Below are 71,010 nucleotides of genomic sequence, written 5' to 3'. Positions count from 1 at the left end.
ACCACGCGAATGATAACTAGTCATCGATGTGATTAGGTACTTACATATGTACAATAATCATGACAAAGGAACTTAACTTCCCGCAACACTCATATCCCATTTCATAAGTTGGAAGTGACACAACAGGATAGAAAAGATACTATAACAGTATGAGTGAATCAGTGTTGTAAGTAAATGCTACTTTATTTTCCACTTATTTAGGCCTAAGATTCGTCTATGCATCAACATGATCAGCTCCTTTCCTACCTAGATACCTACCTACCTACTTGTACTATTATGGTTAAGGTCATGGTCATGGTTAATATGGCTTTTTAAAAGTTGTTTCAAAGGTATACGCCAAGATGCTCGGGTTTAAAATAACTACAATTTTCTAGCAGACAACGGTTTCTTTCACCTTGGCAGGTAAATGTCTATTGTTAACGCAGTCGCTACTCAGTCTTGCTCGTGACTCCAATAATATGTAAAAGTAATGCACGTACTTACAGTCGTAATCTACTGTCAGGGTTTAGACTTTAGGTTTTGGCACATGCTTAACTGATATTTTTTACCACCTAGGTTTTTATGTACGTAACATACAACCTTTTTTTGCTTTTGCAGAATAATGGCGGAAACACTACAACGCATGTAAGAATCGAAAAGGCAGAAATTAATCTTCCGCAAAAAACCCAATCAGCTGAATCATTTTGCTGTGGTAAGTAATTTGTCTGAAATTTCGGTGTCGTCTTTAGCCACCTTCAGGAGTAGAATCACCTCATTTATCAAAGGATAAGCCATAACATGAAAAATCTGATCTGATGATGATGATCATGATCTAAAAAATACTGTATCAATCTTAACCAGTCTTGTCTTAAGACGAGCGCTCACTATCGCGCTCATTATAATAATGACTGAGAATGTAAACAATTGGCTGCTTTTATTTGAGGTAATTTCGACACTACATAGATACAGGGTTGTTTTAAAACAGCTGCCTTCAGGAAGGGTACTTTGAGCAGCATTTAATTTTACTATGGGATCAATGGTACCACCTAATTATTTTGGTTGAATCGACAGCAACTTTTTTGTAATTAACAGCAGATTTTCTTATGGATTGGATTCTGCTTCCTTATGAAATACTACCACCCTTTTTTATTATGTTGACTGATAGTAATGTTTTTGTTTGAAATCATCAGTTCAGCGAACAGTGTATCATCACCCGACGGACGGATGAATGCCTTATTTGATACGAGCGTTATCGACTGACCCAGTGTGACTCTTCCGATACTGGCAACAAAATACCTAATTACAGAGGACACAAAGGACTGCACACACTGCACAGTGAGTTATACAGGATGTTTTTATACGTGATTAAACAAAGAAGGTTGACTTTTCTGCTCAAATACAACTACTTTCCTACAGGACCAATTATATGTAGACATCCTCCAATGTTTGTGTAACTATTTTAAATAAATAAATCCAAATAACGGATTGCTGACGATATTTTGTATGGAAAGTTCAAGTACTTTTTGTACTTCGGTCTCTTGGGAAAAAATGTTGCGTTTGAGCAGTAGAATCAACCTGTTCTTTGATGAAGTATTCAGTCACCCTAAGCTGTTTTCTAGATGCCAGTCCACAAACCAAGTCCTTTTTGTTCACTTCCTTGAACATCCTGTAGATAGGACCTTATTAATAATAATGAGTAATTTTAAATATGTCTATGACACACTGATAAACATGTCATAAGATCACAATACCATTTTAAAGTCCAAAGGGTGGGTAGTAATTAATCTGTGTTAGGTATTATAACGATACATATTTATTAATTTTTGTGTCACATTTTGTTAATGCTTATTTTATATTTATGTTACATTTGCCTTTGAATGGCATTGAAAATAATTGGTTTTTACGTGTTATCACAATAATGTTATCAACTTCCATAAAGTTATTAAATTAATACATTGTAAGTATAGGAGTCCAGTAGATTGGCGACAATGTTTAATATTAATTTGATTTATTAAGAATAGTGAAGTCGTCAATGTATGCTTTGCAAATGTGTACGTGTATGATAAGTAAGTCTGTTATCAGGCACTTAAGCATTTGTAAACAAACACTCGAAAGTACTTGGTAGGTACCTACCTATCTATTTCAATAACGGTCAAGTGCCATAACATAAATGACGTCTGTTGGCTAATTAGGCTGTCATCACACTTTTAATGAGAACCATAATGAGAACAGACAAATACTTATTTACTGTAAGGAAGTGATGGAGGTTTCACGTAAGTTACTTGTAAAATACATTTTAATGTAACAAATTAATGCAAATAAAAAATATTGTAACATTTGTACCTAAATAGATAATTTTCTTCTGTATGGCTCACTAAAAAGTTCTCTCAAAAAGTGCAACTTTTATGTAACTTTAAGTTCGTTCGTTCGTTTCAGCCAAATGACGTCCACTTTAAGTAATTTTACCTATTATGAAACGCGCTCAGTGTCGTGGTAAGCAACAGTTTGTATGACGAGCAATAATTAAATTACACATTATGATTAAGTGAAAAGTGGTAGAGGTTGTCAAAGAGCGGGGTCAATGAACTTTAAACTAAGTTTATTTTGCTTTTGTGGTTCTGAAAGCGAAACGCGCGCACGATAAAGACTTTCTGCACTTTCTATGAAATTTCGGTAGTGGGATGGGATTGTAAGTTAACACCTGTCCGCGATGGTTTTGTATACCTACCTAATATGTCGCGGGCCGATCGTTGGTTGGGCACATCGTGATGTGCCTTACACCAGCTTAACGTCGAAGATTTATCCAGCGATATTTGGGCATATCGTTTGTTTCGGGCATATCACGATGTGGCCATTTTCAACGATCAACAGACGACATACAGATCTGGCTTTAACTAGTTCTGCATTACAATCTAAAAATAGTAATGACGCAATTCTTTCGCAGCCGGCTCACCTTAATTACGGTTTTAGAGTGTGATAACGTGCTTGTGATAACGATAATCCTGGCTGATAAAGTGATAACACGCTAGTATAATAAATAAGGTTCAGGGGATTTACCCCCTTTTTCCTATACAGCTTCCCAGAATCACGCTGTACCGTCACCTAACCTACCTATTTAAATACACGATCTAAGAATTAGATGTTTTACAATGGGCTTGTAGTAAACTTACATTCGTTAAAAGGATCAAAATAATGGAGTTCAAAAGTAAAAGTGGACAGGCCATTTGTATGTCAAAAGCTATGAAAGTTCTGATTTTTTTTTCAAATGGAGACCACGTGTCGGCAAATGAGTAGGGTAGGATGCCCAGCCCACTATGGACCGGTGACTTTAAGAAGTTAGCTGGGAAAAACTCGGGAGATCATGCTTTCTGGCATTAATTGGGAGATGCAGACGTCCAGCAGTAAACTGCCATAAACTAAAATGATGATGGAGGAAAACACAAGATTAGAGAGTAGGCAGAGATAGACCCAGGAGGTATTATTCCCATCTTACCCCGATAGTCTGTCCTCGAATGGGGATGAGGAAACGGGAATTATGTGGAAATTATCATCACTTCTCGAAATTGGACCTACCTAGCTGGATCGTTCGTCCAAGGTAGACATACTTTTCAACAATCTCGACAATTGAGCTCCCAACTGAAACTGGGTAGGGCGCAACATGGACATTCGACATAAGCTTCGTTTTGTCCATATTAATCCTCAGGCCTACCTGTTGGGAAACTAGATTAAGGGCATTCGAGCATTGTGCCAAGATCTTCTAACGATTCTGCCATGACCACAATATCGTCGGCAAACCGAAGGTGAGTGATGTACTTGCCATTAATGTTCATGCCGAATCCTTTCCATTCCAGGAGTTTGAAAGCGTCTTCCAATGCAGCGGTGAACAGTTTCGGAGATATAACATCTCCCTGCCTCGAGAAGGAGGTCAATCGTCGAATCCAACTCGGATGGGCAGCGTTCGGGAACACCATCATATACGCAACATCTTTTCGTCCAAAATACCTCAGTGCCTGAAGACGAAAGTCTACAACCAATGTGTGTTACCACTTACCAGTGATAACTTATGGCTCGGAAATGTGGCCTCTACCTATAGGCTTTATACAGAAGCTCAAAGTTGCACAGCGTGCTATGGAGAGGGATATGCTTGGTGTTTCTTTGCGAGATCGAATCAGAAATGAGTAAACGAACTAAAGTCGCTGACATAGCCCGACGGATTAGCAAGCTGAAGTGGCAATGGGCAGGGCATATAGTACGCAGAACTGACGGCCGATGGGGCAGCAAGGTTCTGGAATGGAGGCCGCGTACCGGAAAACGCAGCATGAGACGTCCACCTACAAGGTGCATCGACGACATCGTAAAGGTAGCAGGGAAGCGCTGGACGCAGGCCGCTACCAATCGATCAACGTGGAAAGCATAGGGGGAGGCCTATGTTCAGCAGTGGACGTCCTATGGCTGAAATGATGATGATGATGATCATCACTTTCTTTCAGGAGACCGTGAGATGTAGGCCAAAAGGAGGGAGGAAGATGGGAAGAATAATTTCCTGAAATATATTTTATTCCATCGCCATTTAAAATATTCTAGGAACATTTTATTCAGTTTGATTAACTGCATTTAAGCGTAGCAGTTAGAATGCGTTTAGTGCAACTTATTTATCATAATAACCCGAACGGATTGCCTCGACTTCGTCAGGCCAAGGAGTGCCTCTGAGTCATTCGCTAAGGCGCCACCCACACCTTCCTACCTTTACTAGGTATACTTGTATGGATTCCATACACCAGATGGCGCATGGGTATTTTTAATTATTATCTTGCCGATTCATGAGACCCTCATTTAAAAAATTCGACTAATTTAATCAGATGTGATTAATTGATTATGATCTAGATTTTGTTTTCATATTATAAGTAGTCTTTCTGTTCTCAAGCTGTCTTTCCATCTGTTTAGATTTTCCTGCTTATTTTTTCCCTATCGTCACACAAGAAGGCCAGACGCTGACTAAACGATGTCACGCCAGTTTGCTCGTAATGATCTTTACTCATAAATTAAGCCATATGTGTTTTCAGCCTCTATTCCCGATTCAGACTTGGTCGGCGCCGGAGATTCGCAACACTACATCGTTGTTTATCACAAAATTAACCTTACTGCCATAGTTTTAAAGTTAAAGATTGACCTTGGAGTGGATTCACCAATAATTGCGCCGCAAGCAAGTCGACTGTGGGTGGGTGTGCAGACTGAGGTCTGCTTTACGACGAGAAATACGAAAAAGAATTAAAAGGCACGTAAGTATTGTATGGTTTGAAACAATGAACTGTTGAATTTTAAAACAGAACTTGTCTATTTTTGCGATTAATAAATAAGCATGTAAACAAGCCGAACTATAATAAATTAATTATATTTTTATCGTGACGTTTCTCGATAATATAAGTAGGTACAAAATGCGTAGAAAAAACACGTACCTACCTACTTATTAATTATTTAAATAAGTATACCTACAAAAACACATAAATATTTCAAGGATATGCATTATTGCTTGCTTTTAGCGCTGCTTATTCTGCTTGCTTGTGTTCGTACTTTCTTGTAATTAATAATTTAATTGACACTTCTAATTTAAATAATCTGTAATTTCTGCCTGCCTTAGGCATGAAAATTATTGCCTGGCGAAGCTTTTTTAATTTTTTTCCTTGTTTTCAGCTTTCTTTCCTTGTTTCCTTGCTTTATTTCCTTGTTTTTGTTTTATACATTTTTGCTTATTGCTTATGGTTTTGCCAAACGACAATTTATGTAATAGTTTGTTTAAAGGCATGATTGGTGGATTTTGATATATCTGTCAATGTTATGTCAAAAATAACCAATCATGCAGCATTTGGACCTCCCGTCTACGTATTGCCATCTGGCGGATTTTTCAATCGCGAAAACCCTCATTGTTGCAGACTATATTCTACTGTATAAAGCTGTATAAGTTCGTACTACTTACATACAAGGTAAATACTGCTAAAATCCTGCTTTAGTAATACATAATTATTATATTATATTTATAGGTACCTATTATCAACGATAGGTATCAAAAACAACCATTATGATAGAAGTTTATACTTCATGAAAGAACTAATGGATGGATTTAGATGAAACTTTACAATGTTAAAGTTTCAGCATGAGTAGGTATATCAAATAGCTATTAATTAATTATTCAGGCTGCCTTTTATACTGCCGCAGACTTCAGACTTTTATTCGGCCGATAGTTGGGGCCCGATTCTAATTTGTATGAAGAATCGGCCGATACCAAATCGGTGTTATGTGCGCACTTTCATACATGTCCATATTGTCCATACTGATAAACAGCCCGACCCAACTATCGGCCTACAAAAAGTCTGTAGTCTGCGGCTAGGCTTATCGAAATCTACGCGGAAAAATCGTGGGCTAAAGTTAGTGTTAAAATAATTATAGGTCAGTATCAGTAAGTAGTTCAAAGATGACAACGCGCAATACTTTACACGTGTATACAGGGTGTTAGGTAAATGGGTATATGAGCCGACACTAGCCCATGTTAACATGGGCATATAAATGGTATGGTGAAGTCAGAAAATTTATATCTTTATTTTAATTATTTAAATTTTCATACAAATCGGACTTTATAAAAATTATTTTGTATGAAAATTTAAAAAAATAAAATGATGATGAAATTTCTGACTACGCCATACCATTTATATGCCTATGTTAACATGGGCTAGTGTCGGCTCATATACCCATTTACCTAACACCCTGTAGTAGGTACTTATATTATAGTAGGTGCTCAGGATATCATTAAAATCATCATCACTCATGGTTAAGGACCCTCATAAAATATCCTGCCTGATGCAATAATTTGTTAGTCAATCAATTACTTGTGTAGAAAACCCACTTAATATAGGTACTCGTGCATACTTAAATGAAATTACATTGAAAAGCATAAATAACGATGACTATTTTTAGTAATTTATTGAAAACTAGTTTTTGCCCGCGGCTTTGCCCACGTGAATTTAAATTGTGACATATTGTTTTAAATTATAGCCTACCAAACATAGATGTTTAAACAATTTAAAACTCCCCTCACAGATGACAGTTAATGCGCGCCATAATTTGGCAGGCAGATACATTGATCCTTCGACCGTGTCCCTTTAGAATAAGAATCATTTTCGCACAGAAATGCAACGCGGAGTCATCGAGACACAGCGCAGGCGCACGTGATCGGGACGCAATAGCCTTGCAAGGACGTCTATGCACTGGTAAGTTAATTAATTCCACCTTCGTGGTGACTCACTACACGCCAACGCTAAAATCTGCGTTTTAAAGCCTCCGATCTAGCAGCGCCATCTATTAGTGCGGATAGCGCGAAAAGTTTTATGATTTTCCTGTTACAAAGACCTTTATTTGATTTAAAATAGAGAAACGGGTCTCAACGCGACAATTTCATGAGTTACATTAGTACTCACAGCTTGTCGTTTCGGCTGTGTTGCTACATTCGTGGACACGTAGACTGAGTAAGACAAATCCCAACTAATATTATAAATGCGAAAGTAACTCTGTCTGTCTGTCTGTCTGTCTGTTACGCTTTCCCGCTTAAACCTCGCAACCGATTTTGATGAAATTTGGCATAGAGATAGTTTGAGTCCCGGGAAAGAACATAGGATAGTTTTTATCCCGGTTTTTGAAACAGGGACGCGCGCGATAAAGTTTTTCTGTGACAGACAAAATTCCACGCGGGCGAAGCCGCGGGCGGAAAGCTAGTAAATAATATGTCGCTTGAGAATAATTCAAGATGGGTCTTTATAAGCCTTAATAATCTATTAGTTGTCTTGTAATACAGGGCGTATTTTTTGTATCTAAAAAAATACGCCCTGTATTATTTAAACAACGAACAGCAATGCCAATCTCTTTAAGTCCCAACAGACTCCTACTATTAGATGTTCACAGTCAAAATAACCTGTGCAAAGAGCAGTCAAATCATCGCATATAATATACCCAGTCTTCTACTATAAATCTATTCCAGTGTACCAAGGTTTGGACGCATACATACACAACACTAGGTTCGATGTGCCTTTATTAATACATTTAAGGGCGGCATTTCCATGAATCACCGTGTCTAAAATTTCTCTAGCGAGGTGCGCGACTTTCGCTTATTAATATTAGCCTCGGGTCCGATTCACACCGAACCCAACTGCGCTCCAATGCATGCAAATTTAAAAATAATAAATAAATAATACACATTTATCCTTGGACATTTTACACTGCGCAAGCTGCAAACGGCCGAAGGAAAATTATAATGGAATTGCCCGGTTCTTTCCATTTAACCATTTATAGGTTCCTGTTGTTACTGTTGTAAACATTTACTCAAACGATTACACAAGGAAATCGCGTATGGACGGACGTCAATGGTTTTGTTTAATAAGTGTAATGAAGACTGACGCAAAAACAAGTCGATTAAAAAATGCTATCGGAACCCTAACGAGTGACATGATTGGAACTCTCTGGATAAGTGTAGAACATCGTCGAATGTTCGAGAAAGTTCTAGATCATACTAGAGTTCGATCGTCAGTGTTGTCAGATTGATTCCACAACCTTCGAGAACTTTCCAGAAAATTCCACTATTTTCCAGAAATTTCCATACTTATCATACTAGAAAGTTCTTAATAATCGCCAGTGTTGTCAGATTGGTTCCACAATCGTCTAGACCTCTCCCGAAAATTCCACTTCCACTTTTCCATTAACTTTCCGTTCGTTCAAGAATCTTGTTGTAGTTCCAATAACGCATAGTGTAGCTGCTAATAACTACTAGTGATTACTGCCGTTTCTAGCTACCATACGGTTGCTAAACTGTTCTAAATTCTGTTTTCGGTGTAAATATGCTTTTGCCATAAATTCGGTGTGATTCAGGGCCCGGATCGCGGCGATGTCGGTCTGTCTGCGCTATTTCGGTGGCGCTATTCCGGGCCAGACGGCGCCGCGCGTGCCACCGCTCATCGCCCGCACTTCACCTTTGTCCCGAAAAAATCGCCTTTGATCTCTGCGCACTCGCACTCGCGTCTGTTTTGTGCTCATTTTCTAATTTATACAGCATATCAGACTATGCATTTTTGTTGTAAAATAGCCCCTATATTAACCACTTAAGATGGCCCCGTGCTTAGCTTGACGTGCCGTCTCTATATCTGCTTTTACACGTTGCTTACACTAAATGTCATGGAGATGAAACTGGATGGGCATCGGTTGCCAATTTCATTGCCGACTGGACTTTTTCCTTTGTTCAAAATAATAATTAGGAACTCTTCTAATAACATTACACCTATAGCTAAACATTTCAAAGTACCTATAGCATTTCATAATACAACCTGTATTTCAGTGCCCATGAATAATATTAATTTTAATACATATTATAACGGAAAATTTAATGACGGCTTTGACTTATCAGCAGGCAAAAGCTAAATCCATTGCGTTAAGGATATAAATAAAACTACTATAATAACTTTAGTGGGTTTTGAACCAATATATTAGTTTCTACAGTAATTATATTATACGATAGATAATTACTTCAAAATTGTTACATAAATCTAATCCATACAGTAGGTTATGACAATAAATAAATTATAGAAGTAGTATGCTTAAAAAAAAATTTTTTTTAATCATTTTACGGTAAAAAGAAAAAATGAAACAACCGAAATTGTAATGGAAACAGATAGGTACTATTATAATATTAATAATTGATACAATTTTATTCATTCCAATTAATTTATCTGACCGCTAAGTTTGGGCCACTATCGAACATCGTTATAACTACATACTTCTCAATCACAAAATCTGCCATTCGATACACAATCTTGTACTCATGTACACATGTACTCATTTCACTTGGAGGGAGTACTCTAAAGCTCTTTTAGTGGTTCTTTTTCGCGAACACGCCGATACCAACCTAATGACCTAACATTGCACTGAAACTGCGTACACACATGCATGCATGATCCCGTAGACTAGTGTTTTTCAACCTTTTTCATGACACGACACCCTAGTATGAAAAAAATATTTTGCAACCCCTGACCGCTCGCTTTTTTTTCATACATTTTATAATGTTATAAGCATGTTGTAGGAACCGAATATTTCAATCCATACAACATTTTATGCATGTGCAAAATTAGATGTCGGATAAATCTTTATAACTTTACTGTTTTTTTACTAAGGTAGTTTTTACGGCCTCTCGCGACCCCCCTATAGAGGCTTGGCGACCCCCCAGTGTCGCGACCCACAGGTTGAAAAACACTGCCGTAGACAATTTACGCCCGTTTTTTAACAATACCTACCTATTATGGAATTTAAATGAGATGAATACAATCATACTTAACAACCCTCGCACCTAATTGAAGTTCAACCTTCATATCATGGCTTGAATCAATACGTGAGATTAAATACGGTTTTGAGCATCGATTCAGAATGCTAGCCTGAACAAGTGACTGTGCAAAGGTTTCGTTTTTTAAATAAAATTCAAGTTTACTTAAGTGAAATAAAAAAACAGTATGTCGAGAGCTTGGAAAATTATAAAGTGCAATAGTTTCACAAGATGAGTAAGATAATATTGTTTTGTCTATTTTCTAACATTCATTCTTATTTGTATCACTATAAGGACCGCGTGAATTTCAACAAAATTTAAGCTAAGTAGCAATTCAATATTACAAGCAATTTAACTTTGGAACTGATTAATGTGCTACGTTGATTAATAATATATTTATTCTATTCTAAAACATCAAATTATTATTGAATCATCATGTGGAATATTACATTTAGAACACGAAGAGTAATATGTGAAGTTTTCACGACTCTAAGGCCTAGAACAGACGGTGAAACGCAACTGCAACGAAACCCTTTTGAAATTATTGATTTGAAACCAGTTTCAACCATTTTCCACACACGCTGCAACCACAATTATTTCGGTTTTCTTTGAGAACAGACGTCTGCAAAATGAATTTTTTGAGAGCGAGAGTAGCTTGATAGTGTGGTATTATACAAGCAAGGATACTTTTCCACTTCTAACACAAATGTAATGTTTTTTTGTTCGTCGTCAGCCATTTTGTACAAAAGAAGCCAAATCCGATGAATGAAACGCAACGCGAGTTTCCTGCGCGACGGTTTCAATGCGACTGATTTGCAACGCGTTTCAAACTGGTCGCGTCATGTGTGGTCTCTCAACGGACGCTATGGCAGAAACTTAGATGCAACTCAAAAGTAACTAGAAGTTGCAATTGCGTTTCACCGTGTGTTCTGGGCCTCATGTATTATTAAATGTTACGCTATTTATATGTACTTGTTTGTGGTTGGAAAGTACAGAAATCTTTTGTTTGTCATATTTCACTATTTTAAACAGAAACTACAAGCTGCGCAGGGTATGTTAATGTTATAAGTACCTATTATATTAATGGTTTTAAATCTACGACACGAGCTAAGATCTTGAAATCACATATTTGGAGCAAAAAGTAAGGGAAAGGTGAACTGATCTTTAAAGTTGAAGATATTGGGTTTTTAATCTTGCCTTTCAACCATACTTCTCACGCTAAAGGTAATGCTTACTTACTTAATTGGAGACATAATCTCACACAGGTTCACATTGAATCAAGCAGTTTCACAGACAACTATTGTATTGAATCGCACACATCTACACCATGGGTTTATACAATCTACTATTAATAGTAAAGTGAGCTCTAAAACCGTTTCACTAAAAGTACTTTTATAGGATTATACACTGGGGTCCATTTTACCGCCCTCTCGTTAATTATCACTACGTAATTAATTTATAAACAATGATATTTCCAAATATATTTCGGAATAACGGAAATAAACATTACGACAATTTGGGTGTGTTGTTTGTAAACGACAATATTTAGAGAAATTCGATTTTTTTTAAATTTTAATAAATAAATACATAATATCTATTTGTTAATTTCTAAATTAATTAAACCTAAATTATTCGATAATGATGATAAGGTATACATAGTTCATTATTATAAATTTTACTTTTTTGTTGCTCATATTTTAAGTAGTGAGATAAGAGTGACAGCAGTCAAGGTTCTTAAATTATGAAATGGCAAGTAAATCATATATTTAAGTCTGTAGCGACGACGGAATTAACCGACAACGATTATAAATAATCGATTCAAAGATAGCCTTTTTAAATCAATTTAATCCATACAGTAGAAAAAACAAAGAATCGACATATCGACGACAGTCATTCTTTATGGCACACTAATGCCATAAAGAATGATTGTTTCAGAATAACCTTATATTATCGGTCACAAATTCATTACCGGATTATAATGTTTGTTCGGATTACAACTGCAATTTACCGGCAAAAGCTAGTTATATTACAAAAACGACTCAGTGGTCATACATACGCTTATAAATAAAATATAATTATAAATAGCAAGTTAAAATTAATTTTACCGTTTTCGGTTATCACCGATATGCACTACGATACGAGCATACATCACATGTAGGCCTAAATGTAATGAATATCCATACATAATATAATATTTATTGTAATACATACCTAATACACCTAGTAGTCAGAGATAAAGTAACGCAACGGAAAACTGGTAGCTGATGCACGTGGCCGTTTACCGCCATTATTGAACCTGAAACAGCAATATAGGAATTAGAATCAGATAAAATGTTTCTAATTTGAACTTAAAAATATAGAAAAGAAGGGAAGAAGAATGAATGTGGTCAGCGCACGACCGGTTGTTGTGGAATCCTTGGGGAGTTCTTTGTCCAGCAGTGGACGGCATTAGGTCGAATCAAAAATTTGAAGACACGACAAACAAGCGCAAAACAGTGCAGTCGCGAAGAATACGATTATTATTGCAATACTTTGTCACGACCATCCGTGTTGGCGTTCTCAGCTTCTGCCCTAAGGGGGACAAATCAGATTTTTTATTTCCTTTAAGCGACTGTAGCGCTTAAATACTGCGCGGTTTTTTATGGTAATGGCGCCGTGCATATTGCCAGTATCTACTGCGCGGTTTTGAATAAACCTTAGTTTGATAAACTTAACGTTTATACTTTGACAAGCGGCCGCCCGCGACTTCGTACGCGTGGATCCTGTTTTACCCCCTTATGGGTGCAGTTTCGTAAAATCCTTTCTTAGCGGATGCCTACGTCATAACATCTATAGTCGGGTCTGCAAGCACGTAGAATTTTGTCCAATGACCCCAAGCTAATACCCATCCTTATCGCTCGCGCGTAATTATGTTTCTGTTGCGCTCGCACACTCACTGCGGGCACAGTCGCGACAGCAATATAATTACGCGCGAGCGATAAGGATGGGTAGCTTGGGGTCATTGGACAAAATTCTACACCGGACTTTACCTGCATGCCAAATTTCATCCCGATCCGTCCAGTGGTTTAGGCTATACCAGTGGCCCATACACACCTGTGCCCTAGGCGAGGTAGGCCCGCACGAGCGCGCGCACGGAGCAGCGGCACAGAGGGCACGCCGACAGCGCCGCGCCGCAGCCCGCGCACGACACCAGGTGCCCGCACGGCAGGAACACCACGCTCACCTGCGTTTTTTGTTTAAAGATTTATTAGTGATTTGATTTTGCACAATTATATCGACGCAAAATCTCGTGGCAGGCGAGGTCATATTAAGTAATTTTTGCCAAGTATACAAGTCCTGTTAGCCCCTCTTACTATTTAGTATTTAGCTTAAATGTTTGTGTCACGGCGGCGGCGGGGTTCGAACCCGCGTTCCCCGAATGACGAGTCGGCCAGTCTTTCACCGTTCGGCTATCATGGCTTATTGGTCCGACTCTCCAAAAGGTTGAGCAGCCTTGTTATAGCGCTTATCAGTTGGCGGCACTGGCGAGTAAGGTCACTGTCAGTTCCTAGTGGCGAAGATAGTGGCGCCAACTGGTGAGCACTGAAACGGAAGGACTATCGCATTTGCACTCACCAGGATGGCGCCACTGTAGAGTACGATCCTGTTAATCGCCAATAATGGCACCAACTGTTAAGTAAGTATAAAGACGATAGCCATCATCGAATTGCTAGCACTTCACTCGGCGGTAGGTAAACAAATGCTTGCCTAATTTGTCAAATCACACACAATTATGCTAATTTGGTATGATGAGGATTTACTAAATTGAATTCACTGGTTCACATTACTGACGAGTAAGTTCCACTAGCTTGTGACGCCAACTGGTCAAAGACGAAAATATCGCATTTACAATCGCCAAGTTGGCACCACTGTCGAAAAACCTCAGCAAAGATTGAGAAATATATTGGTGAAAATGTACATTTTAATTGTATTATTTTAAACAAAATCCTAACAAATGTTTCGTTGAAGTGTTTTTTACCCAACAAATCAAATCTCACCTCATTATCCATGCACACCTTACACACCCTGGCCTCTTTTAGCTGCCGATTTTCTTCCTCGAGCGTCAGAGTCTTTTCTTCCTTTTTCTCTTTACCATCCACTTCTTCCTTCTTCGCTTCATCCCCTTTCGCGGGAGGGACAGGAGGGGCAGGAAGAGCAGGGGGGGCATCTGTTGCGCTAGGGGCATCTGTTACGCTAGGGGCATCTGTTACGCTAGGGGCATCTGTTGCGCTAGGGGCATCTGTTGCGCTAGGGGCATCTGTTGTGCTAGGGGCTTCTACGAAGCAAGGGGCGTGGGGGGCCCCGAAGACGGGAGGGGGAGGACTAGGGGTGGTAGAGGCACGGTTAGTGAAGAAAATGGCCGGAGAAAAAGCTCTTGGATCTGCTGTGTTGAAAATTAACTCTCTCGGCTCTCGGGGAAGCGTTATGGTCAGACGACGCTCGGGCTGGTTGTCCTCCCATGACGTAGGCATCTGGTTACTGTAGAGAAAAAGAGTTTGGTCAGCTGAATGAGATGACAATGTTATTTGAAGTATAGACGTAAGTGATTTGAATAGAATATTTGATTGCAAGTTACCGTAAAAAGTACATTTCATTACATGAATTAACGATAACGGGGCACATCAAATGGGGGTCTAAGTTTGTATGAATAATGTGTGCATAGAAAGTACACGTCTAAATACAAAAAATGTTTCTCTTACTTATAAAATTACAATTATCCTAACACTCGTTCCCACTGCTGCAACTTATCTGTAGCCAGGATCGACAGCTTACCTATCTACCGCCAATAAAAACCTAACCAATAAAGGTCCCGGGGGGAAGGTAAACTGTCAATGGACCCGCAACTAAATTAATCAGAAGAACACTAGTAATAAGATCCTGAAAAGTAGATTTGGGAGCGGCACGGGAGGGTGTTTTTGTAACGTCAAACGTCAGCGAGACTTCAGATTTATATGATCTGTCACTTCACAATATGTCAATGTCACCCCTCCCATACCTCAGGCATTGAGTTAAGCGCTAGATCTATCTATAGTAAAAAAATTCTTCTTCTTTTCGTGTCGACAACAAACCTATACAGTGTCAGCCCAAAACTCCGCCACAAGAGTGGCGTTGTCAGCAGCACTCATCAAATCCTCCTGAGTGCAATTGCTTAGGCACTCAGGGCACGACATCAGGTGCTTCATCGACTGGGGAACAAAACCGCACCTGCACTCCATGTTTAAGCCATCCAAGAATCCCCACCTGACCAGACTGTCCAGTAAACAATAAACAAATGTCACATACCCAACCCTAGGCGATATTTCCATTAATGTCTCCGCTAGTATGTCGCGGGCCAACTGCTGGCTTTGGGGGTTCACGCTCCAAGCCTCCTCGTTGAGTTGTTCGTTCAACACCGCGTCTATAAGCGCCTCTGCTGAACCGTATGGGATGCCTGTAAACAGTAATGTTTACCAAATCGATGTAAATTAGCGGAAAGTTTTATATTTAGCCGAAAGATTGGTCATGCATTTGAATACTGATTAGGCTTTTTCCTTGAAGAACAAGTTTTATTTCTACATGCATAAGAAATATCTTCTTCTTTTCCTTATTTAGAATTTTTTTTCCTTCCTGCATAGCCATTGGCCGATGGGTACGGCCAGTTAGTTATTATCTGGGGCTCTCCCCGCCAGAAGGCTTTTCCACTAAAACCCGGTGTCGTCTAAAGTCGCGAGTTATAATCCTAAAATTGGACATTCGTCCGCGGCTCTTCCTCATTCAGACTAAGCGTAAGTAAGCCTACGATAAAACTTGCGCGGACGCACGGAACGGACGTCGGCACGCAATCTACCCAGTCTGTGCCACCTGCCCAGTCCATACTATTTTTCGATACAACCACGTGCGTGTTATCAACATGTCAGGTATTTGGGTCTTCATTATTTTTACACCTTGTTAGCATAAAACTCACCACCTAAAACAAAACAGCATATTACAGACAAACAATAATTATGTATGTTTTTGAAAATCCCAACTAATATTATAAATGCGAAAGTAACTCTGTCTGTCTGTCTGTCTGTCTGTCTGTCTGTTACGCTTTCCCGCTTAAACCTCGCAACCGATTTTGATGAAATTTGGCATAGAGATAGTTTGAGTCCCGGGAAAGAACATAGGATAGTTTTTATCCCGGTTTTTGAAACAGGGACGCGCGCGATAAAGTTTTTCTGTGACAGACAAAATTCCACGCGGGCGAAGCCGCGGGCGGAAAGCTAGTAGTTTATAAACGGAGCAATATTTACTTAGTATAATAATGTTATAATACTGACCAGTAGCGCGCAGCCTTCGTGTTATAGCCCTGCGGACCCTCGCCGCGTCGAGGCCAGCTCCCAGCGCGGCCGTCACGATGTTACTATCCATAACCGTTTCCACCTGAAAGGAAAAAATACAATTAAAAGCACGCGGAGATAGTCATCGTTTCGGTCAACGTCGTCTAAGGCTGCGTTTCCACCAGAGGTGTGTGAGGATGCGTAGCCAATAGAATCGCTTCATTTACCTCGCATCGGTAAATTAAGCGATTCTATTGGTTCTTTACAAACACATCCCTTGCTGCGCATCCTCGCAAATCTCTGGTGGAAACGCAGCCTAATTCTGGACACAGACCTCCCATCCCACAAGGATTTCCGCAATGATCAGACCATCGCGGGAGGCCAACCTATACTACGTTTTTGGATCGGTCGCTACTCATGAACTTTTTGCTACAACCAGGCCTGTTCATCTCCGCGAGTTTACATCGAAAACAAAACACGCACGATGGCCCACCTACAGGATACTATTCGACAAGGCCTCACATACGAGCGAACATGTACTCACGCATGCGTATTCTTGTGTATGATGGAAGAAAATAAAGAAAATGGGGTACTAAATACTGTGCAGTATTTAACTGCCTAAATAATAATAAAAACACAGAATGTACTTTTTTAAGTTGCCTCAAGACACTGAGAGGTAAATAAGTACCTAGTTAATATTATTCATGATAATTCATGCTAAATCATGTATTTCCTCCGCCATTTTCCGCAGTTTGGCACCTCACGTCACATCAGTGCCGATCACTGACGTTTGTCAACAAAATGGTGCTTGACTCTTGAGACAGGCTAAATTACACCATATTGTTAATGACATTGAGCATACATTTTTTTAAATACCTTCGCGAAGTAAAACTTCTGTACGTAGTACTTATTATTATTCTGTGCTACAACGGCCATTAGTTTATCAATCCTGCGAGCTGTCATCCTACTCACTCACTCAATGCTATTATTATTGAGTTTGTTCCGGCGTTCTTCTCAGCACTTGCCATATGTTTGTCTCGAAGCGCTGGTAGGGCCCAAAAGATAAGGAGACATGTAAAGTGCCCCATAAGGGCTACCTTTTCTTTTTTTATTATTTTCTATTGACGTTCATAAGTGACACTTGTGGTCTAAACTGAATAAATATTTTTGATTTTGATTTTTGATTTTATTGTAATATCTTAATTTTGTAACTGCTATTGGGTACAAAGTGTACACTTCCTTTAAGGAAAAAATATCGTAGTCCTAAATCCGGTAATCAAGTTACTTTTCAATAGTGTCCGACCGAATATGGATTTTCAGCCGAAAACGGAAACGAAAACGAAGCTTCGGCTGCAGTCTCATTTTCGGCCGAAAACGAAAACGAAAACGAAAATGACCTTCAACTCTCAAATTTCAATCTGAAATTATGTAAAAACTTTGAAAACCGTTAATGTTTTGACCAAAAACATAATGACGTTTGACAGTTGATTTTGATAAGGATTGAGTAAAGAAAACCGGCATTAAAACACAAAAAAAATAATTATGAATTCTTAGTAGAATATCATTTTCGGTGTATAATGAAATATTGGGAAGTGAAGAAGAAATAAAGGATGTCCAGTGGGAAGTTTTCAACTTCAAAAATAAATACAAATAAATTAATGATTTTTTATTATTTATTACTAATGCAAACTGGAGTTTAACAATGCGGGTTTAATATAGGCACTCTCACAGCTGGACCCTTACATTCGCAACTATGCGAGAGCAAATCGCGCTAATAATTTTCCTGCAACTTCACGGCGGATATTTTCTTACAGAACCTGAATTATTTAAGGATTGTTTGCTGTAAACTTTTGACTTGAGATATCCCCACAAGAAAAAATCGCATGGTGTGAGATCTGGTGACCGAGGCAGCTAGGGTATGTCCCTGTACCTGCTGATCATTTATTTGAAAAAAAAAATAGTCCTCAGTGTCTCCATTGAGGTACTCTCCGTGTGTGGTGAGACACCTTCTTGCTAAAATAGAGTTACGTAGTTGTCCGGGATGCAGTTGCAGTTGCGGTATCAGACATTCATCGATCATTCGACAATACATTTCAAATACTTATTGTTCAACTGCGAACGCTCTGTAGGCTCCCGACCAGTGACTCATGGCGTATTTCAAATCCGCATTAGACTCTATTTTGAAACAATTAAACTTAATGAAAATTCTTAGGTTTTATTTGTGTTCTATTTTGAACTTGGAAAATTCTCGCTGGACACCCTTTACAACGTAACCTCACTTCACAACTTCAAAAGAGTGTGACAATACCGCGTCCGTTCAAGTCTGATTGGAACCATGAGTGCACCAGATTCACTCCCGAAGATATCGGAACGATAAACGTCACCATCTTATTCTCGTATATCTGATATTCGGTTTGGCCGAAGCTTCGGCTGGTTTTTGGCCGAAAACGAAAATATGGCCGAATGTCCATTTTTTGGCAGAAAATGGCCGAAAACGAAAACGAAAACGAATATTCGGTCGGTCACTACTTTTCAAATTGCTGAGTTGTTAATCGTCATAAGCGTTAATTTACCATTTCAAATTATTATTACCTGTGTATCTAGTACTGACTGTGGAGGAGGGTTGGCGGCCGCTGGATTGTTGTTGTTATTATTATTACCCCTCCGCCTTCGCGCGTTGTCAGATGATAGCTGTAATAATAAAAATGTAATTAGTAAATCAGTATAGCAGTCTTCAATCACACGAGTATAAGTATAATACACTTACGAGTACAAGTATGAAATCACCCCCTTGCGTTTTATTACGAGCAATCATAAGAACTGACTGTATCTATGATATCAATTTAAAGTTTATAATAATTACCTTTAAAGTGGTACCAGTTTTATTTGTCTTCTATTAGTCATTTAGTTCTTATGATCGCTCGAACAAATAGGTGATTCCATATTTTGCTCGCGAATGTATTTATTAACAAAAAAGTGTTTAGGTAAGTATGTTTAAAAATATCTATTTATTTATTTAATTTGTAATAGCTACACAAAAATATATTCTATACTTCTATAGCATTGACATTAAGACTTACAGTCCGCTCCACCTGGCCTTGTGATGGCTTTTTGCGGCAAGTTTCGACGAAATCCCGTCCCTTGATAAGCAGCACGTAGCCACAATGCGGGAACCAATGCGCATGCTCGTCCCACGGCTTGTCAGTCGTCTCCCACTTGGCAAGGCCGCCGTCGCAGTAGAAGCAACGAACCTAGAATGCGAAAATAAGACGTATGGTTGCATAATAAGGTTTAAAGTAACAGCAGTGTCAGCGATTATGAGCTGTATGGTTAGAGAGAGTAGAATAGGACCACCATAATATAAGGTGTTATTTTTTGTACTGATCATACTTTACCAACGCATCTAATAAAATCATACAAATACAACCCAAGTGTTTTTAAAAAAAAATTCAGGCTAGTTTTCGAGTAAAACGACAAAGAATGTTTCGAAAAAAATAAAAAATAAATCATCCTTTGAGCGCGGTGAGTATTCGTTTACGCACTATAATCGTAGTAGCCGGCCGAGGGCAACGACCGCTGCCACGTGTCGCGCCGCGTGAGTCGGCCATATTGATATCGCTGCCAGTCGCTCCGCGCCTACAGCCCGCGCCGAGCCGCCGATCGGCATGCGGGAGCGCAACAACATAAATAATCGTACCAGTCCANAATAAAAACAGGGAATGTACTTTTTTAAGTTGCCTCTTGACACTGAGAGGTAAATAAGTAGTTAATATTATTCATGATAAATTCATGCTAAATCATGTATTTCCTCCGCCATTTTCCGCAGTTTGGCACCTCACGTCACATTATTTTACCGAAGTCAGCCCTATAGCTTCGGCGCAGTGCCGATCACTGACGTTTGTCAACAAAATGGTGCTTGACTCTTGAGACAGGCTAAATTACACCATATTGTTATGTTAATGACATTGAGCATACATTTTTTTAAATACCTTCGCGAAGTAAAACTTCTGTACGTAGTACTTATTATTATTCTGTGGTAGTACTTATTATTATTCTGTGCTACAACGGCCATTAGTTTGGCAATCCTGCGTGCTGTCATCCTACTCACTCACTCAATGCTATTGCAATGTCTTAATTTTGTAACTGCTATTGGGTACAAAGTGTACACTTCCTTTAAGGGAATAAATATCGTAGCCCTAAATCTCGTAATCAAGTTACTTTTCAAATTGCTGAGTTGTTAATCGTCATAAGCGTTTGTTAATTTACCATTTCGAATTATTATTACCTGTGTATCTAGTACAGACTGTGGAGGAGGGTTGGCGGCCGCTGGATTGTTGTTGTTATTATTATTACCCCTCCGCCTTCGCGCGTTGTCAGATGATAGCTGTAATAATAAAAATGTAATTAGTAAATCAGTATAGCAGTCTTCAAACATATAAGTTTATTACACTTACGAACAAAAGTATAGAATCATCGTTATGTTTTGTTCCGAGCAATCTTTTTTTTTTATGCTAGACAAGGCAGGTATTTGACCGCAATCGCACCTGGTGTTAAGTATCTATGGCAGCGGTTCCTGAATGTTGGTCCGCGGAATCCTGGGGTTCCGTAAAAAATATTATCCCACGTTTCGTGACCGACGTTGTTCGCTCGCACCGACTTGTTTACGCACAAGGGAGGGGCAGGGCATGCTGGCGGAGTAGTACGGGGGTTCCGCTAGGAAAAGTATAATCAATTAGGGTTCTTTGGCAACAAAAAATTGGGAAACCCTGATCTATGGTATCAATATGGTACCATTTTTATTTGTCTTCTATTGGTCATTTAGTTATTATGATCGGTCGAACAAATAGGTGATTCCATATTTTGCTAGCGAGTGCAATTTATTTACAAAAAAAAAAGTATTTGATAAGTATGTTTAAGAATATGTATTATTTTATTTATAATCGCTACACGAAAATATACTCTACGGCATTGACATTAAGACTCACAGTCCGCTCCACCTGGCCTTGCGATGGTTTTTTGCGGCAAGTTTCGACGAAGTCCCTCCCTTTGATGAGAAGCACGTAGCCACAATGCGGGAACCAATGCGCATGCTCGTCCCATGGCTTGTCAGTCGTCTCCCATTTGGCAAGGCCGCCGTCGCAGTAGAAGCAACGAACCTAGAATGCAAAAATAAGACGTATGGTTCCATAATAAGGTTTAAAATAACAGCAGTGTCAGAAATTATGAGCCGTATGGTTAGAGAGAGTAGAATAGGACCACCTCTATCTTCAAGTGGATGTTGTAAAAGGCAACTAAGGGATAATTATGGTCGGTATAATATGGATGTATAAGCCAAATCCTTCTTGTTCAAATCAAATCGCAAATGGACACAAATCAAATAAGCACTATCCATCGCCTTTGAGATAACTTTTTTCTTTATCACCACATTCACGCTAATCTCAGAAACTACTGCTTCGATTGAAAAAAAATTGTTTTGGATATCGCATTAAATCGAGGAAGGCTTCAGGCTATATAACATCACTCTACAGCCAAAAGAAAAATCGATGGGTGCCTGGAATAAAGCCGCAATAGCCATAGCAGCAGTTTTCCGATTAAGCGATTTTCGTAATCTGGGGGTCCCTATACACCTTGTGATTTTTTTTCAGAATTTTATCTTTGAAACTGACTGATTTACCAAAAGCACTATGGATATTGAATCGTTATTCCCGGAAATTTGTTTACCAGAATAATCGTGGCATGTTCAATGTTAAAAGTNGCTTAGTGTAATCTAACCTTTATGTGTGTGAACGTTGAATGAACGCGCGCGGCCATTGTTCGTACTCGTATGAATGAAATGAGTAAAGAAAGAGAGAGAGGCAGTGAGTGAAGACAGGATGGTTGTAAAAATAATATCTTTTTTTTGTTAGGAAAAGTAAAAACAAAACTAGCCTGAATTTTTTTTTTAAACACTTGGGTTGTATTTGTATGATTTTATTAGATGCCTTGGTAAAGTATGATCAGTACAAAAAATAACACCTTATATATCTTCACGTGGATGTTTTAAAAGGCAACTAAGGGATAATTATGGTCGGCATAATATGGATGTATAAGCCAAATCCTTCTTGTTCAAATCAAATCGCAAATCGACACAATTCAAATAAGCACTATCCATCGCCTTTGAGATAACTGTTTTTCTTTATCACCACATTCACGCTAATCTCAGAAACTACTGCTTCGATTGAAAAAAAAATTGTTTTGGGTATCCCATTAAATCGAGGAAGGCTTCAGGCTATACAGGGTGGAAACTATTTATTTTATTTTATTTATTTATTTATAGGTACAACAACAGAATACAATCTCAAACATTTTTATAGAATAACATTAGTTTTTTTGCATTCAAATTGAATTCCTATAAATAATCTAATATAAGTGATCTCACTCGATTATTTCTAAACTACACGAGATATCGAAAAACTAGTTACTGATCCTAAAAGTGCTTCACGAGCTCTTTCTAAAGGTATCAGTAATAGGTTACAGAATTAACTGGATCTATCCGAAAATTCAATGTTTTCAGCCTCCATACTAAATGCCAGCCACACAATATTAAGTGTTAATTTTTTTTATGAAATACTAAACACTTAAAATGAACTCGTAAATTGCATTCTTATTTTAAATTGTTCATGGAAAACATTAGTACTAGGCTTTACTTGTTATAATATTATCAAGACATGAGTGCCATGATTGTGGCAGTACTAAATGTATGGAAGTTGAAAACATTGAATTTTCGGATAGATGCAGTTTATTTTGTAACTTATTATTGGTACCCTTGGATAGACCTCGTGAAGCACTTTCAGGATCATTAATCAGTTTTTGGATAGCTTGTATAGTTTTTAATATTCAGTGGTTTTACTAAATGTATGGAAACTGGAAACATTGAATTTTCGGATAGATTCAGTTTATTTTGTAACCCATTATCGGTAGCGTTGGATAGAGCTCGTGAAGCACTTTCAGGATCAGTTACCAGTTTTTCGATATCTTGTATAGTTTAGAAATAATTGAGTGAGATCACTTATCGTTTCCACCCTGTATAACATCACTCTACAGCCAAAAGAAAAATGTTTCAAAAACGGGGATTCATACTACTTTCACGCGTTTTCGCGGGCACAGCTATTTGAATACATACATGATCTTCATTCCCCGAGTAATAGAATCCAGCTTCGGCCAGCGTTTGCGGGGCCTGAGGGCGGTCAGTCGGCCACCGCGAGAAGGTGGCCAGTCGCGCGGCCAGCGACGCCTGCGACGGATTCCTCGCGCATCCACTCACCACGCCGAGGTTACGCCAAGTGTTCCCATCCAGTAAGCGAGTGTTGTGCTCTGCACCTGACCTGTTGTCAACAATGACATTTCTGTTGAAATATCATCATCAAAAGTTGTTTAATATCTATGTTTAACGTCTATAGAAGCGATTATTCAGTCAGTCATTGACTCAATGTTTAAACAGGAGGACTCGAAAAAGCTAAAAATCGACAGGATTTCTAAGGCGAGGAACTAAAGTTTTTAGAGAAGCAACAACTTACTTTTTGTAAGTTAGAATACTTCCTATTCGTCTTCATTTATAGGACTAAATACCATAACATGTAAATACATCCTTAAATAATGAAGATACATAAAATAATGTAGGCTAATTCTATAAAGGGTTAATCATTTAGTCGTGAAATAAGAAACCTTCAAAGTGCCCTATAAAATCGCACAAGTAACAGATTGCATTACCCAACAACAATCGATAGTGTTGCAATCGTACAATGCGAGTGCACGATCTATTAACAGTCTCAATCAATCAATTTATATTGTTTACTGCATTCCCTCGGGGTCATGAGCATACATGCTGTTTATTTACATAGAATTTACTATGTATAAGCACAGAATAATAATAAGTACTACGTACAGAAGTTTTACTTCGCGAAGGTATTTAAAAAAATGTATGCTCAATTTCATCAACAATATGGTGTAATTTAGCCTGTCTCAAGAGTCAAGCACCATTTTGTTGACAATCGTCAGTGATCGGCACTGCGCCGAAGCTATAGGGCTGACTTCGGTAAAATGATGTGACGTGAGGTGTTAAACTGCGGAATATGGCGGAGGAAATACATGATTTTGCATGAATTATCATGAATAGTCATCAATCAACTACTTACATATTTACCTCTCCGTGTCTTGAGGCAACTTAAAAAAGTACATGCTGTGTTTTTATTATTATTTAGGCAGTTAAATACTGCACAGTATTTAGTACACCATTTTCTTTACTTTCTTCCATCATACACAAGAATACGCGTGCGTGAGTCAATGTTCGCTCGTATGTGAGGCCTTGTCGAATAGAATCCTGTAGGTGGGCCATCGTGCGTGTTTTGTTTTCGATGTAAACTCGCGGAGATGAACAGGCCTGGTATAAGATACAACTTGTAAACTCAATGCCAATTTACACTGTTTTGAGGCTAAGTTTCAATGTCAGTATCAGTGTTTAGACTTGGGCAGAATTACAATGTAGCATTTGCATTTGCAATACAATCGTACATTAATTAAAATATTTAATTCGCAAATAACTAAGTTCTGTAAAACATTTAAGTATAATATCATTTTAAATATATCTCGAGATTATCCCAGAAGATAGAGAGAGGTAGATACAGAGGACCGAGGTAGGTATGACAAGCAAACTCTCCAATAACTGAGCAGATATAAATGTAACATTTACATAATTATGATGTAATGTTATACAAACAAATACTATCATGAATCCACGTTAACCAGTTGAAGAGGGGAAGTCCTATGCAAGAGGCTACGCAAATAGGTAACGTTAATATTGATGACGTCATTTAAGGTGAATGCTCACTTCTCCGATGAATATTACTCATCTGTTACTCAGAATAATTTCTAAGTCATCCAATATTTTACGATAAAAATAGAAATTTCAAAATATGTGTGCACTACTTTGCACTGTTGCAACATTATTGGCCAAACTTTACATACATGCATAATAACGACGTAAAAGGAAATTGGCACTGGTCAATTAGTTGGCAACAAGACAAAAAAAGTCTAAATAAAATATTAATTTATTAAAAACAAGTTTTATTGTGATTTTATTTAATACTGCTTTTTACCAGCAGCTCTCATACTTCAAGATTAAAACTATTATCTGACTAAAATGATTTTTATTTTTACTATCTTCAGTGATTATAAAATCGTTGGTAAAAATAGCCTAAATATTTTAAGGGTATTTTTTTTTATAAATATATTCAATCACTTTAAATGACTTTTATTTATAGTTAGAGATAATTGTAAGTAGATTATATAATTATCTATTCGTGACTTGCAGATCATTATCAATTTATTATAGGCTTTGCACAAATAATGCTTGATGCACCTGTTTTCATTGTTGTCTTTTATTTTGGGTCCACATGGCACATGTAGTGGATTCATGTTCATTGTCCATATATCAAACAATGAACACAATTAAATTTAAGTTCATGGATATGTTCAATGATTGGTCTAAATATTCAATTTTAGCCAATCAAAAGTCTCAATCGGAGCAAGAAATTGAATCAAGTTCTGAGCTCTGTTCTGTAATAAGCACCTAAATGACCTAATGACGATGATGAACTTACGATTGACTTGGTGGCTCGGGGAGAGGAGGCGTCCCTCCCGCCCTCTCGGGCTCAGACATCGAGTCACTGAAAGAGTACCCCGGAGACTCGTCCCTTCGGACCCTCGGCGGCGCCGCCGCGCGGGCCTCCTGTATCTGACGTCCTCTTATTATCTACGATCGGCCATCCATAGCCATAATTAGATGTGTTCTGGGAGCGGATTATTTGACTGGTATTCCATTGAATAGCAAAGTCCATCACTGGTAAGAGCTCTAATTTCTCTCGCTGAGCTCGAGAATGTGCCATCTCTTGAGGCGCTTTGTGGTTGCTTGTTGTGTCGTGGCCTCCCTCACCGGGGGCCATGGCATATGCTGAGTGGGGTCCCATTGCGATGGACATCGCTGTGCGACAGGGTGGCACTGCTCAGTTTTACTTTCACTTTCATTGTATGTTTTATTTTATGTCACCTATGTCTTATTTACTTTTTTTTCTATTATTTACATCTTTTGTCTTCTGTGATGTCCATGGCAATAAATGTTTCTTTCTTTCTTTCTTTCTTTNAGACTAAATTATTAAAAGTGCCTACCCAAAGTCATTATTCCACGCGGACGAAGTCGCGGGCACAGCTAGTGTTAAATATTACTCTTTTTCGGTTTTTTGTTTACTGTTGCGGAAAGTTGACATTTTAATATGAAGCGAGAAAAATACGTTATTTCTGTAATACGTTATATCTATTCCATTGAGGTATAATGTACCTACATTAGTTCAATGGTCTCTTCATGGCATAATAATTAAATTACACAAATCGCAAAATTCTTTCTACTTAGGTACTTGTTTCTCATTGCATATAAAATAAACTTATATTATTATATTTATTTATCTGGCAGGCCTGCCACTAGTTGGACCGACGATCTGGTGAAGGTCGCGGGAAGAGCCTGGAAGCGAGCAGCGCAGGTCGGTCATTATGGAAATCCTTGGGGGAGGGCTTTGTCCAGCAGTGGGCGTTATTTGGCTGAAACGAACGAACTTATTTAACTAATAAGAACTTCCTCTACTACCTCTCTAATCTGCCCCATTGCATAGTACACAAAGCCCCTCCTCTTCGACCTATAATGCAGCGTCAATCCTTGTCTTGTCTCATTCTCGCATATAAAGCTGGGTGCCCTCATTCGAGGGTAGCTGAACTTCAAATACTCGTGGAGGTTATCCAGGCCATTGAGGAAGTCTCTCATGTGCCGGCCTAGCACAGAGAGAACTCTGTCGTATCCATACTGGGAGACGAATCCGACGAAGTATACTCCCATTTGGTCCATGAATTCGCGCTCTGATATGCCTAGGACCTGGGGACAAAGAGAGAATGTTAAAGTATAACCCATCAAAAACAATACTTGTCAAAAAAACCAAGTCTCGCAACTCAGTTGTTCTACGGTAAAAAGTTGTGAGATCCATGTAATACCAAGTCCAGGCCAGGAAATCTTTAACGTTTTACTTACATAAATATATTGACTTGGCCATCGCATGAAAACACGTGTAAATTAAATTATTTTAGTGCGATGGCCAAGTCAATATATCTGACGGATGGATCTCATTTCTTTTTGTATTTTGTAGACAGCAGTTATGTATCTAGAAAACTGGACCGAAATTGAAAAATTTTACTCGACTTGGCGGTTGCACTACCGTGCCCCCAAATATTTTAGTTTTTCTTGATTCATACACCAAACTCTACTTATATTCCAAATTTGAAGCTTCTAGGTCTGCTCTAAAAGTGCCTTAGAGTTTTGATGATCGGTGAGTCAGTGAGTCAGTCAGTGAGTGACAAAATTAAGTAACTTTGACCCGTTATAATTCTTAAACTACTGGTTCAAATTGAATGAAATTTTAAATATACCGTGTCTTTACAATGCCTGCATAGCTAATGAAAATTCAGCCTTCTAGTTTTATCCACAACGAAGTTACAGGCGGTCGAAAATGGCCTGAATTGCTTCGAGAAAAGGATGGTACGGCCGTGCCGCTTTTTTTCTCGACTTGGTATTGAGATATTTTGTCCTTGATAGATAGACACTAGTACACCACATAAAACAAGAAGAAAAAGAAATACACAAAAGATATCTTCCGTCAGACAAAAGAGGAGAGTTATTTAAAAATCGTTCATTAGGTTAGTAGTGACACATTTTTATTGTTTTAATTTTAGTTTGATTTGTTTGATAATTTATGTTACTTCGGATAGTTTAATTATACCAATATCTATACTCTGTCTGTCTTGCTTTCACGCCTAAGCCACTGAACCGATTCTGATGAAATTTGGTATAAAGATAGTTTGAGTCCCGGGAAAGGACATAGGATAATTTTTATCCCGGTTTTCGAAACAGAGACGCGCACGATAAAGTTTTTCTGTGACAGACAAAATTTCACGCGGGCGAAGCCGCGGTCGGAAAGCTAGTTATTTATAAACGAATTTTATGCTTAGCTTTAAAGTATATCTTAAAATTCCATTTTCAAAAAGCCTAATAAAATTGATGTTGAAATAACATGTCGCCTGCTAGAAAGTTTAATACAATATGTTACAGCGCAGTACAATATCAGTTAAATGTTATTATTAGATATTATGTTATTAGTTAAATGATAATAATGATGTGATATGAGTATAAAAGTATTGGGTTTTTTTTTATGAAATGTAAAAGTAAAATATAATTATTTTATTGACGTCAAAATACGACGACAATATTCAATGACGTTTTAGCCACGTTTCGTTATTAGCATTCATACTACTAAATACATCATGATACTAAACTGAGCAAGATTTTAGAATTTAGGGGGTTTTCTTATCAAAGTGAGTTTATTTGAATTTCTTCTGTCTGTTGTATTGATTTTAATAATGCCGCGGATAGTCTACCATAATTTCGCCATCTTGGATATCGGGGATGTAACTCAGTGGTAGAGTGTCTGCTTCGCATGCTGAAAGTCCTGGGTTCAAATCCCAGCATCTCCACATAAATCTTTTTTGGTTTTTTAAATTTATATTTTTTCTTTTTAACATTAATTTTATAGTAGTTTGTTTATAAAATAATACTATGTATTATGTTAATTGTAAACAATAATTAATGTGTAAAATTTTATGGCAATGAAGTTTATTAAGATCATGGTTGTTTATTGAATATTTATTTAAATTCTTTACTACACTATTTTTAAATTAGGTAGAGGCATATATTATTTTATGGAAAACTTGCAATCTTTAATAATATTTATTAAAATTATTTATTTCATCGTAAAACAATTCTTTAAAAATAATAAGTTTGGCTGATAATTATAAAATTATCCACGAAATAAACTTTATATAATAATAATCATAATCATAATATCTTTATTGCTTCATGTTATTCATTNCTGATTCTCCATTTTTTCAGCCACAAGTCTATTTTGTTAAGCTGGGTCTGCAATTTGGTTGATGCCTTTTCCGGGTCTGTATCGCTTGAGAGGCACGCGGTGTCGTCTGCATAGGTAGCCGTCACTACATCAGGTGTCTCAGGCAGGTCTGCCGTATATATGGAGTATAGGACAGGTCCCAGCACTGATCCTTGCGGCACTGAGGCTCTGATTTCACACAGCTTGGAGAATTCTTCTTCATATTTTACTTGAAACCTTCTTTGTTCCAGGTAGGATTTTAGGATCATGTAGATTGAGTTCGGTAGTAGGGTTTTTAGTTTGTATAGTAGACCCTTGTGCCAGACTTTGTCGAATGCCTGTTGTATGTCTAGGAATACAGCAGAGCAGTATTCTTTTTTCTCAAGTGATTGCCTGATTTTTTGGACCACTCTGTGCACTTGCTCAACAGTAGCATGTTTCTCCCGAAACCCAAACTGGTGATCCGGTATGATCCCATTCTCATCCAATATAGGCTTCAGTCTCCACAGTAGTATCTTCTCGAACAACTTAGATAAGATTGGAAGTAGACTTATCGGTCTATATGAACTGGGTTCAGTTGGAGGTTTTCCTGGCTTCGCAATCATGCATATGGTAGATATCTTCCAGATGTTTGGGAAATGGTGTATTCTGAGGATTGCATTGAATAGCATTGTTAGAAATACTATTGGTTTTCTGGGTAGTTGTTTGAGAATTTCCCCCGTTATAAGATCGAAGCCTGGTGCTTTTTTGTTGGCTAGTTTAAATATTGTTCTTTTGAGTTCCCTAGGAGTCACCAAAGCCAGTGGTAATGTCAATTGTTGATCACTTTGGATCATCATTTCGACTTCTGCTTCGAATTCTGTAGAGGATGACTCGTTCGGAGTGAAAACTTGACTAAGGTGTTCTGCAAACAACTCCGCTTTCTCTTTTCCGCTTCTGGCCCACGCTTCAGCTGCACTTTTTCTTATCGGTGGAATGTGATTTTGTGGTCTTTTGAAGTTTTTAGTTATTTTCCAAAGGGAGTAGCCGTCTTTTTTGTGAGCGGATAAATTGGACAGCTTATGTTGGAATGCTTCATTTTGATTCTCTTTTATAAGTTCTTTCAGCTCTCTGGAGGCTCTGTTATATTTTGCTCTGTCACCATGATGTCTACCTGTCTGCCATTGCCTTCGTAGTTTTCTTTTTTCTACCAACTTGTTACGTATTTCAAGTGGAATATTATTTTTTGGGGCAGGGTTATTTAGGGCCGGTGTTGCACGCCACGCGGCGACCTGGATGAGATTTGTTATATAGAAGGCAGCTTCTTCTATATCCTCTGCTGTTTTTAATTTAACTTTCAAGTCTATTTCCTGTTCTATGTATCTTGCAAATGAGTCCCAGTCGGTTTTGTGGTTAAATAATGTCGATATCGGTTCTTTAGTTATTACTGAGGTACTAAACGTTGCTATAATTGGTGTGTGGTCAGATACAGAGTCAAGTGAGGATTCAATTTTGAAGTACATTTCTGATAGACCTTTCACAACAAAGAAGTCCACAAGATCAGGAATTTTATTCGCGTCAGTCGGCCAGTACGTTGGCTCGTTTGTTCCCAGTGTTATTAGTTTCTGGTTGTCGATACTCTTTTTTAGTTCTCTTCCTTTGGTAGTCGTCAATCTTGAACCCCAATACGTGTGCTTGCAATTCCAGTCACCGCCACTTATGAATCGGCTTCCCAGACTCTCAAAGTATCCATCGAACTCATTTTGTTTTGGGTTATGCTTTGGGGGGCAGTAAATAGCGCTAACATTTATGGGGCCCATTTTCTCATGTATAGTAACAGTAACGGCCTGCATCCAGTCTTCTCGGAATTGACTATGCAGGTGGTGTTTTATGTTATTTTTTAAAATGATAGCAGCACCACCGTGAGAGGTACTGTCAGGGTGGTTTGTACAGTATACTTTATAATTCTTCATATTGAATGTTTTTGTATCATTGAGATGAGTTTCCGATATTAGAGCTATATCAACCTTATTCTCCTTCAGCAATATGTCTAGTTCTTGTTTGTTTGGCGCAAGACCATTTATATTCCAGGTAGCGATTCTTAGGGAAGTCATTGGGATAGTTTACTCATGAGAGTGATGATAAGGTTCATCATAGTACTTAGCTGGGCGATCAGCTGGTCTATTCTTTCAGTTTGTGACATTATTAGCGTTTCTAGATTCGGTCTGCGTTCACGTAGAGTATATTCAGGTTCCGTTTTTGTCATTTCTGGTTTCTGTGGCTCATGCCTAGCGTTATTTCTTGCGTATGTTCTCTGAGACTGCACAATGTCATCGTTATTTCTTGTATATGTTCTTTTTCTTTGAGTGTAATCTTCTTTATTTTCAGTATATGTTCTTTTATTTTCCATGTGATCTCCTTTGTTTCTTATATTTTGTTTCTGCGATTTTAGGGGCTTGGGGTCTTTTTCTGTATATTGTGTGTTTGTAAGGTCTATAATTTTTTCCATTTCTTTTGTGTTTTGGTTATATTTCGATCGTCTATTTTTAACTATTTCACTATAGAGTTGATGGCATTGAGCTGCAGTCAGTTCTTGTGTTTTGCTTTGGTCTGATAGTTTTTTAACAGTGTCTTTGGGCTCGGTTGTAGCAGTTGTTGGAGTGTTATTCTTGTACGGTGAAGTCTGCCGATCTCCGTCATAGTCGTCATTTATGTTCGCTTTTTGTCGTACTAAAGATTTGTTCGTGAGTCGTTTTCTAGCTAAGACTTCTCTATATACATGACATCCTTTGTAGCTAGCAGGGTGGCATCCAGAGCATAGGGCGCATTGTGCTGGGGTGTTTCTATCAACAGTGCATTTAGTGGTTTCGTGGGCTCCAGCGCACTTAACACACCTGTAAGGTCGCATACAGTTATTTTTGCTGTGCCCATATTGTTGACATCTCTTGCATTGTACTACGGAGTTTTTTCTTTTCGGGTCTTCTATGAGTACTCTTTGGTTGTAGATTACTTTTATGTCTTTCACAAATTTATTGTTCTCATGTTGGGCTATGTTAACAAAGAATGTATTTAATGGTTCTTTGGTTCCTGGTTTTCGGGCTGTTACAATTTCTCCCTGTACAGTGTTTCCAGTTTTCTCTATTGCAGCAACAATGTCATCTTTTGGTGTACTAAAGTGGAGGTGTTTTATAACAATCCGCATACTTTTTTGGTCTTTTCGCGTGAAAGTGTATCCTATTAAACCCTTGCATCGGATGTGCTCTATCATTTCTTTGTATTTTTCTATGGTGTTTGTGGTTATGATGAGTTTGCTCTTTGAGAGTATCTTGTAGGTGAAGTCTTCTTTCCCTACAACTTCTTCAATTGTTTCGGTGAGTTTGCTCAGGTCGTCCACCCCATAGAGAATGATCGGTGGTGGTTTTGGTATGCGTTTTACTGGGACGTCTGTCCCTTCTTCATCAAGCAAGGCAAAACTGTTGCTTGTCTCAATATTTAGGTTGGCATTGTGGGCATGGCTATTTATCTCTCGGTTGGCTATGTGTCTTTTTGCTTGGTTCCTCTTTAATTCTTTTTCATCTGGAGAGCGAGTTCGCTTCTGAGTAAGCGTTTGCGGTCTATTTAGATTGCATTCATTTCTCATGCTGTTTTCATTTGCTTCACCAAAGGATGCAGATCTTTGACGGTTGAATAGCCCTGGGTGGAATAGTTGTTGTGTGAGTAATTTCCTTGGTTTGTCAGTTGGTGTTTCCTTGGTAGTCAATCCTTCATTAAGCAAAGTTGTGCCCCCCCCAGAATACGAAGGGCAGCCTGGGCTTGGGTCAGTCAAGTTATGCTGGGCTGACTCAAGCCCAGAGAGGGATTCTCCGGTATCAGCGGTACCCTCCTGGGGTAGTTTCTCTTTCAAATTTGCTTTCATAGTTGTTTAACTCCCTTCTTTACTCCAGACCTTTTAAGAGCTATTTAGGCTCTAAGGCTCGCTGTAGCCTCCTCCGAACAGTTGCCTGATCAGGTGTATGGTTATACCGCCATGGCTCGGTCGCCAGTGCCTCGTCTGTTATCTAGCAGGGAGCACCACAGTAACCTATTGGGTAGTGTCGCCATCTGGCGCGTGCAGGTGAGGTTGACGNGCTGAAAAAATGGAGAATCAGGCCCAGCGTAACTAAGTCCACACAAATAACCTTCACCCTTCGAAAAGGTGATTGTGCTCCTGTCACCTTGGAAGGCAAACCCTTGCCAACCAATAACACTGTGAAGTACCTGGGCTTGCACCTCGATAGAAGGCTAACCTGGGCAAATCATGTTAAAGCCAAGAGAACTGAAGCAAATATGCAACTCAGGAACCTGTCATGGCTAATAGGACGACAATCCCGACTCTCTATCAACAACAAACTGCTCGTCTACAAGTCTATTATCAAACCAATCTGGACCTACGGAATAGAACTCTGGGGATCTGCTAGCAACTCCAACCTGGAAATAATACAGAGATTCCAAAACATCGCATTGAGAACAGTCTCCAGCGCCCACTGGTTTGTGAGAAACGCAGAAATACACGAATACCTTGAGATGCCGACTGTAAAGGAGGAAGTGAGCAACTACAGCAAAAAGTACAGACAGAGACTCGACAGACATAGCAACGCGCTGGCCAAGAACCTGCTAATGGACGAAGATACAAAGGGTTGACGGTTGGGTAGGATAAGCTGTTAAATCCATTCTCCCCTTACTCCCCATGCAACATTATTGGCCAAACTTTACACATGCACAATAACGACGTATAAGGATTGGTCGGCAACAAGACAAAAAAAGGCTTTATTAAATTACTTTATTAAAAACAATGTAATTTTATTTAATACTGCATTTTACCAGCATACTTCAAGATTAAAACTTTTATCTAACTAAATGATTTTTATTTTCACTATCTTCAGTGATTATAAAATCGTTGGTAAAAATAGCCTAAATATTGTAAGGGTATTTTTTTTATAAATATATCCAATCACTTTAAATGACTTTTATTTATAGTTAGAGATAATTGTAAGTAGATTATATAATTATCTATTCGTGACTTGCAGATCATTATCAATTTATTATAGGCTTTGCACAAATATGCTTGATGCACCTGTTTTCATTGTTGTCTTTTATTTTGGGTCCACATGGCACATGTAGTGGATTAATGTTCATTGTCCATATATCAAACAATGAACACAATTAAATTTAAGTTCATGGATATGTTCAATGATTGGTCTAAATATTCAATTTTAGCCAATCAAAAGTCTCAATCGGAGCAAGAAATTGAATCAAGTTCTGAGCTCTGTTCTGTAATAAGCACCTAAATGACCTAATGACGATGATGAACTTACGATTGACTTGGTGGCTCGGGGAGAGGAGGCGTCCCTCCCGCCCTCTCGGGCTCAGACATCGAGTCACTGAAAGAGTACCCCGGAGACTCGTCCCTTCGGACCCTCGGCGGCGCCGCCGCGCGGGCCTCCTGTATCTGACGAGTCACATCCCTGGCTGACTCCATAAGCCTTTGGGCGTGCGCGCAGTTCGGGAAATACCTGACACATAATCAGCAGTTTATCTTATTGTGTAAACAGAAAACACAAGTAAAGTCCCTAGAAAGAATAAATAAATAATCAAGATTTATGACTATGTTATGAGATTAGGTTAAGGGGAATGTAACATTGATTACAATATTTATGTAAACAACTTAGATATTGAATATAAGATGGACCAAAAGAGCAATTGAAAGGAAATTTTACATACATGATGTTCAATAATGGCATGTTAAATAAAGAAATCATGTAATATGGTGTTATTAGAAGACTTACATTCTATGTACTTCTAATGGGGCCCCCAGTGATCCGAATCTTCTAAACGGAGCCAACTCCCCTCCGCACCACGCACACCGAAGTCTACCCTCCCCAGAATGGTAGAACCCCGCAGCAGCTAAAGCCTCTCTGGATATTGAACCATCCTATTTAAAAGAAAAATCTGAGTTAGGCAATAGAGCAACCATGAAAACATGCAGAGATTAAGAGTTAGGGGATAAGTGATAACTTTAACTGCCTACTACGATAATCAGTGAATTTTGTTTCTATTTCAGGCTGGTTTTAGAGTCACGCTGACCGTCTGCGCTGACAGCCGAAATGTATGAAGCGTCGGCGCGGAGCGATCAGCGTCACTCAGGAACGTTCCCTTCAATTACATACATATTGATCTGTCAGTGCCGACGATCAGCGAGCAGTCAGCGCGATTCTAAAACCGCCTTACCTATTATAACCTACTCGATGTATATTCAGGTTTATTTGACATAAATTTTACATTAACATGCAATAACTTATAAACATTTCCCATAAATGTTCAAATTAATATTTACATAGGTATAACCACATGCTATACTAAATAGGTGCATTAACTAAACCTGCATTAGTTTCACCTTGTCTCAAGGTTTTCTATGAGGTTGAATTTGAAAAGTTAGTGTTCTACAACCTTAACTTCACAAGGGCAAGGTTAAAGAACAAGTAAATATTAGATGTTGTAGTGTCAATTATACAAGCATGCAACTAAGAAGAAATTCTTAAAACATTATGATATTGACTATAAACATAAAAGGCCTTGGGCCCTAGACAAGTGGCATGTTTTGATCTTTCCGAAAATCTAATCCCTTCACAGAGCGAAGTAACTTTCTACAAATAACACCAGAGCCAAAACCCTTTTGAAATTACAACTGTCTAGTTTTGCAACTTGTCTAGGGTATTAAAAGTAATAAATAGTCTTGCTCACAACCCAATTGCTAAAAGACAACAGCCGTAGCGCATCATTTCGGTATAAGAAATCGTCTTCATTGACTCCATAGTGTTCAAAGTTTCCATATTCTTCTTCAACCTCATGTTGTCCAAATGTGAAGGACCAATCCGCCGGGTTCCACTCATCTGGAGGACATTCGGTTGGGGAATCACTTGAGGAGTTAAGCACGATAGGCACGTTCCCAGATTGGTCGGGATTCACCACAAACGCACAACTGGGCTCCAATTGCCTGTGACGCCACATCACTTGATCACCATAGTTCCACTGCGATATTTTACCATCACAACTAAAACATTGCACCTCTGTACCTTGGCCTGTGTAATAGAAACCCGCTTTTGCGATTCGTATTGGCTCAACAGGAGCTGAGGCGGGCCAAGTCCCAAATGTATCCAACCTGTTCTTCTCAAAATTCATTTTTTTAACGCAACAAAAACACACGAACGGAAAGAAGAAGAATAATATTTAATTTTATGTATTCAGTTTTACAAACAATATCATGGTGTATTGAGATTCAAAAAGCTATCTAACAAGTAATGGTAATAAATTGATAATAATCCGCAAAGATGTGCAACAATTTATTTTACGCGAAAAGATGAAAGAAGAAATCAGAAGAAATCGATTTTATTTTTGACAGCAGTGTGACCACCTGTCAGTCTCAGTGACCACCATCTCAATGGCGCAAATACACTATACGCAAAGTCGCAAACTATTCGCCCGCACACCGAAGTATGGGCGAATGCGAAATATGCGAGGAGAGAGGAGAAAAAAGGAACCGAGATGGTGTTCACATTATTACGTCTTGGCCAATTTCCTGCATAGTGTACTTGTGCCATAAAATATGTCGGAAAAGGCAAAGGCATTGTGTTAAACAGCCAAGTAAAGCCTTGATCGCATTAGTTGACTGATTTAGAAGAGTATGTTATCGCCTTTATTAACTAAACTACTCGCGATGTGACATTGTGACTAAAGCACTTTAGTCGAGTATAGTTCCAAAATACTGGACTGTCCTATCGTATCGATGACATTGACAGTGGGGCGCCACCGTCAATACCGGATCGCTGGTTCCGATTTTTGCCATGTTGGAAACCATATAGTTGAACGATGGTAGCGCCCCCCTGTCATTGAGTTTGGTGGGACAGTTCAGCGTGGGTCATCTATACAATTTTTACAAGTTAATTGAGATTTTTTTATAAACTTGTAATGTCAATGTGTATCATTTAATACCAAATAAATATTTTTTCTTTCTTTCATTCAAACTCGACTAAACAGCCCGGTTCGAGCTCGTTTACCCGATGTGACCCACTGGCCGATGCAGTGGGTTATGTGGGACTTCCTATGAGGGCCTGCTTATTAAAGGCCGAAAGGCGCAGCTGGGTCTACGTCTACCTACCTACTAAAACCCGACACGGTTACCATATCGGAGTTCAATGAAATGAAGCCGCGAGTTAGTTTTATAATTTGGATAAATTAATGTAACTTGGAATAATGTCACATTTTTACTTAACCGCGCGCTGATTGAGAAGGCGAAATTCAAAATATTTTTAAAGCAAAATCTGTCAAGGCTTAATCAAAATCGTCCACTATTTGTTCATTTCATCCATACAAAAAAAAAATGTTAATATTTCTTTACAGCAAAAGTGTCGTATTTATTAGTCAGCCTAGGCGCAGACCATCGATTTTTTGTCGGCCGATAGTTTAGTCGGGTAGTTGATCAGTATGGGCATGTATGGAAGTGCGCACATTATGCCGAATTGATTTGGCCGATTCTTCATACAAATTTAAATCGGGCCCAACTATTGGCCAACTAAAAATCGGTGGTCTGCGCCTAGTCTTACAAAAATTTAATGACATGTATTTCATTAAAATAATCTAGGTATCTATAAAACCTATCGAAAGGTAATTTTGAAAATAAGTAACGAGAACTAAAATAGCTTTGTCCAAAATTAGCATTTTCGATCCTTAACCTGTCATCATTATCTTAGTAAATCGAATCGTATCGAATGAATGTGAATGTAGTATTACATCCCTTCAACTGTCATTAGTGTCAGTTATCTGTCAGTGTCTGAGTGTCAATAATCAGTAATCCAGGGTGTGGAAACTTCCNACTAGTTTTACGACCGAAACCGAAACCGAAAACGAATTTCGGCGACGGTGTCTATTTCGGCCGAAACCGAAACCGAAACCGAAACCGAAACCGAAACCGAAACTTCCTTACAAGGCTCATATTTTGAGGGAAAAATAAAGAAAACGTTATTCTAATCAGTCAGTCTTTATTGTTTTCTCTTTAAATTGCATTAAAATTGAACGTATAAAGCGCCTTTTCACTCTAAGGTATCAAATTATGTATTAAAAAAGAAAAAGAAGGATTTATAGTCTAGATTTTTTTTTAATTACTCGCAATATTCAGGAAATCTACACAACCCGCCCTATGGTCGGGTCTTTTACCTTAATAATTTCTCAAAACAAAATTGGTAGTACTCGTACGTAAGTTAGTATCTACTGTAATTGCCACTTGAATACCTTGGTGATAAATACTAAAATGAACTTTGAAACTCTGAGTCCATAATATTATCACCATGAAATGCACTATAGTCATTTCATTACTAACTACCTAACTAATATTTGTTTACGTATAGAATTTGTGAACCAAAAAAAAATATGGGTTAGATTAAACTTGATTATTTTTTCTTTACTACCCGCTCTTATGTTATAACGAGATAAAACTTACAAATATAACAGCAAACAAACAAGCGAGCGAATCACGAAATTGGTTCTGATCAGATTCATTCACTCTTTCAACGCGCCGAACATGACCGATAACAGCGCGGAAACTCCCGAATGCACATTCGGTTTCGGTCGTAGTTTCGGCAAGTTTGCCGCCGAAAACGAAACTAAACCGAAACTCGTGTTTTTACCGAAACTCAACCGAAAACGAAACCGAAACCGAACATTCGGTCGGACACTAGATCATTCAGCTCCAAAGATAAACAACTTTGGTTCTAAGAAATACCTACCGATAGTGGCAATAATGGCAAGTTTCCAATTTATTTTTCTTTTAATAAAACTTGAAAATATAAGTAAAACTAATAATAATTGTGAAATACAAAAGTAACAGGACCCTAAAGTTGCGCATAACAAATATTCGCGCCATTTTGATCGGATTAGTCACGACAGTCATTCGGAGTGNTTCATACAATTTTTGACACATGCTGCATCTATCCTTATCTGTGGTGGTTATAGATGACCCACGCTGAACTGTCCCGCCAAACTCAATGACAGGGGGGCGCTACCATCGTTCAACTATATGGTTTCCAACATGGCAAAAATCGGAACCAGCGATTCGGTATTGACGGTGGCGCCCCGCTGTCAATGTCATCGACAGGACAGTCCAGTATTTTGGAACTATACTGTTGCCATTAAAAGAAATTAGTACCATTAGTTTTCCGCAACATGGCGAGGGTTTTTATGTTCCTGGTCGGGCTATAATAATAAAAAGCTTGTAAAAAGCTTGTAATAATAATAAAAAAGGGGCTTTTCGACCACTTTTCGACTGGTTTGCGATTATAATTTGCACTTTGTCTAGACCCACAGTTTTTATTATTTCAGATTTTTTTATAAACTTGTAATGTCAATGTGTATCATTTAGTACCAAATAAATATTTTTTCTTTCTTTCTTTCAAACTCGACTAAAAAGCCCGGTTCGAGCTCGTTTACCCGATGTGACCCACTGGCCGATGCACTGGGTTATGTGGGACTTCCTATGAGGGCCTGCTTATTAAAGGCCGAATGGCGCAGCTGGGTCTACCTACCCACTAAAACCCGACACGGTTACCATATCGGAGTTCAATGAAATGATGCCGCGAGTTAGTTTTATAATTTGGATAAATTAATGTAACTTGGAAAAAAGTAACATTTTTACTTAGTCGCGCGCTGATTGAGAAGGCGAAATTCAAAATATTTTTAAAGCAAGATCTGTCAAGGCTTAATCAAAATCGTCCACTATTTGTTTCATTTCATCCATACAAAAAAAAAACAAAAAACATTAATATTTTTTTACAGCAAAAGTGTCAGTATTTATTTGTTAGCCTAGGCGCAGACCATCGATTTTTTGTCAGCCGATAGTTTAGTCGGGTAGTTGATCAGTAAGGGCATGCATGGAAGTGCGCACATTATGCCGAATTGATTTGGCCGATTCTTCATACAAATTAAAATCGGGCCCAACTATCGGCCAACTAAAAATCGGTGGTCTGCGCCTAGTCTTACAAAAATTTAATGACAATGACATGTATTTCATTAAAATAATCTAGGTATCTACATTTAAAACCTATCGATAGGTAATTTTGAAAATAAGTAATGAGAACTAAAATAGCTTTGACCAAAATTAGCATTTTCGATCCTTAACCTGTCATCATCATTATCTTATTATGTGCCTTAATAAAACACAGCGTTCTGTTGAGAGAGCAGTCTATGATCTTTGCCTAATTTTAGTCTATGGTATAAGAAAACTTACCAATTGTCTCTGCTTTATCATCTAGTTTACCTTCTTCATACACCAGCTGGCACCACTTTCTATGTATTATTATTCTGTCTAATGGCTTCAATGGTGCGAATTTAGTAGTATCATTATCTTAGTAAATCGAATCGAATGAATGTGAATGTAGTATTACATCCCTTCAACTGTCATTAGTGTCAGTTATCTGTCAGTGTCAATAGTTATCAGTAATCAGTTGGTCGAAGTCGGTCATACGCGTTCGTAATTTTGTTTTAATTGGTTTACAAAAGTAAGCGGTAAATAATGTTTCTGTACATACTTTCTATATTTCTTACAGTCACGAGTCTCGTGGCTTATGTTTTATATCATTCATTGGACAAAAAAATCGTGTACAAAAGCTTGCGAAACAAGCATGTCGTTATCACCGGCGGTTCCAGCGGTATTGGGAAGGCGGCAGCGATAGAAGCAGCCAGGTTAGGAGCCAATGTAACGATTATAGGCCGCGATGTTGGCAAACTGTGTGCGGCTGTTACTGAAATTCTTGAAAATTGTGCTGATAAGAAAGAGCAGAAGGTGGTCTATTCAGCCATAGATGTTACATCTAACTATGATGATATACAGAAACATTTTACAGCTATCGAAGCAGAAATGGGCCCTATATTCATGCTTGTTAATTGTGCTGGTACTTGTATTTGTGGTCAGTTTGACCAGATGAAGGTGGAGGATATAAAGATGATGATTGATCTGAATTATTTTGGCTCTGCATATCCCACGAGATATGTGCTCCCAGGCATGAAGGAACGAAATGAGGGTCTTATAGTGTTTGTGTCTTCTGAAGCTGCATTTATTGGTTCGTATACTTACATACATTTATTTAATAAAAAACTTTTTTTGGGTTGTACATTCAGCATTAGTTTGTGACACCCAAAGTGGCCAAAAAACCTTATTCCTAAAAGTGTAACAAACTATTTGACACTGAATGTGTATTGTGATTATTACTTTATATCCTGTGCCTCCCAAAATCATGTCTTATAAGTTCGCAATATTTTAAAAGCATTGCAAATAATTTGTATTATGTATTTCAGGTATATATGGCTACACAGCGTACAGTGCTGGCAAATGGGCAGTCCGAGGTCTAGCAGAAGCACTAAACATGGAACTTGTTGGTACAAATGTTCGCTTAACTCTGGTGTTCCCTCCAGACACTGATACACCTGGCTTCGCAAATGAGGAGCTTTCTAAACCTAAAGAGACTAAACTCATTTCTGGCTCTGGAGGTCTGCATTCTCCTGAAGAAATTGGGAAAAAATTGATTCAAGATGCAATGGTGAGAATCATGTTTTGTTAATTGTTTATCAGCAGTAATAACTTCTGTTTTGTCCTTGCCTTAGTACTTTGATGATAGGTTAAAGTTGAGACACCATAATTTAGGATTGAGAAAAACTTTCTTTTTCAAACTGTTTATTAGTTTAGTTTTATTTAACATCATTATTATCTCAAAGTAAAAATTTTGAAAATATCTGCTGTATGCTAAATGTAAATACCTAATTAAAATTCAAACTGACTAATGTTACAAAAAAACTTATGAATATTCTATAGATACACAATAGCACTGGAGCACAGCTCATGACATTGATTGATTTTCTTTTTGTTCTTCTAATTAAGATTTTTATTTTTTACCTGCTATGATGTAATGGCCTTTGCAATTTTAAATCTAATTTTATTTTATTTTATTTACAGGCTGGAAAAACATACTCTGTTATTGGCTTCTCTGGAAAAGTGCTGGCATTGTTAAATGGTGGATTAGTTGAGAGCACTTCTCAGGTTTTATTGCAAATATTTAGTATGGGCCTTCTACGGGCCATTGCTGTGAGTATTATTTTATCTTTCCACAAAATTGTCAAGGATGGTCTGAAAGAAAAGGCACAAAAAGAAACGCAGAAAAGTAAATAAAACAAACAAGACAGCATCATCCCTCAAATGTTTTTAAAATAATAATAATGATAATAATAAATACACTTTATTGCACACCAAAGATAAGAACAGAAAGAAAAGGAACACACAAGGTACAACTAGGCGGTCTTATCGCTATGAAGCGATCTCTTCCAGACAACCTATGGTGAGGACAGTTACTTAAAAAAAAATATGAAGGGGAAGGCGGTAAAATGAAAGTATTATATACAGAAATTATTTTAATGAAATTAAAAAGCATTTTCTTATTAGATCATTTGTTTTGTCATCTGTAGTATGATTTGGAGAGAGATTACTTTCATGATTATTGCTATAATAAAGTACAGTTTTAGAGTTTTTTATGATTACCTACCTATAATTAGTTTATAAATGCTTCATTCGACTTCAAAGCCTAGTTGTGTATGTTTTTATTGTTGGCTTAATATTGTGTACACTGGTCAATATGTTATTTATAAGTATCTTAGTTTTTGTATTAAATTGTATCAGTTTTTTTATGTTTACTGATTTAGTTGATGGGACAAAATTAATTTAACGTTGTGGTTATAATTTACCTGAGCATTTAAATTTAGTATTAATAAATAAATTACATGTTCAACTTAATTCCGAGATATAATAATTTATTTTTAGTTAAATTAAGTTAACATATTTATTCTGAGCTTATTTTCAGTTTAGGGAAATGTACTGTCACAATAACCATTACAAATTATTATTATAATGATAAGCATTTTAACCTGCATTTTAACTCTGTAGTTAATATAAATTATTTTTAGCAAGCTGCTCTGGGCACTTAATAAGATATAATGTTTATTTTTAATAAAAGTTTACATTTGGTGTAATTTACATTGTTATTTATTTATTTAATCATCATGGCGGGCCTTTGCACGTGTTCTGTAGGTATTCGAGCTTGAAGCCTCGTCCGACGTATCCTTCATCTGATCGAAACCAAATTGCTATTGGGCCGGCATTACTGTCTGTGAAAAAAAAGAATAATAAATTGACTTTTTATGCGGTCGGTTCTTGTAATTTTCATAATGTTAGCTACCTAAAGTCAGATTATTTCAGGTTTTCAACTTCCAACTATTCACTTTTGTGTGATTTTCATTCCAAGCCACCAAATAGCTTTTTTGTACAGTAAATAAGTACCCAACCACGACTAAGCCATGTGGCCGTTATATTGTTGTTAAATACTCTGATGTCTTATTAGTTTGATAAATATTTTAACTAAACCTGTGACTGGTGCATCTAAGGAGAAGTCCTGTAGAACAGCGCCGTCGTTCAGGCGATCGCCACAAAGCCGCGTCGCTGATATCAGCAGCCAATCACTCGGACAGTTGAAGATTTCCACCCCTGCCTGCCCGTGCGGGATCACGGGCAGACCATCTGGAAGTGGATAGTTAGTCAACTTATCTCTCACTCACTCTATTACTTTGGGTAGGTAAGTGGCAGCTACGTATTTAAATAAAACCACCCGACTCCCCCCCGACTCCGTGATATGTTATCTATCTAAGTAGGGTAGACCGGGGACAATAGTACCATTTTTTGGAAATTGTTAAATATTGAGAAACCTAATGAAATATAACTTATTCTGTTAGGATGCTGTAAAAACTAGACTCTTAAGCTACAAATTTAAGCATGCAGAGTTGAACTATTCTTTCGAATACTTAATGAAAAACCAATTTGAACTGTACGATGTCTCATGTTACAATTGACCCCTACAACGGGTCAATTGTACCAATAATATATGAGGCAATAAAAGTTGTTGTGTTTATCTAATCATCACCTTTATTGGTATTCTGTACTCTTAATCTCCTACAATCATCAGTATTTATTAATTGAGATCGAAAATATTTAGGAACAAGTATGAAAAATCAACACTTAAGTTTAAAAACAAAACAATAACTTTTCTTCCATAAAAACAAAAAAACTAACTGTTTCTACATAATATGCCATCTATTTGGCTCGGATATTGCTTCTGAAACAACAATAAGCATTAATAACAATGATAGAAATATCAAAACTGAAAAATCTATTTTTGTATGAGGGTACAATTGACCCCTGGTACAATTGACCCTGATTATTTATACCTACTACTGCTTCGTCTTTTTAAGATTTTTTCATAAGCCTGTTCATAAAGGAATAGATCCGTTGATCCGCGATCCGTACTTTTGACTCCAGGCTCCAGGCTTTGAGACCAGGCTTTACCTACTTATTTAATAAAACACGTTAAGTATGTATTTAATTAATGCTTAATGCATGCAACTATGAATGAGCCTAGAATATTTCAGTAGGTAGGTATGCCTAAAATTGTAAAAATAATAACCATGTGAATGTTTTATAATAACCTATTTTATTATAACTAATTTAAAATATTATGTAGTAAGTATAAAATAAGGTTCCGGGGGTTAATTGTACCACGGGGTTGATTGTACCGCTACAATTGAATTAAAACGTACTGCGGCTGGGCAAAAAACAAAAATCCTTCCTGTACACCTTCGTTTCTCAGCGCAAGCGCCGCCGACTAGTGAGCGGATGGAAACACAAAAAGCGCATATTCTGACGCTATGCACACAACCTAACGTCGCTTGTATGAAGAAATATCGCCGATGGTACTATTGACCCGTGGTACTATTGTACCCGGTCTACCCTACTTATTTAGCGTGGACAGAATGAGGCGCGTGACTACGCTTGTAGAGCGACGTGGTCCTCAACATATCCAAGGTTCGTGTTCTAAATGATGTCCACAGCTGGACATAGGCCTCCCCCAAGGATTTTCCACCACGGCCGGTCCTGACTACTGGCTGCCCACATCCAGGTACTTCCCGTATATCCAACCAAGGTATAATAACGTAATTTAAGGAACATTAATATTGCTCTTACCCAAGTCATAGTTGACAATTTGCATGTAATCGACGTTGGTGTATGTCACGCTGCAGGTTTCGGCGGCGCGACGTATGCACATTGCATAATTTAGATTGTTCTAGAATAGGAACAGAGACAGGAATGTATTCATAATACTTATTGGAATTAATTTTCATTCAATTGAATCTACTCTGCAGCTTTAGGCCGGTTTTCCACCAAGGTGGAGCGTAGAGGAGAAATGTTTTGAATAACCATAAGATTTCATTCGTCAATTTCATTTAATCGATTGGTTATTCAAACTTACTGGTTACCTACTTCGTCTTGGTGGAAAGCGGACCTTAAGGCCGCAATGTGGAATACAAAAGGCATACCAAATAACTGGGAGCTCTTGGTATTCCAATTTCTGATCTATCTCTGAAGTTGAACGATTCCAAAAATCCTTGTGGTTCCGTGTAATATTGGAGGCACCCCGTTGGCGCTGTTAATTCGTCAGCTGAACCCAGCTGGGTCACCTTTAAAAATATGGTTTTGTTATTTGTGTTGTTAATATGTTTTCAGTAATGCGGTAACTATAGGTAGGTTAAGCGATTAACATTATTATTTACCTTGATCGAATATAATCTGGATTCTGGTGACGCGGTTTGAACAGACAGGTAAATTGGCCCGTCAGTATCTCCAACTTCGATGAATACTGAATTAAAATTAGTTAAATATAGCAACGAATAGGATGAGGTATGAGGTAGGACACAACTTATTATAATTTATTAAATGCAAGTTAAAATTGCGCAGAAATGTAAAATATTTTTGAACACGAGGTTACAACATTACCCGAGACTAAGATGCCTTACCGTGTTGACCGGTGTTGATTCCGCAAAGAATCGGGACATAGCTGTTCGTGTTTTGACCTGATACCACGAATTGGTCTTGCTGACATGTTCCAGCAGTAGGTCCCAGTAACTGAAATACAAATATAAAGTTAAGCTAGTAAAACAGCACTCAATTCTCCTCCCCTATAATATAGAGCCTTACTTCAAAAGTAGCAAAGTCCAAACGGATCTGTGTGATGTCATCAGATGCCTTGTTCAGTGTGAATGTACACGATATTCTGTCTGCACTCGGTGTAGGAAACCCTGGGTTTGTGAACCATCCTACTGGCTCTGATGACTGCCCGTCACATGGGAACAGAGCTGTAGGGATACAACAAGAATATCTTTGTAATGAAAGTCAATCATCAGCCAAAAGTTGCAATTTTGTTGTGCAGTGTTATAAACTCATATATTGGTTTAATTACGCGTAAGTACCCAGATTAATGAAAAGAACAACAGAAGATTGACTTACTGACGCAGCATGTTCCATACCCATCAGCACAAGTCCCCATAGTAGAACCTCCATTGGACTGACATTCATACTCATGAAGACAAGTCCCTTCCAACCCACTACTGGATATGCAAGTAACATGGTCAAACTCTACCACTTCAAACACCTCCAGAAACTTCGTTCTTGCAGCCTGGTTCCCAGCAAGCTTCTTTGCCTGTAGCGAGGATACACCAGGACATCTCTTGACAATTTTTTTCTTATGCTTTGTTCTTCTCATAATATTTACAACATTTATGGTATTGTTGTAATGTATGACTTCCACTGGTCTTCGGGTGCTGTTTCCAACAGGACTGTAATATTCGCTGGTCACGTGCAAGTTTGAAGATCCAAACAATTCAGGGCTTCGTATTTGTTTTCTTGTAGAATTTGGCTGCATATTGCGCGGTGCTTCATGATCGTGTTTCAATTTGGATGGCATGTGCCTTGCTTCTTTCGTGAATGAGTCCTTCTCAAAATCCCGCATTTCTTGTTTGTTGATGACCGTAGCCGGATACCATTTATCACCACGAGTCTGCAGTAACACACATAGCAGGATGGTAGCGTAATATTTGAATCTATGCATGTTTTGGTCACCGGCAGCGAATGTCTACTTTGTATGGTGTGTGACAATGTTATAGATGGTGCACTTGAACTGCAGCGCAAACGATGCACTTGGCTGCACCTAGGGGCACTCGGGCAGCATGACGGATGTAATTGTCTAGAAACCGTTCTGGTTTGTTTTGTCCTACTTTTCTGTTGGCGATACCTTTGATAAATCGGTCGGTGGTGGCTTGGCAACGTTAGTAGAATGTAATATACAACAAAGTAAGTTGATAGGATATAATATTAATAAATGAATTGGTGCAATCGAAACGCACGCCTCCATGTCCTGTGGTTGAGTTCTCCTCGAAATATTGGGTTCGGTCTCCAGGTGGGGCACAAAAACTGAAATAAACATGTTTTACTGCGTTCATGTCTTATAATGATGATATTGCCTTAATGACTTTAGGCCTATCGATAGTAACTGTATCGTCTGTATCTACCTAAGCCGTAAGGTAAGAAAAAGCCATTATTTCGTCATTTGTCGATATTCCCAGCTAACCGAAATGTATCGACAAGCGGCTAGATATCAAACGAGTTAACGTGTTTAGGTCACAGGCTCAAAACAAGCGAAAAGCTCAGACATTGCAGGCCGCGCCCTGTCTAATAATCCCACACGTGTTGAATGAATGCGGGCTTACATTGCCATGTAATTGAGATCGTGTATGTTAATAGATAGGTTTGTATTTATTGGCAACAGCTCTGAGTTATTTTTCTTTGAAGGAATTTGCTAGAAGTTTCTCCAATGTGTCAATTACTTATGTAAAGTAACTATCCCAGAATCGACCTCAAACCAAAACTTACCTACAAGGTAGGTACCGATTTACATACAGTATGGTTTCTTCTCTACATAGCTAGGTTAATATATTCTATTTAACCTAGAAAGACGTAAGTAGGTATTACAAGTTAGAATCTAAAGACTTTTCGTCGTGTCTCCGTGCGTCGTCGACATCGAATCGAACCTACAACCCACTCAGTCTGAACCACCGCGCCATATAGACTACGTAAACATTTATTCTGTGCTACTGCTTCGCAAATTATGACTAGACGAACTTGGTCTACTTAAGAACGGATACGCTTTGTGAGCTGGCGGCGCGTTTTTATTGCCTTTGACAAAGTGGGCCCATAATTCATGTGCTACCTACCATAAGTAGAGTTTCATTAGACGTCCTAAATAAATAAAAATAAATATTGGTCCCTAAGTACTTAATATTACGGATACTTACCTAGTTACAGTGAATTGGATGTAGGTTTTAACTCTACAAAAGGACTATTATAATTTCAGTGAAATGATGTTAGTTCCGTTCTGGTGCTTTTAAAGCTCCAATCGTGCCAAGCCCACCGAACAGAAAGTTCCTATCAATAAAACGAGCTTGAGCCCCATTAAGTTTAGTTCCGATTAATTTTATGCATTCACTCCGTTTATCATAGTTAGGTACCTACACCTCATATAGCCCTAATTATTACAAGGTTCGATAGAAGCGTGCCATATGACTGTCATTAAGTTTTATATCTAAAGTGTCTACTACACTTGGCGATAGCTGATTTTTTACAACACGATATCTTTAATTAAAAAAGTAGGTAGTTAATAATGCTAAGGTGCTCAACGTAGCAAAATGTTAAAACTCTTCATCTTCAAATGATGATGCTACTGCTGAACATAAGACCTCCCCCAATGAACCAATGATTTCCATTAAGACCGGGTAACGGCTTGCATCCATGTGTTACTTAGGCCCAGAACAGACGGTGAAACGCAACTGCAACGAAACTGCAACTGCTAGTTACTTTTGAGTTGCATCTAAGTTTCTGCCATAGCGTCCGTTGAGAGACCACACATGACGCGACCAGTTTGAAACTTCAGTTTCAGTTTCATTCATCAGAATCATCAGAAAGTTGCAGTTTCGTTGCAGTTGCGTTTCACCGTCTGTTCTGGGCCTTACTGCTACCTTTATGAGGTCTTCCACCTTATGGGTGAACGTCCTAAACTGCGCTATTTCCGGTAAGTTTTTTTAGGCAGAAGAAAGGGCCACTCCAATTCTTCTCGTGGATGTCGTAAGAGCTTGGACGAATAATCAAGCGTAAGAGGCGATCCTAGGGGTGGCGTGGGGAAGTATAAGGCCAAAATCCCCATTTGATAGTGATAAAAATAAAGAGGAGCGTGTTCTTGCTATGAAGACCGTCGCCACATAATCCATAGAATGCTGTTTTTTTTTCGGATGGACTTGGTGATGAGCCGTGAGTGGCTTTTTCAGCTTCACCGGACAATAGGTGAGCGTAGATGGCTCTCATGCTATGTTGACCGGAAATAACGAATTATCGGCGCGTAGTGTACAGGGAACTTTAGAAGCTCAATCAAACTTGCACTGTCCTTGCCTGGGCGCACCCGCCACATTTTCCTAAGCTCGAAGGGGCATAGGTGTACGCAGGAATGATTGTCCATTACGTCACTCACCCATACGTTATCACATGGCCCTATACTATGACTAGACTGTTGACAACCGCCTTGTATTGTATAAAAGCCTTACAGAGCCCGTAAGTGCAACATATCAGTCGTAAGCTTCGTGGGGTGAGAACACGAAAAATGATCGCAAAAGTGAGTAGATAACCAAGTATTTTATTTATTTAGTTTTTTTTTACTTTTTACCTTCTCGTGAAAGAGCACTTTTTTACTTTAATAACATAAAGTTAACGTCCATTTTAATATCGTGTGACGTAGGGAGCTATTTAAGTCAGTGTAGAGTCTGTAAAGATCGCTTTATAGCGATAAGACCGCCTAAATTGTGCCGTATTATCACAGGTATACTTTGTAGTAACATAACATTTTTTTTCTTTATGTGGTGTACACACAATAAAGTGTGTTCTATCAATCTCTAACTACCAAAAAGATAAATAAGTAAGTTACATAAAGGTAAGTAGGTAGGTAGCTTAAGCCTAGAAACCCTGAATTATATTTTGTAAGTTTTACTTTCTCCTATTTTTTTAGGGGTTCAGGGTCCTAAATTAGGGTTACCTATATTTAGGTATTTTTTATGTACCCATACTGGAACGGAGGGCTACTTTTGCTCCCAGATCAGCCTCCTCGTCTGCCTGGCGGCGTGCGTCCACGCCGGGGGTCTACTCGCGCCCGTCGCGTACGGAGGCTACGGCGGGTACTACAACAACTACCCAGCGCAGCCCGCGATCGCCAGCCAGCACTCAAACATTCTGCGGTCACCTTTCAATCTTGGACAGGTATCGTTAACCTCGCAGAGATTCGAAACACTAAAAGGGATCGATAAAACAGGAGATTTAAATCACAAGAGACATTCAGATAGCCTTATCGTACCAGACCTAATAGTTTTTAACCGCAAAATTCATATAATCAGAGATACTACAGTTAAATTTTTGAGCAATAAGTAGAATCATCCCTTTCGGATCGGACATTTTTTTACATCATACCAGAATAAATGCTCGCGGCAGCCAAAGTTTTGATTCTCAACCTAGTTCAAAAGCTACCTACGGTACTGCGCAAACGGGCCTTTTTTTAAAACCATCATCATGGCCCATTTTAGCCTCCACTGCAGGAACACGATCCTCTTCAATTTAGCAGAGGCAAATGGAGGATTTAGCCAACACTCCCCATTCTGGCCAGACAAGTTGGAGAGAAAACAGAGAAATTATTAAAAATTGAGCTCGTTAGTGAGAGTATTAATAAAATTTCAGGTGTCGACATACAGCAAGGCCATCGACACCCCGTTCTCCAGCGTCCGCAAGTCTGACATCCGCGTGAGCAACCCTGGCCTGGCTGTCGCGCCAGCTTATGGAGGCTATGCTGCCCCTTACGTGTCCCACGTAGGAGTTGCTGCGCCCTATGCCGCACCAGTAGCTAAGGTAAGTTAGGTGTTAAGTTAATAATAACACGACATTGTAGTTTGAACTCACGTGAAGCTATCAGGGCTCAATCTAAAGCAAAGCTTGTGCTTGTATGCCAGCAATAGACAACGGATATAAAACCGATTTGCAAGCCTACTGCGCTAAAATAAGTCAGCCAAGAGTTAACGGTAGCTTGCTGCCCCTTTTGTCGCATGACTGTCGCCACACCTTTTTCGGCACCTTTCGTGATGAATGGGCAATAGATCGATATCACCACAGAATAATAAATATCACATATTATGACTTCTAAAGGATTTCACCCGCCACTGAAGTTACAAAATAGGTATCTCCCAAGGTCCCTCCAGTTCTATTGCGTTGTGTGTACCAGAAGCTGAAAGCACGAGACTCGTTCGCTGTTATACGATGTATGGTTGAAGAACTGGGAAATATTTTTTTTTAGGTGGCCACAGCTGGTCTTCTTGGCGTGGCGTACTCCGCAGCTCCGGCTGTCTCCCACATGACCTACTCCAACGGACTTGGCCTCGCCTACGCTTGGTAATCGTGTCGAACTCAAACTGAAGTTGCCTAGCTAGCCTAATTGAATGTAACTAACATCTATTTAAAAGCACTGAATGATTCCTCTGTATTTGTTACCTAATAGTTTTAACATAATTTATTGATAGAATATAAACATTTAGAAAAAGTTGTTGTTTTTATTTGAAGCCCATTAAGTACTTACTTAGTAATAAGGCCGCCACCAACCGGCCATTGTGGAAAACATTGGGGGATAGTCCAGTCATTTAAGCTTAAATTAGGTAAGAATCTCGGAATTCGAGATACCCAGCTGTAAGTCTGTAAATCAAAATGCAAACACTAAATCAGCGAAGGGACTTGCTTGACCTGGTTTTTCTCCATAACATCATGAGAAGTAGGGTTGACAGCAGCCAACTCCTGAGTAAATTTAATCTCCGCGTACCACGCACGATCCCCCGCAAGCCGATCTCACCCTTTAGTGCCCCCCATCGCAAAACCGTCCTGGGTAGGAGCTCCACAATTCCTCGTCTATGCAAGTTATTGAATGAGCACAGTGTGGCGGTGGATATATTCGTTGATAGCCGTCAACAGTTTAGAAAGGCAGTCATGGAGACTTTTGAACATGTTTGAATGAGTTGTAAATTGTAATGATTAACAGACTTTTTATTGTTTTCTTTTCTTTTCCTTTAAATAATTAGCAAACATTTAATATTATGTAAGCGGTGTTTACCTTAATATAGCTATACATTTACATTATTGTATTGTCAAAGTGTCTGTGCAAATATTGATGTAATAGTTGATGGTGAACCTAAATAAATAAATAAATAAATAAATAATGACTGGACTAGGAGGCCTATGTTCAGCAGCAGTAGGTATTCTTAAGGCTGAAAATGATGATGATGATGATGACTTATCAACCGACTTCAAAAAAGGAGGAGGTTCTCAATTCGACCCGTATGTTTTTTAATAGTGGCTACCTAGTAACTAACTAGGTACATATTGCTCGGGTTTGCCGTCCAGTTCCAGAAGGTACGTTTTCGTGACTACCTGCGGTATAACCTTAATAATGACTGGGGGGAGGCTTTCCCCGTTCATAATTTTATTAACTTATTTTCACTTCGATCGAAACTGAACGTAACTTTTATTTCGATCGAAACGGAACGTAACTTTTATACGTGACATCAGCTGTAACGCCTGTCACCAATGACTTTGACAATATGTACAATAAAAGTACACCACTGGTTCGGCAAGAATTTCCATCTCAATAATCTGAGACATTTATTGTTAAATAAATTACCTGTGTGTATAAATAAAGATACGTGTCGTGATAACGAACCACTTATGCGCTGAGCCTAGGTGTGCTGTGTTTATTCACGGCGGCGCTGAATTTACATTGGCATTACAGTAGTTACCTATCTGGTACTCGGAGCACGTGAACAATAAAACTCGAGTTTCAAACAATAGTTACAGCACATTAGCTAGCACAGTGAGCATGTCGGACAGCGGCGACAGTGATATTGTGTGGACTCTGTACAAGGATAGGCCTGAATGGAAAGACATAACCCCTGTGCCTGAAGACGATGGACCAAACCCAGTTGTAGTCATTGCGCACTCTGAAAGATGTAGGTATTTTAGTAATCATACATATAGTGCAACTCAATAATTTCCTTCTACCTATTAAGTCTACAAAAACTATACTCTGATTTTTAATTCGACGGAATTTTGACATTTCAGAAGTGTTGTCAACATTGAAACATTCCCACTAAGAATGGAGAGCATTTTCACAAATTAAAAAATAATCCTTTCTTGAATTTAAGGTTTCACTTGAAAAACTAAGGTTTAAAAATGTACTGATCCTTTCAAAATGGTCATTTGAATTTATATTATCATATTTTTGAAGTTACAAAAAAAAATGGGAAATTATTTTTCTATTACTGGACTCCCTGGCCAATAATCCATGGGTTACAAACCTTTTTTATGAAAATCCTTTTGTTAATAAAATTTAGCTTCATAAAATAATCAATTTAACAAGATGCCAATTTTATAATCCAAGTTGATTAAGATGACGGTAATGATGATTGATGATCAATACATATTTTCGTTTATGTTAATATGTCGTTTTTCTGTGTTAAAAACACGTTTTTTTCTATTTAGTCTCTAAAATGTACATAATAATTAGTGAACATTGAATTCACAAAACAAACAATAGTTCATTCTTAAAAGTTGTACTTGATGAAATTTCATTTCATATTATTTATTATTAATTCAAAGCAAAAAAGGCTTATCACATCTGAATTGTCAAAAAATGACAGCTGTCAGAATTCCGTCGAATTAAAAATCGGACTTTAATTTTTGTGATTGCTTCCTTTAGACTCCTATTACAAAATAAACTTAGTAATTTTCCTATAATATAGTTTTACTAGCTACCACCAAGTTATGACATGGAATATAAAGTGATTTTCCACCTATTTCATTTAAAGTTATATTTAATAATAGAAGATTTATTGTACTAATTTGAATGTCAACTTTCTTTCCAGTTGAAGATGTTTACGACTATTTCCGTGCTGTGCTGCAAAAGAATGAGAAATCAGAAAGGGTTCTACAGCTGACCAAAGATGCGGTTGAACTCAATGCGGCTAATTATACAGTCTGGCAGTACAGGTAAGCTATTTTAATTGTGGTTTGTTATGCCAAACGATCTGAGACCAAGGCCAATAATTTTGTAACGCATTGGCATTTTGATTGTTAGAAAAATAATGATTGTTACTCATATTAATTTCATGACTTGCATATAAGATCTGTGACATGTACATTTGTCAGAATTAAATACTTTTTTACTTTTATTTAATATCATGTGAAATGGTGTATGACAAATTTCTTGCAGGAGAGACATACTGAAATCCTTGGGTACTGATTTGAGATCAGAATTAGATTATGTGGAATCAGTAATAAAACAATCACCAAAAAACTATCAGGTAATTGAAATTAACTACCTATTTTTAGCTGACACTAAAAATTTTGTATTTCCTTACATGTATTACTGATACCAATAAGTATGTAATATGTAAAATCTTGTATATTTTAGGTGTGGCACCACAGAAGAGTGTTGGTTGAGTGGCTACAAGACCCCAGCCTTGAATTAGAGTTGACTGGTGATGCCCTTCTTCAAGACCCTAAGAACTACCATGCCTGGCAGCATAGGCAGTGGGCTATCAAGACATTTGGGTAAGCCATGTTCTTTTTTAGATTGGTTGACAGTTTTCTACTACAAATAATTATGAATTTAAATATTCATAATTTGTAGTAGAAATTAAAACCATTAAAACTCATGGACTAAGAGCTTGTGAAACCCAGACCAATTTTAGGGTAGCGGCTTAAGCTACATTCAGCTACAATCACTAAAACTTCATGGTTCATCTTTATACTGTGTTGGTAGCATGAGCTAACAAACTTTCAGATTTGATAAAATAACTAAGGTCTAGGGTTCACAGGCTCTTGTTCTATCAAAAGATTCAGTTCTATATTAAGCTACATGTTATGTTAAATACTATCTTTATTTTATTTACCCATATTGCTACAATCATAATGCTATAACTATTAGCCCTAATAACTACATTAGCCTTGTGTTAAAAGTCTTCTGTAATGGTATAATTTATATGGCCTACTTTTGTGTGTCACCGGATTTATGCATTATTTCCTAGTATTTGATAAGAAAAATTGTGACTAACAATTTATATTGTTTGATGTTCTGCTTCAACTTTTTATGAGCCATAATCTTCATTACCTTGAATGATATTTCAATACTTCAAATGTAGTAATTTTTAGTATAAAGAATAATGTAAACATGTTAATGCTGAAGACCATTACAAAGTCTGGGGCATACTCAATAAATATGGCAGATCTTCCTTTTGCCACTAACAGAAAGTCCTATTTTTAGTCCAGGAGTCCTATTTTTATTGAACGTAAGCTGATAATTATTCATTTTAAGTAAAGGCGTCTCATTAAATAAAATATTTGTTCAATATTTTCAGGCTCTTCAATAAAGAAATGGATTTCGTTGACAATCTTTTAACCGAGGATGTCCGCAACAACTCTGCTTGGAATCAGAGATATTTTGTAGTCAACAATCATCTCGGCTGGTCTGATTTGAATGTTCAAAGAGAAATATGTTATGCAATGGAGAAAATTAAGTTCGTGAAAAACAATGAAAGTTCATGGAATTATTTGAGAGGAGTCCTGTTGCACGATAAGAGAGGTATTAGTGGTAATGCCGTGGTTACCTCATTTTGTGAAGATTTGTATAAACATAAGTGCCGTTCGCCATTTTTATTAGCATTTATCATTGATATATGCGATGAAGCCATAAAAAAAGGTGAGATTAGCTGTCTACATAGTCCCGATAGAGCCATTGAACTTTGTCAAGCATTAGCAACGAAATATGATAAAATTAGATGCAAATATTGGAACTACATGTGTGAGAAATTTAAGATAGCTAAAAAGGAACAAGAGGAAAAGAAAGAACAAAATGGGGATGCAATGGACGAATAAAGTTACTATTGTAGATAGGAGAAACAAATATCAACACGAATCTGAAGTTAAGTTAAGGTTTTATAGTGTGTTCATTGAGCATTTTAAAGCAATATAAAAACTGTAATAATTAAAAATGTAAAAATACAGAACTGCAATAAATAAAACAGCTTAAATCGAAAAGTATTTTAATGCTTACTTAGAAATTAACGTTGTATCATATGTTTTATTCTATGTCTTTGGAGTTGGAGGGTCTTTGCTCCGAATTCCCGCCTCTTTGGTCGGTCATACCCATGTTCATATGAATGTGAGATCGAATAGCGCGCGCCATTATTTCGCAGTCGCAATTTCGGTTGGGGTTCAACATGTCTAGAATGCTAGGCCGCTGTTCTGATGTCTGTGACACTCTCTTTAGGCTCTTACTGCATTTCTTTCGTTTCGCCCCTTTGCCGCGGATCCCGCCGCTCTTGCTATCTTTTATCGTAATCGCTAGTTTTTGTAGAACGTCGGGACAGTTTCTACATTCGCAGTGTCGACAATCGCAAAACGGCTGTAATATAGCAATCAATTAGTAATGAACGCTTTTATGGTGTATTTTGATAACGTCTATGTCGCTACGTACCTTGGAAGTAGGAATCCGACCTGACTGACCCTTTTTTGTACTGCCTTGACCTCTCTTCATAGTTATGTTTTGATCAAAGATGGTTAGAGAGCGATTTCAGGCCTTCATATTAGTTTTGCTATTATGTCCATGCTGGTTTGTGATTAATTTTATGAGTTGGTTTCCTACATTTTATGATCTCAATTTTTGTAATAATGTTTTGGTATCGATGCGAGCTATGGCTATGACACCCTAGTTTTTGACAATTCTTCTTTTATCTTTGGGCAATTCCCATAAAAATGACCCAAGTAAGCATACATACTCATTGTAAGCTTTCGAAAATTCCATAGGGTCCACAAAATTATATGACGGTTTGTCACTAAATACTCTTGACCACTTGACCACACTTGACAGTGCTTGACAGTCGCACTATCATGGCACAATAGTTCAGGACAAATTTTTCTTTAATTATTAAGCATAATGAGTTAAAATACATTACCTACGTAAAATAATGATTGAAGGTGAATCTGGCTTTGAGTTTCGTTGAATAAATCTCAAACATGTGGGACACTGTTTTACCCAAATCTCACTGCAGCTGGGAGCCAGTTGAGCTGAGAATCTTGAAGCAGGAGCTCGCAAACATGACCTGCAAGTGTACCACTTGCGAAGCTTTCAGGAACCCCTCGCTTCATATTCCCCGGACGTCTAAATGTAATGACGAAGCAGTTCAAGTAGACCAAAAAAGTGTCCTACTCAGTCGGTACGTTTATGCCGACCCACTTATACCTCGTACAGATGAAAAATCTAATTTAGAGTGCATCCACAAAGACGTATTCTGCCCAAACTGTTTCCTCATCTGGGATCTGATGCGAAGCGCGAAGAAAGTGTACAAAGACGCAGAATCAGAGACTACAAAGTCAGATTCTACCGATAAATCGACAGAGAAAACTATTAACTTCGTGGACAGAACCACTTCAGTAACCAACAAACCAGTACTGAAGATGATATCGAATCTAACGCTTTGTGATTTCATTTCAAGTTGTTCCAGTGAAAGTTCAATCATCAATCACTCAACAAAGAAGAGTAACAATCATGATAGAGTAACCTTTCTGGAAGACTTTCCTCACGTAGATGCAAGCAAGATGAAGCCCACAATACATGATACGGTGCATGGTAATTGCTTTTGCTTGGAACAATTTGTGGATTCAATAAGGCCGCCTTTGCACCATTTACTATAAATAAACTGTCTAACATTTTCAATTATACTTTTTTTTAGAGTTAGCTATTAATTCAAATTGTATTAAGTATTTGCATATCAAGGTCGTGTCTAATTTCTTTTAGCTGTGGAACTCATCAGTTATGGGTGAAATCACAAACAGAGTCATGTAACACGAAATATATTTAGTACTTTATGTAGCAGCATAGTGTTTAATAAATCTTGCCGATGGGTCAGAGACTTGCACCCACTTCGGCATCCAGTAGTAGGGCGTGAAGTTATGTTGTCCTGGGAATGATTTTTCGAAAACACTACGATAGTATCTCGATTCTGTGGTTGTTGGTTGAACGCCTTCATATTTTTGATCCCCTTCTGTGAATCTCTCTGCAATAATTTCAGCAATAGTCGTAAATAATGATTTCTTCACCGACGCCACTCCATCGCTAAACGCTTCTTTATGTCTCCATAATATTGAATCTGGCAGTAAACCGCTCTTGGCGAAACTGCTTCTCAATAAATGCTTTTCGACGCCGTTTTGTGGCTGTCGTAATTTGGGATCTATGCTCAAGTAATGGTTGGTGAATTGGATATCTAAAAATGGTACACGGAGTTCCAAGCTATGTGCACTGGTCGTGCGGTCTGCCCGCAAGCCATCGTACAAGTAAATATCGGATAGCAAACGTATGCTCTCATCGTGACCAGCTTCTACGGTCGGGGCATCGCGGAAGTAAATGTAACCTTGAGCTAATTCGTCCGCTCCTTCTCCGCTAAACACTACGGTAGTGTCCGTGTTGTTTTTGATATATTTCGACAAAAGATACATCGGTAAGCTGGCGCGTATTGTCGTTATGTCAAATGATTCCAAATGGTAAATAACATTATCTAATGCTTCTCTAACGTCGTTTTCATCAAATTGAACTTCATGATGCTCTGTCCCAAGGTACTCTGCTACGGTTCGCGCTGCGGCCAGATCTGGCGAGTCACCCATGCCTATAGCAAAGGTCTGAATTTTATATGGAAGCTGGTGTTCCTTGGCAAGTTTTACGACCAGTGCAGTAATCAACGATGAATCTAAACCACCGCTAAGAAGACAACCAATTCTTCTTTCGGCCATCAATCTCTTCCTGCAAGATGCTTCAAGTAAATGCGCTGTCTTTTCGTAGACATTCATTTTTTGCAAATCTCCATCTGGCACGAATGGTATAAATTGAGGTGGCATTCCAGGTTTGTAATACTGTTCAGTATAATCCACTGTCACTTTTCCCTGTTCAGTCATACTCCAAACTTGGAAATGTCCCGGTGGGAATTGTCCCAAACTTGAGTTTTTGCTACCTTTTTGTTTTAGTCCAATCAGACCCTTGGCTTCGGAGCAAATACCTAGTACGTCGTTGTCTTCATCGTGGAACCTGAACAGTGGACGGACGCCGTAAGGGTCTCGAGCGATGTAAACTTTTCTTTTTTCTCCGTCAACGAGACAGAAGCCGAAAACGCCGTCTAGTTTCCTGACGGTTTCTGCGATACCGAAGTTCTGGTACATGTGGATGATTGCTTCCACGTCGCATTTTGTTTCGTATGGGAACTGGTGTTGTTCCTGCAGTCGCTTGCAGTTGTATATCTCGCCGTTGCATATGAGGGTGGTGCGTGGGTAGGCGTGGAGTCTCATGGGCTGCATTCCATGGAGCCCATCGACGATGGCCAGTCGCTGGAAGCCGAAGATGACGAGTGGTTCGCGAGCATCTTGCTCGATGCGCCACGCGTCGGGTCCCCGGTGCACGATGTTGGAAAAGCATTTGATGCAGGTCGCGCTCAGCCCGCCATCTACGCCGAATGTCGCCCAAATGCCACACATTTCAGGACCTGTAAGTAAAGACACATACTTTTTAGTGTTAGAAGTGACACTATTTTGAATGTTTATTATACCAGTAATAAATTGCAATTATTTCGATTTTGACTTCTATGTAGATTGTAGGTGTAGAGTACTAAGCTACAGCCGCTTATCTGTAAGGTATTTAATTCATTCCAAGTTCTTATCGTACCTAAACGCCTAAACCCACTAAAAGCATTGATTTTACATATAAAAAATGTTGAATGGAACTGCCTGCGTCATGTAGATAACAGCTCTGTCTACTTGTCTGTCTGGTATAGATACAGATGATACCATAGCAATGTATAAAAATATAAAACCTGCTGTTCATTAAATACTGACACNAGTGACACGCAGAGCAAAATGTCTAACATTTTGTGTACCTGTACATATCGGTATTGAAAGAAGCGTAAGTATTTTAGACCAATAACCGCCTTAAAGAGGTCCCAGAAATAGATGCTTAGGAAACAATATCAAAGGAATATTTATAAATAAACTTGTTGGAATTATTTATTTAATTTATTATGTTGTTCACATCATTATCGGATGTTATTGAGTAGAAATTTAGATAAAAAGTTTTGCTGTACTTATTCAATTTTTTAGTTTAAATAAATTTGATTATAGACAATCCACTATAAAATAACGAAATACAACGTTAAACCTTAAGTTCCACGTAGGTTATGTACGTGCATTTTTATTCCATTATGTATTTTAAACACCTGGGTAAATAATTACATTCAGCATTAGATTGCACGCAACGAAACTTATTTTTGCAGCTTAGGAAAATGATAATTATTGTTTTCGCCAACAGCTCTATACTGTTATAAATAGTCAATAATACTTGATTATACACGGATAAAATTTAACCATGCCTTCTTTTGACATTCATTGATTTTAAACCACTATTCCGCTTAGCAACTTATTATTAGGAGGAAAAATTCAATTCGGTATGGTTGTCTCTTAAGTGAATGTCTATCGATTATTTATTAACAATATTTAAATTGGGCACTAACCTTGGAATATGTTACAACTCTGAAAGTTAAAAATAAATTACACGTTTATCGGTTTCTTGCCACAGGGACGACACGCGTCCGATCGTTGAGGTTAGTTAACACTACTGTCTGGCTTGTCTAAAACGCTGGCAAAGACCGATCATGACGTCTATTAACGAATAAAAAAATCGAGTGGGTTTTGGTAATATCGAGTAAACTGAGTCGTTTGTTACATGGAACTATATAAAAGTGGGGAATCTGGAAAATAATAGCTGCAAATAAATTGGTAGGCATTAAAATAATGCTATAAATTCAAACCAAAACATTTTCTCTACGGTCTTACGTAGCACTCGCAACCTGCGAGCGAGAGCGCGTTAAAACGCGCGGTTTTATCGATTGGCTTGACGTTTCTCGCTATCGAATCGAGTCGCTCCGGCTTCTATTGTGTCGGTGCATCTCTAATCGTCATTAAACGAAGAAGGCCGCATGTGTTAAAGTGCCGTTGTTGTAGCAAATGGTCTTACTGTTGCTTCGAATAGGGTCTCTATTCGCAGTCGTTTGACTTGCGGGTTAATTGAGCCCGTGTTCGCCGAATAAAAGTGAATTCGAGTCTCTAGACATTGCTATGCGATATTGCATCATCTTTGCGCCGGTATCCGATGGCTTGATGGGTCAGGTCACCTAGTTATAGTTTTTTTACAACTAGCTCTCCTAAAATAAGTCGCTATCTTCATTTAGCGCTATTTTACGCTCTAATATTTGACCTTGATATTTGATTTACCTACCTAATTGAGCGCGATTCATTTACCTAAGTCCTAAGTAGTTGCACATTATAGGACTTAAGTAATTGAAATGCAATTTGTAAGCTGATACTTAACTAAATTGTGTATGATACCCAATGATGATACCTACTTGCTCATGAATGTAGCGTTATTAGAAGGTGCCACAATTTATGAAAGCATCCTATTGTTTCCACTAATGAATACATTTATAGATTCCCAAGTTCATTCACGTTTGTCAATACAGGTGTGCCATACAAAATACCTTTTACAAATACGTCAATGTGTAGACTGAACTGACGCAATATTAAACAAAACCGCTTTGATCAGGTTTTTTGTTTGCTTGTGTAAGTATAGTGATAGATAAGCAACCCACAATTTACCTACTTTTCATAGACCTTTTATTTCCTTTTGAAAAGGTCCATGCATTTATTTTATCGGACGGAACCCGCGACCTCTGGCAAAGTTTACGTCAAAAAAGACGAACTACCGTTACGGGAACCACCAGGTCAGATAGAAAGGGCTGTCCTAAACCAGTTTCTTTCCTCGTTTTCTTGTTTTTCCTTTACATTTGGTGCATGCACATTGACTAATGCTTCAATCACATGTCATGTTGGTGTGGTTGAAGCTTTGTAGCATTAGCGGAGATATTAAGTTCTATTGAATTCTTACAGCAAACTTGAACAGCTGTGGTTTTGCTGCTAATAACTTTTCAGGAATCGAACGTACTCATAAATCGATTCAACCTTCTGTTCACAGATCTCCAAGGACATCAAGTATATTAATGTGCCCTCGGTACTATAAATAGTGCTGGTAAATAAATAAGAAATTAGGTACAGGTTTATATTTTTCGTGGCGTCTTTTATTTTCTTAGTTACGATACTGGCTGGGTTGACCTAAATCTTGTTTCTATAGTAGGTATAATAAACGGCTCAAACTTCAGTCGGTCTGAAAAGTTTTATAAATGGAAAACTCTTTTTTTACTGTTGTTTATCACATATATGATATATAATAGCTGTTTATTAATGATTCTTTTGGAGGAGATCGTTGCCTACAGATAAGGCCGCCTTATTTGTTTCGTCACCGTTGCAAATTTTGAATCGCTTAGATATCTAATGTAAGTAAACTCAGTTAATATATTTAAGTACCCCCTAATTGCCCTGTACTACACAAAAAAAGACAATTACAAGAAATTCACTAACGAACAATTTAGTTGGTAGCGAACTTTTCCAATCTAACAAGTAAATATTTGTTTTCGGAGTCACATATGCATAAACACTTGAATGTCACATACGAGTAACTGTAATCATATTTCATCATTGTAGTAGGGTCTTTCCTAGATAGTTACTTAGTATTTTATCTACAGCAATAGACCATTAGAACAGGAAAAAATAACGCAAAGTAACATTCTTATCACCATAAGTACTTAATTCTACCAATCCATAAGTATTTCATATTCTTACAAATCTACACATAAAGCATTTCAACTTAATTAGTTCTTGAGGTCATAGCACTTATCGATTGTATATCTGTATAGAGAACTAGCTTTCCGCCCGCGGCTTCGCCCGCGTGGAATTTTGTCTGTCACAGAAAAACTTTATCGCGCGCGTCCGTTTCAAAAACCGGGATAAAAACTATCCTATGTCCTTTCCCGGGACTCAAACTATCTTTATGCCAAATTTCATCAAAATCGGTTCAGTGGTTTAGGCGTAATAGAGAGACAGACAGACAGACAGAGTTACTTTCGCATTTATAATATTAGTATAGATTCTCTGACCTGTAGAACATCTGTTCAGCCGAAATGGGAGACTAGTGCATTTCTAGTCACAGCATGGTTTGGCTAAAATGCAACTAACAAATAAGTGGACTTGCAAAAATCAGGCTAGGATATTGTTCTCTCCTAACAAACGATGTGAATGTCATACTGAAATAGATGACGTTGCCTGAGGTGGGAATTGAATCCTGAAGGGTTAACACTTGAGGTTTTCTTTTTCAAATATTGTTTTAATATTTTTCAGACAATTATAGCATTAGCATTATTACAAAAATCCCAATATCAAGTAAAGAATGTCTCCATTATCAGCTGATGTATGTAATAGTTTATTCATTGACTTCTTCGTAACTCCTACTCAACTTTCTGAAACGGTTAAACCCAAAAAATACATAATAACTGTCGTATTTTGGGAAAACACACATCTTTAGTGTAAATAAATATACGCGGAAACTTACGCAGGCTTTGTATCGAAGTGAAAATGAGGATAAATGTGTCGATAAACTTGTCACGTAGTTTGCTGCGTCTTATTAGACTGGCTGCGCGTAAGGTTGTGTTTACATTGGAACTACAAAATCTAGGATTATGAGTTAACCAAATAATTAAAAAAACCTGAAAATTCATGAAGCAAAAAACGCCTTTAATAGCCTTCTAGCCACCTATAAGAGTCTATATCTAAATATATAAAAGGAGAAACTGACTGACTGACTGACAGATCAACGCACAGCCTAAACGGCTAAACGTAGGCACTTGAAATTTGGAAGGAACGTAGCTTAGGTACCGTAGAGGTGCACTAAGAAAGGAATTTCCGAAATTCCCACGGGAACGGGAATTAGCGGGAAAAACGGGATTCACGCGTACGAAGTCGCGGGCGGCCGCTAGTTATTTTATATTTTATTAACTTTGTATTTTTCTTATTAAATTGTATTTAAGACGGCAATAACAAACAAACAAAATTAGATTATTTAACTATGAATTATGATGTTTTTATAAAGATAATTTCAAGAACAAATAAAATATTACACCTTAGTCACTGCCTTAGTGAAAAGTGCCGTAAAGTCGATTATTATTTGGCCTATTAAAATATTATTACTTACCTACTATGAAGTACTTTTGGCATTTATTAAACTCCTTAAGTGCTTTACAACTACTTAGCATAGTTAAGGTTTTGTAATGAATTTAAATAATAGAATATCTACTGTTCGTCTGTATTTAATTCACTATCTAAGCTTTGTGATTTACTCTTTAAAGTTAATTAATTCATGAATATCAAGTTGGTTTGTTAATTAATTTAATCGGTTTCATATAAATGAGGGCTTTCGCGAATGAAAAATCCGCCAGATGGCAATACGTAGACGCGAGGTCCAAATGCTGCATGATTGGTTATTTTTGACATGACATTGACAGATATGTCAAAATCCACCAATCACGCAGCAGTCAGACCCCACATCCACGTCCCGCCATCTAGCGGATCTTTCATTCGCGAAAACCCTCATTCTTTAAAGTACGGCATCAAAGAAGGCAACAGACCTTTATCATCGATTAGTGACCAGCATTTTTAACCGACTTCAACAAAAGGAGCGGAGGTTCTCAAGTCGGTTGGTATTTTTTAAACGTTTATTAGGTATTNCACCATTTTCTTTATTTTCTTCCATCATACCTACACAAGAATACGCGTGCGTTAGTCAATGTTCGCTTGTATGTGAAGCCTTGTCCTGTAGGTGGGCCATCGTGCGTGTTTTGTTTTCGATGTAAACTCGCGGAGATGAACAGGCCTGCCATAAGTACTTAATTCTACCAAACCATAAGTAGGTATTTCATATTCTTACAAATCTACACATTTGAGGTCATAGCACTTATCGACTGTAAGTAGGTATATCTGTAGGTATAGATAATTCTCTGACCTGTGGAACATCTGTTCAGCCGAGATGGGAGACTAGTGCATTTCTAGTCACAGCATGGTTTGGCTAAAATGCAACTAACAGATAAGTGGCTTGCAAAAATCAGGCTAGGATATTGTTCTCTCCCAATAAACGATGTGAATGTCATACTGAAATAGATGACGTTGCCTGAGGTGGGAATTGAATCCTCAAGGGTTAAATATAGGCCTTTCACGTTGCGGATGAGGTAGTAAGCACTTGAGGTTTTCTTTTTCAAATATTGTTTTAATATTTTTCAGACAATTATAGCATTAGCATTATTACAATATTCCCAATGACAAGTAAACAATGTCTCCATTATCAGCTGTTGTATGTAGGTAATAGATTATTCATTGACTTCTTCGTAACTCCCATTGTATCTTACTGAAACTGAAGTTTGGTTAAACCCAAAAAATATATAATAACTGTCGTATTTTGGGAAAACACACATCTTTAGTATAAATCAATATACGCGGAAACTTACGCAGGCTTTGTATCGAAGTGAAAATGAGGATAAATGTGTCGATAAACTTGTCACGTAGTTTGCTGCGTCTTATTAGACTGGCTGCGTGTAAGGTTGTGTTTACATTGGATCTGCAAAATGTAGGATTAGGAGTTAACCAAATAATTTAAAAAAACCTGAAAATTCAGGAAGCAAAAAACGCCTTAAACTGCATTCTAGCTACCTACCTATAAGAATCTAGTATCTTATTTTATACAATTTTATTAACTTTGTATTTTTATATTTTAAATTGTACATGACGGCAATAACAAAAAAATAAACAATCGATTTATCTTTAACTATGAATATGATGTTTTTATAAAGATTATTTCAAGAACAAATATTAAACCTTAGTCACTGCCTTAGTGAAAAGTGCCGTAAATTCGATTATTATTTGGCCTCTTAAAATATTATTACTTACCTACTATTAGTACCTACTTTTAGTATTTAAGCTCCTTAAGTGCTTTACAACTAGCATAGTTAAGGTTTTGAATTGAATTTAAATAATAGAATACTGTTCGTCTGTATTTACTCGTAATTCACTATCTAAGCTTTGTGATTTATTCTAAAAGTTCAATAATTCATGAATATCAAGTTGGTTTGTTAATTAAATTAATCGGTGTCATATTGTCTTAAGTACGGCATAAAAGAAAGGCAACAGACCTTTATCATAGACTAGCTGTGCCCGCGACTTTGTACGCGTGAAAACCCGTTTTCGCAAGATTTTTCATAGTTCCTGTTGATCGTAGTGTGATATTGTATAGCCTATAGCCTTTCTCGATAAATAAGCTATCTAACACTGAAAGAATTTTTCTAATCGGACCGGTAGTTCCGGAGATTAGCGCGTTCAAGTAAACAAACAAACAAACAAACTCTTCAGCTTTATAATATTAGTATAGATTAGTAACCAGCATTTTTAACCGACTTCAACAAAAGGAGCGGAGGTTCTCAAGTCGGTTGGTTTTTTGAAACGTTTATTAGGTATAGGTANTAGGTATTTTTGTTTAGTATCCAAAGTATCCAATCGCCGGTTAACCGCAAATTGGACATTCCCAAACAAACTTCAGTGGGACTTTTCCGAAATATTTGTACAAAAACCTAAATTAAAAACACCCGGCTTAGATCAGCCAATAAATGCGTATCCTTTGCGAATTTATTATTATCCTGGGCATTCGGAAGTTCGGGGCCGGATATAAAGCCTAATGAGTTTTAATCAGTAAGGCGTGCAACCGGTCCTTTGCCCGGATTCTGTTTTACGACGTTATTATATTTGTAAGCGGTCCCTTTCTTCTTCCCTTTGTTATTGTAACAGAATAATATACTTCTGTATTTCTAGCACGAAACACTTTTGACTTCGAATCCTTTGCGTATTCGAATCGCCATCAAACATTTTAGTAGATATAACCTTGGTACTATTACTTATCATGTGGTTATTACTTAGGCTGAGTTGCACCACCTAACTTTACCGGTAACTTTAACGATAACCGGTCGTATTTGGTTTTTGTAGAGACTTGACGATTGTTAAAGTTAAAGTTAGATGGTGCAACCCAGCCTAAGTGTGTGAAATGTAGTTCTTGTACGTACTCTTATAGTGTTGTGATATTAATTAAATTATACCTGCTTATTTCTAAATTGCGGCAAAAGAAGACATAAAAGTTGACGAAAATGGTAAAGTTGGAAAGACACTATTTAGGAGATCCATCGCAAGAAAGCGATCTCTTCCAGACAACCTGAAGAGAGAACTGTCTTTTGAAATAAGGATAAAAAATAGAGATACTTACTTATTAACAGATAATTTTATCATATTATTTTATGAAATAAGATGAATCATATCTAATGAATACTTATGGTCGCATTATTTTGTAAGATGATACTGATTTGTCACACCTACATTTATTTATATCTGATTAATTTTCTAGCTCGTCTATTCCTTCAGAAAAAACAATCTCATAAGATGTTAATGCCCTCTAGGGCGAAAAAATATCGATGTCATTTTGGCACTCCACTTGCTGGAAAAAGAGTATCGAATTATCCGTCCATATTCATTAATTATAACGAATGTTACTCGTATTCTGTTATCATTTTATTGCGTTTACGATAATATTATTTCATGATCTTCATCTTTTGATGTTACTATGTTTTTAATCCTTTTTACTTTCCCATTTTCGGATTTCGGATTTACATTAATTTTTCTGGTGTAATAAAATTTTAGACGGACTTTTAAATATTTTGGATGTTTTTTGTTATAATGTTTAGGTATATTTCTCTTGAAAAAGAACGATTTTTTGATCGGATTAGTACTTAAAAACTAAGTAGTAGAGTTAATTATGTCCTTTACATTGCTCAAACAGATGTATAATTAAGTTATGGGACATAATTTTAAGAGATTATGGTGTTCTCCGTTAATTATACATATTTCTTTATCCTTACATCTATAAATAGCAAAATGATGTCCCAATTTGTATACCTAACCCATCATTAAAAAAAAGTAAAAACAGTTCATTATGTTTAAAGCAAATATAATTTTAATAAAATATTTGGCACCGTCTTACAAGTTACAAATAAGTAGTATAATATTTTAATCTAAGACATAATTTATTATTCTTCTCAGCCCCTTCTGTCCTTGATGCTCCTATAGACGTCGTGGGCTGTCCCCGCGGCGCTGATGACCTTCAGTCCTTTGCCCTGAAAATAAAAAACATTTGTCAACAAGGAAGTACAAAACAACACACTCCCAATTTGAGAACTTCCATTTTAGAAAATAATGCTCGTTATCATATTTCTTTTTATTATTTTAACGCTTGGTAAAAATACAAAGTTAAAATGATATTTTATGATAGCCTATAAATATTAGATTAGATAAGGCTGTGGTTATGCCATTCTGATAGCTACGTACATTTATAGGTAGGTAGGTAGGGAACAGGCTTGATTAAGAGTAATCTACATAAAATACAATATTGTAAAGCTCCATCAAAATTCGTAGAGTAAGGTTTTGCGCAAAGGAATAACAGACAAACAGTTTATGAGTTTACAAACTTTTTTCCTTAAAAAAGTTATATTAATTATAGTTACCACAACTTTGGCGACCTGCTTGACAGGAACCTTAGGGGCAGGGTTGGCCTGACCAGCACCGATGAACATGGCGAGCACTGCCATCACCATCATGAATAGAGCTGTGATCTTCATGTTTGTTTTGTTTGTAAATAAGGTCTACGTGAACTTAAGCGTACGAGCTGCACTGCCGCGTAGCGAACTGTGAATGCGTTAAAGATGTAGAGCCTCATATTTAAAGCTCCGCGGTGGTTCCAAAATTTTCCTGGTGATGAATACTCGTGCTCATATCGGGTTGGGTTTATCCCGATGAATGGGTATGCGATAAGACAAAAGTTTAAGAACGGGAAATATTGTGTACGTGACGGTATGATTATTCTTATGGACATGGCATTCTTTATTGTTGTACGGTAAAATACTTTTACGCTAAAAAATGTTAAAGTATGATTTCATATTTTGAAGTTTCCTTTAAATTATTAAAAAATATAATATATTTTAGCTTATCTGTAAGCTCAAACTTTAAAAACTCTACATCTTAGACACCCTGCAGACTTCAGACTTTTAGTCGGCCGATAGTTTGGTCAGTACCTCTAGTAGGAAAAACTTTCGAGTTCGTTTCGTTGCGTATTCAAAGTGTCATCGAAAAATTTTGTATGAAAAATTAAACAGCGCCCCCTAGGGCGGCTATAATATAGGGGGCGCTGTTTAATTTTTCATACAAAATTTTTCGATGACACTTTGAATACGCAACGAAACGAACTCGAAAGTTTTTCGTACTAGAGGTACAGCTTCTAATTTGCGGGGTGTATCTTAGTCAAATAGTGACTGAGTAAGAATCACCTTGAGAGAAGTTGTCATTATGAGCTAAACCGGATTATTAGACTGGCCACTAACTCGTAAGTTTGTTGGATGCATGAAAAAATATTAATACCTACTCGAAATTACACTAGGTATGCTTTAATGTATAATTGGTGTTCAATTTACTATTTGCTTTATCCAAATTCAGTCAGTACGAATAGTAATGTAGTTAATCACACTAACGCACCGATAGAATGAACATTCCAATTCCAATGATTCCAATGATTTGTTCTATTCAGAATTATGTGAGGTTTCCACGTTTCATACAATACATTCTAAAAATCGATACGTCGACCCTTTTGTCCTAAACGCTTAATAAAATTTTATTTATTTATTTATTTTTATTACCTACATGAAATAGGATTACTATGACGTGGAAATCTATTTTTACATAACGTTATTTGTTTTGTTTCTTGTACCTAAACAGGAAACAAACTCTATTCTAAAAACTTTTACAAAACGAGTAGCTAAATTGTACGAAATAGGTAAATATTTTAGGGAATATACTTATCTTCTGTATATATATTTTAACGTGGTTAGCTAGTAATACAAAGAATTGAATAACTTGTTGATTTAGAATTTGAGATACATGTTTTTATTAGAGATGCGTATATTTTTCATTTCGATAAAATTGCCCATGGGTAAAGTAATCCCATTTGCATTAGTCCCATGGCTCTTTGATGATATGGCGTTGTAAAGAAATTTCACGACTTCGTTAAAATCCCTTTCAAAGATCAACCCGATACTTACCCTCTTTCATTGTTGATTAATCAGGTCAAAAATAAAATAAATTCTC

General features: G+C 37.7%; 8 protein-coding genes and 1 non-coding gene across 9 annotated transcripts; 4 read left to right on the top strand and 5 right to left on the bottom strand.

Annotated features, from left to right (window-relative positions):
- Window positions 1-11,240: 11,240 nt before the first annotated feature.
- Window positions 11,241-37,100, bottom strand: Diap2 (Death-associated inhibitor of apoptosis 2). The gene is made up of 19 exons (XM_028300942.1): window positions 36,447-37,100; window positions 35,492-35,637; window positions 35,021-35,218; window positions 34,134-34,236; window positions 33,690-33,794; window positions 32,871-33,261; window positions 29,735-30,276; window positions 27,344-27,625; window positions 26,307-26,458; window positions 23,831-24,053; window positions 21,654-21,824; window positions 20,954-21,052; window positions 19,749-19,919; window positions 19,261-19,359; window positions 16,669-16,771; window positions 15,653-15,800; window positions 14,368-14,848; window positions 13,424-13,553; window positions 11,241-12,626 (listed from the first exon to the last, which is right to left on the bottom strand). Exons 1-18 carry the CDS (start codon window positions 36,882-36,884, stop codon window positions 13,431-13,433), a joined length of 3,975 nt encoding a protein of 1,324 aa, XP_028156743.1. The 5' UTR covers window positions 36,885-37,100; the 3' UTR covers window positions 11,241-12,626; window positions 13,424-13,430.
- TRNAA-CGC (transfer RNA alanine (anticodon CGC)) lies at window positions 29,203-29,274 on the top strand. Its single transcript has one exon. It is a non-coding gene; the product is annotated as a tRNA-Ala (tRNA).
- A 4,093-nt stretch (window positions 37,101-41,193) lies between the features above and the next one.
- Kdsr (3-ketodihydrosphingosine reductase) lies at window positions 41,194-43,682 on the top strand. Its single transcript, XM_028301069.1, has 3 exons — window positions 41,194-41,812; window positions 42,048-42,289; window positions 42,703-43,682. Exons 1-3 carry the CDS (start codon window positions 41,266-41,268, stop codon window positions 42,913-42,915), a joined length of 1,002 nt encoding a protein of 333 aa, XP_028156870.1. The 5' UTR covers window positions 41,194-41,265; the 3' UTR covers window positions 42,916-43,682.
- LOC114350306 (uncharacterized) lies at window positions 43,334-48,139 on the bottom strand. Its single transcript, XM_028301058.1, has 8 exons — window positions 47,131-48,139; window positions 46,822-46,979; window positions 46,641-46,749; window positions 46,398-46,483; window positions 46,164-46,304; window positions 45,811-45,910; window positions 44,161-44,313; window positions 43,334-43,904 (listed from the first exon to the last, which is right to left on the bottom strand). The coding sequence occupies exons 1-8, from the start codon at window positions 47,729-47,731 to the stop codon at window positions 43,798-43,800; spliced, it is 1,455 nt and encodes a 484-aa protein (XP_028156859.1). The 5' UTR covers window positions 47,732-48,139; the 3' UTR covers window positions 43,334-43,797.
- A 2,140-nt stretch (window positions 48,140-50,279) lies between these two features.
- On the top strand, window positions 50,280-52,303 carry CPF (cuticular protein 44-aa motif). The gene is made up of 4 exons (XM_028301009.1): window positions 50,280-50,341; window positions 50,818-50,979; window positions 51,451-51,618; window positions 52,061-52,303. Exons 1-4 carry the CDS (start codon window positions 50,330-50,332, stop codon window positions 52,157-52,159), a joined length of 441 nt encoding a protein of 146 aa, XP_028156810.1. The 5' UTR covers window positions 50,280-50,329; the 3' UTR covers window positions 52,160-52,303.
- Window positions 52,304-53,345: 1,042 nt separating this feature from the next.
- Window positions 53,346-56,776, top strand: Fnta (farnesyl transferase alpha). The gene is made up of 5 exons (XM_028300862.1): window positions 53,346-53,756; window positions 54,672-54,795; window positions 55,019-55,109; window positions 55,220-55,359; window positions 56,166-56,776. The coding sequence occupies exons 1-5, from the start codon at window positions 53,627-53,629 to the stop codon at window positions 56,680-56,682; spliced, it is 1,002 nt and encodes a 333-aa protein (XP_028156663.1). The 5' UTR covers window positions 53,346-53,626; the 3' UTR covers window positions 56,683-56,776.
- Window positions 56,777-56,838: 62 nt separating this feature from the next.
- Window positions 56,839-57,719, bottom strand: LOC114350182 (uncharacterized). Its single transcript, XM_028300876.1, has 2 exons — window positions 57,284-57,719; window positions 56,839-57,211 (listed from the first exon to the last, which is right to left on the bottom strand). The coding sequence occupies exons 1-2, from the start codon at window positions 57,341-57,343 to the stop codon at window positions 56,888-56,890; spliced, it is 384 nt and encodes a 127-aa protein (XP_028156677.1). The 5' UTR covers window positions 57,344-57,719; the 3' UTR covers window positions 56,839-56,887.
- Window positions 57,720-58,643: 924 nt separating this feature from the next.
- Window positions 58,644-61,482, bottom strand: AsnS (asparagine synthetase). Its single transcript, XM_028300848.1, has 2 exons — window positions 61,356-61,482; window positions 58,644-60,335 (listed from the first exon to the last, which is right to left on the bottom strand). The coding sequence occupies exon 2, from the start codon at window positions 60,325-60,327 to the stop codon at window positions 58,672-58,674; it is 1,656 nt and encodes a 551-aa protein (XP_028156649.1). The 5' UTR covers window positions 60,328-60,335; window positions 61,356-61,482; the 3' UTR covers window positions 58,644-58,671.
- Window positions 61,483-68,807: 7,325 nt separating this feature from the next.
- LOC114350283 (moricin-like) lies at window positions 68,808-69,573 on the bottom strand. Its single transcript, XM_028301019.1, has 2 exons — window positions 69,378-69,573; window positions 68,808-68,990 (listed from the first exon to the last, which is right to left on the bottom strand). Exons 1-2 carry the CDS (start codon window positions 69,489-69,491, stop codon window positions 68,913-68,915), a joined length of 192 nt encoding a protein of 63 aa, XP_028156820.1. The 5' UTR covers window positions 69,492-69,573; the 3' UTR covers window positions 68,808-68,912.
- Window positions 69,574-71,010: the final 1,437 nt, after the last annotated feature.

The sequence above is a fragment of the Ostrinia furnacalis genome, unplaced genomic scaffold (genome assembly GCF_004193835.3).
Source record: "Ostrinia furnacalis isolate ACB-3 unplaced genomic scaffold, ASM419383v2 OfSCF0074, whole genome shotgun sequence".
NCBI lineage: Eukaryota > Metazoa > Arthropoda > Insecta > Lepidoptera > Crambidae > Ostrinia > Ostrinia furnacalis.
This window is presented reverse-complemented; position numbering and strand designations above follow the sequence as displayed.

Bases quoted from the DNA above. Each gene is read 5' to 3' on its own strand.
- LOC114350182 (XM_028300876.1), bottom strand. From the start codon at position 57,343: ATGAAGAGAGGTCAAGGCAGTACAAAAAAGGGTCAGTCAGGTCGGATT. The intron at 57,212-57,283 runs GTACGTAGCGAC...GCTATATTACAG, and splicing joins GTCGGATTCCTACTTCCAAG to CCGTTTTGCGATTGTCGACA.
- Fnta (XM_028300862.1), top strand. From the start codon at position 53,627: ATGTCGGACAGCGGCGACAGTGATATTGTGTGGACTCTGTACAAGGAT. The intron at 53,757-54,671 runs GTAGGTATTTTA...CTTTCTTTCCAG, and splicing joins CATTGCGCACTCTGAAAGAT to TTGAAGATGTTTACGACTAT. The intron at 55,110-55,219 runs GTAATTGAAATT...TGTATATTTTAG, and splicing joins AATCACCAAAAAACTATCAG to GTGTGGCACCACAGAAGAGT.
- LOC114350306 (XM_028301058.1), bottom strand. From the start codon at position 47,731: ATGCATAGATTCAAATATTACGCTACCATCCTGCTATGTGTGTTACTG. The intron at 46,980-47,130 runs GTAAGTCAATCT...GTATCCCTACAG, and splicing joins GTATGGAACATGCTGCGTCA to CTCTGTTCCCATGTGACGGG. The intron at 44,314-45,810 runs GTAAGAGCAATA...ATCCACTTCCAG, and splicing joins AATTGTCAACTATGACTTGG to ATGGTCTGCCCGTGATCCCG.
- LOC114350283 (XM_028301019.1), bottom strand. From the start codon at position 69,491: ATGAAGATCACAGCTCTATTCATGATGGTGATGGCAGTGCTCGCCATG. The intron at 68,991-69,377 runs GTAACTATAATT...TTTTATTTTCAG, and splicing joins AGCAGGTCGCCAAAGTTGTG to GGCAAAGGACTGAAGGTCAT.
- Kdsr (XM_028301069.1), top strand. From the start codon at position 41,266: ATGTTTCTGTACATACTTTCTATATTTCTTACAGTCACGAGTCTCGTG. The intron at 41,813-42,047 runs GTTCGTATACTT...TATGTATTTCAG, and splicing joins TTCTGAAGCTGCATTTATTG to GTATATATGGCTACACAGCG. The intron at 42,290-42,702 runs GTGAGAATCATG...TTTTATTTACAG, and splicing joins AATTGATTCAAGATGCAATG to GCTGGAAAAACATACTCTGT.
- AsnS (XM_028300848.1), bottom strand. From the start codon at position 60,327: ATGTGTGGCATTTGGGCGACATTCGGCGTAGATGGCGGGCTGAGCGCG.
- CPF (XM_028301009.1), top strand. The intron at 50,980-51,450 runs GTATCGTTAACC...ATAAAATTTCAG, and splicing joins CACCTTTCAATCTTGGACAG to GTGTCGACATACAGCAAGGC. The intron at 51,619-52,060 runs GTAAGTTAGGTG...ATTTTTTTTTAG, and splicing joins ATGCCGCACCAGTAGCTAAG to GTGGCCACAGCTGGTCTTCT.